The sequence below is a fragment of the Triticum urartu genome, chromosome 5 (genome assembly GCF_003073215.2).
Source record: "Triticum urartu cultivar G1812 chromosome 5, Tu2.1, whole genome shotgun sequence".
Lineage (NCBI taxonomy): Eukaryota > Viridiplantae > Streptophyta > Magnoliopsida > Poales > Poaceae > Triticum > Triticum urartu.
This window is the reverse complement of record NC_053026.1, coordinates 564,808,344-564,880,432: the sequence shown is the minus strand read 5'-3', so window position 1 is coordinate 564,880,432 and position 72,089 is coordinate 564,808,344. Positions and strand designations below refer to the sequence as shown.

The 72,089-nt window shown below is 45.2% G+C and overlaps 1 pseudogene; it reads left to right on the top strand.

The window, feature by feature from the left end:
* The first annotated feature begins 28,113 nt into the window (after window positions 1–28,113).
* LOC125507388 lies at window positions 28,114–53,873 on the top strand (annotated as a pseudogene).
* The last annotated feature ends 18,216 nt before the right edge of the window (window positions 53,874–72,089 follow it).

Below are 72,089 nucleotides of genomic sequence, written 5' to 3'. Positions count from 1 at the left end.
CAACAGTAGCAACAGCATGCTCGCCATGCTTTCCTATGTAGTTCTTCATAAGCTATATTGATCTTTTAAGCTTATAGACACTTACACCGCTTGTGCCTACTCAAACTCCTCCACGTCGCTGCGCTCAAGGCCTCCTATGCTACTTAGCCATAAACTACGCAACACAATGTTGGCTGCCCGGTAAGACGACGTCATGTCCTATCATTGAAAGGAGATCGACTGATGGATAATCAAGTGACGTCATATTCTAGAACATAAATTCCAACTCGTTATTCCCATATGTCCGTAAGAAAGAGTTTGGGATTAAAAGGCAAGTTCACTAGTACAATCCCATCACCAGTTACTTCTCCAAATTACCATGTCCCCCATCGATTGCTTGCCAAACGTGTGAAGGGATGAAAAATAAAGAAGTCTGAGGCTGACAAGTGGCCCAAACGGGTATTAGGTTTGAGGTGGAGAAGTTCACGAAACTAGAAACCTTGGGTTATGGCAGACACAGATAAAAAATTTGTTGGCACAATAGAGATGCTTGAATGCGTTGCGGGAAGTCAATTTAGCTAAGATGGAATTATCATGTGATGGATGGAAATTCTTGGAAGACGATTTGGGAGCCTCGAGCGTGTCATGCAGCCGGACAAATTTGGCTGGGTTGGACTGGACAGTCTGACGGATCGACGTGAGTTGGTTGGTACAGAAGATGGTGATGGGATTGGCGACGACGGCATAGGAGCGTGATGCTGATGGTGACCAACTTCTGGGCATGGAAACATGTGGCACAAGCCCAAGGCTTGTGTGGCTTCGACAAGACTATGGCACAGGCCGAGTTGATTCAAGACGATGCACATGAGATCTTGAAGTTGACGGGGCGCGGGGTGGACTGATCATCTACCATGGAGTCATGTTGAAGGTGGAGCTAGATTGAGGGGCTACGGTGTAAGGATCCAGAGAATCGAAGCCTATTCAGCGGAAAAAAACGAGAGGCACGTAATTCGGACTAGAGCCCAATGGTCTGATGGAAGCGTGAAACTCGTCATCGGTTGGTGATGATTGGTGGTACTCTGCAGTAGGGGTTGAGTGGTGTGGTTTCGTCACCCTTGAAACCCGACCAGGACAACGGAGGCTCGATGCGGTAATAGCGGCGAGGCGTGCGATACGCACGGGACATGGAGACGGGCCAGGGCTCTGGTGGTCATACATGTGGTGAGACAACTGTGAATTTGACTCGGGATGACTACAAGCAATGGTGAAATTCCTTCAAGTTTCTGACAAGCGGTCAAGAAAGGAGCGGTGATGTTGAGTTCGGGTAACTCTTATTGAAGGAAATATGCCCTAGAGGCTATAATAAAGTTATTATTTATTTACTTATATCATAATAAATGTTTATTATTCATACTAGAATTGTATTAACCGGAAACATAATACATGTGTGAATACATAGACAAACAGAGTGTCACTAGTATGCCTCTACTTGACTAGCTCATTGATCAAAGATGGTTATGTTTCCTAACCATAGACATGAGTTGTCATTTGATTAACGAGATCACATCATTAGGAGAATGATGTGATTGACTTGACCCATTCCGTTAGCTTAGCACTTGATCATTTAGTTTGTTGCTATTGATTTCTTCATGACTTATACATGTTCCTATGACTATGAGATTATGCAACTCCCGTTTACCGGAGGAACACTTTGTGTGCCACCAAACGTCACAACATAACTGGGTGATTATAAAGGTGCTCTACATGTGTCTCCGAAGGTACTTGTTGGGTTGGCGTATTTCAAGATTAGGATTTGTCACTCCGATTGTCGGAGAGGTATCTCTGTGTCCACTCGGTAATGCACACCACTATAAGCCTTGCAAGCATTGCAACTAATGAGTTAGTTGCGGGATGATGTATTACAGAACGAGTAAAGAGACTTGCCGGTAACAAGATTGAACTAGGTATTTATATACCGACGATCGAATCTCGGGCAAGTAACATACTGATGACAAAGGGAACAATGTATGTTGTTATGCGGTTTGACCGATAAAGATCTTCGTAGAATATGTGGGAGCCAATATGAGCATCCAGGTTCCTCTATTGGTTATTGACCGAAGACATGTCTCGGTCATGTCTACATAGTTCTCGAACCCGTAGGGTCCGCACGCTTAAAGTTCGATGACGGTTATATTATGAGTTTATGTGTTTTGATGTAACGAAGGAGTTTGGAGTCCCGGATGAGATCGGGGACATGACGAGGAGTCTCGAAATGGTCGAGATGTAAAAATCGATATATTGGACGACTATATTCGGACATCGGAAAGGTTCCGAGTGATCCGGGTATTTTCGGGAGTACCGGGGAGTTATGGGAATTCGTATTGGGCCTTAATGGGCCATAAGGGAAAGGAGAGAAAGGCCTCAAAGGATGGTCGCACCCCTCCCCATGGGCTGGTCCGAATTGGACTAGGGAGGGGGGTGCCCCCCTTCCTTCCTTCTCCTTTTCCCTTCCCTTTCCTTCCCTCCTACTCCTACTACTTGGAAGGGCTCCTAGTTCTACTAGGAAAGGGGGATCCTACTCCCACTGGGAGTAGGACTCCCCTAGGGCGCGCCATAGAGAGGGCCGGCCCCTCCCCTCCTCCACTCCTTTATATACGTGGCCAGGAGGCACCCCATAGAAACAACAATTGATCCCTTGGATCTCTTAGCCATGTGCGGTGCCCCCCTCCACTATAATCCACCTCGGTCATATCGTGGCGGTGCTTAGGAGAAGCCCTGCGTCGGTAGAACATCATCATCGTCACCACACCGTCATGCTGACGGAACTCTCCCTCAAAGCTCGGCTGGATCGGAGTTCGAGGGACGTCATCGAGTTGAACGTGTGCAGAACTCGGAGGTGCCATGCGTTCGGTACTTGATCGGTCGGATCGTGAAGACGTACGACTACATCAACCGCATTGTGCTAACGCTTCCGCTTTCGGTCTACGAGGGTACGTGGACAACACTCTCTCCTCTCATTGCTATGCATCACCGTGATCTTGCATGTGCGTAGGAAATTTTTGAAATTAGTACGTTCCCCAACACTTATGCGTGACACCCAATATGTGAGTTGTTCACTATCACACAGGTTAGTGATCAGTGTGTGATGACGCTAGACTAATACTCTGAAAGTTGGGAGCACAAACTAGAGTAATAAGGAACTTAATTTTGCTCGAGTGTTGACTGTGATCAAGAAAAGAAGGGACTACAAGTTGCAGGTGGAGTCACATGGAGTCTTTGGAGTAGCAGCGGTACTCATGGGAGTAACTCAAGTCCAATGTACATGAAAGTTTGACGCATGGACAAATCTAGGGTGTTGGAGAATATTTGCCAAGGTGGAGTTTGTTAGAGTTGTGTCGAATATTGTGTACACGGTAGGTTACAGTTGGACTCTGAGTAGTATTGTGTTTACATAGGATATGGAGTCGTGTCCTAGTTTGTTAGAGTTCAAAAATATTATTCTAATGGCGATGCCCATGACACACCGGCACCAGAGGTAGCCAAGAACATTGGCAGGGATGTCATCTGTCCAAAGGATTAGTTGTATAAGAAATTTGGCCGACATCCTAAGCCTTTCTTGTTTGACATGCACATGGCCATTGGCCACCCAGATTGATTGAAAACAAAAATGATCTTAAATTCTCATGTCCTTGTCTTCCCAAATGCATTGGCTCTATTGAAAAGGAAAACATTGTATCTCAAATCAAACTGGTGGCGCTGTTATGGGAGGAGACAATCATGGGAAATAGATTATTTTAAGATGGTGTGGTGCATATTTACTTGAGACAATATTTCAATAAACTGACTTCCGATGACACTATCAATGAAAGGGATTTAGACTCCCAAAGACTTCTATAAATTAAGTTAGAGCTTTTCCTTTTGAAGTGTGTATAGTATTGCGCTAGACATCTTATGTGCATGTGCTTTCAAAGTCTCTTCTGTGTAAATGGAATTCATTCATCTCATCTTTCTTCCAAAACTTTCTTACGTACCTTCTCTTCTCAACATCAAGTTCAAGTTTTTAACCAATCATGCCCACAATAAAAGAAATAATTGGATGACCCAACTCTCAGACAAGGGCAGAGTTCAGCCTCTTTACATTGAGTCTATGTTCTTATCTACCATATACTACTCTTATATAAATAGAGTGCCTCTTCTTCTAGAATGGTAATTGCACACTCTCATGACATTGTTGGAGGTCTTTGACTAAAAAATTGTAGGGCGATAGGGATGGCAGGCAACAGGACAATGGGCACGGGTATGTGCTATGCACATAGAGATAGTGACTTGCCACTGGCAAGTAACACCCTTTTGTATCCTTCATCGGCTCCATATTTTTCAACAACGTGAACACCACATAGGCTTCAACACAAGAGAGAGGAGGGGAAGGAAGCAAACCCAATAGGGAGATGCAGACGCGATGGCCTAATCACAAGTTCTCGGGCCCCCAATTGGTCTCGTACGTGTTCATGAAGGAAGATGAGTGGCAAGCCCGCGATGTTTCTTAAGTAGCTTGCTTGGTTAGGAAGGAGCCATCCCGGCGACGGATGTAGTGCTTAGCTATAACATGTATCTATTCTCCTATCTGGGAACTTCTTCCCCAAGATTGTCTAGCCAAATTCTTGTGAGTAATCCAGCATGAGAGGATCTGTCAATTTGAATCAGAAGATGACCATGATTGGCAGCTCTCGATGACTGGATCCAATAAGCCTTGACAATCTTCTGGATGCTCAAAGACACACTGATACGTCTCCATCGTATGTATAATTTTTTATTGTCTCATGCCAATATTCTACAAATTTCATATACTTTTGTCAATAATTTATATTATTTTTGGGACTAACATATTGATCAAGTGCCCAGCGCCAGTTCTTATTTGTTGCATGTTTTTGGTTTCGCAGAATATCCATATCAAACGAATTCCAAACGCGATAAAAATTTGCGGAGATTTATTTTAGAATATATGTGGTTTTTTGGAAGAAGAATGAACGCAAGATGGTGTCTGAGGTGGCCACTAGGCACCAAGGTGCGACCAGGGGGTGGCCGCACCCTGGTGGGTAGTGAGCACCTCGTAAGTCGGTTTGTGCCCTTCTTTGGCCTCAGGAAAGCTAATATCCGAAAAAATCATGTCAAAATTTCATCCTAATCGGATTTACGGATCTCTAGGAATTTAAGAAACGCTTTTTGTCAGAAAATAGGGAGTGCGAAACAGAAGAGAACACACACACACACACACAAAGAGAGAGAGAGAGAGAGAGAGAGATCCAATCTCGGAGGGGCTCCTGCCCCTCCGCCGCCATGGCAGCCATGGATTAGAGGGGAAACTCTCCTCCCATCTAGGGGGTAGGCCAAGCAAGAAGAAGAAGGAGGGGGCTCTCTCCCCTCTCTTCCGGTGGCACTGGAGCGCCGCCGTGGCAACCATCGTGACTGCGATCTACCGCAACAACTTCGCCACCGTCATCACCAACTCTGTCCCCGTCTATGAAGTGGTGTAACACCTCTTCTGCCCACTGTAATCTCTACTTCAACATGGTGCTCAACACTATATATTATTTTCTAATGATGTATGGCTATCCTATAATGTTTGAGTATATTCTTTTTGTTCTATGGGTTGATTGATGATCGTGGTTGGTTTGAGTTGTATGTTTTATTTTGGTGATTTCCTATGGTGCCCACCGTGTCATGCAAGTGTGAGGGATTCCTGTTGTAGGGTGTTGCAATATGTTCATGATTCGCTTATGGTGGGTGGCGTGAGTGACTGAAACACATACCCGAGTAAGTAGGTTGTTGCGTATGGGAGTAGAGAGGACTTGATAATTAATGTTATGGTTGGGTTTTACCTTAATGATCGTTGGTAGTTCCGGATGCTTGCTAGAGTTCTAATCATAAGTGCATATGATCCATGTATGGAAAGTATGTTAGCTCATGCCTCTCCCTCATATAAATTTGCAATAGTGATTACCGGTCTAGTTATCAATTTCCTAGGGACAAATCCTTCTCTTGTGTTACAAATATCTTTCTACTAAAAAACTAACTTTTATTATCTTGCAAATTATTCATAGTTGTATTCTAGCAAAGTACTTCTGGTTTTAGTCTTGCAAACTTATCTTCACACCTACAAAATAGTTTCATACTTGTTCTAGGTAAAGCTAACGTTAAAGTGTGTGTAGAGTTGTATCGATGGTTGATAGAACTTGAGGGAATATTGATTCTACCTTTAGCTCCTTGTTGGGTTTCACGCTTTTATTTATCAAAAAAGTTACAATTTATCCCCTATACTTGTGGGTTATCACACACCTTCCTCGGTCGATTGCAGGCGGAGTACCAAGTAGTGCTTCAGCTGGAGGGAGACGGCTTCCTCGCTCCATAGGTGGCGCACACCTTTTAGTGTGGTGGGGTTCTCTTCGCCTACTGCCACTCTTCGCTTCGGCCGAGCCATGGAAGGTGCATGACCCAGACTCCTTTGTGAGCAGCCGTCATTGATGCGGTGTGCACCGCGAGTGCAGTGGCAGTGTTAGAAGGAAGAGAGGGATTTGGTGAAATAATTTGATTGTATTGCTTGAGCCTCGTGGGCATATATATAGGAGTACATGATCTACTTGGAGTACAAGGCAAGCCAGAATATTTCCTAGTCTAACCTATGTTTCCTAATACAATCATGTTACTCAACATCCCCCCGCAGTCACAAAGGTAGCGACGCAGACGGTGAGACTGGAGAAGAATCCGAAGGCAAGCCGACGGATAACCCCCCACAGTCGTAACAGTCGACGCATCGCGGATTCGTGGCCGAAGTGGAAACCGACGAGGTTGCTCAAGCAAGGCGGTAGCCCTTTGTGCCGTTTGTCAATGTAGCCGAGAGCGTATGGTGGTGTAGCCGTGGTCGAGGTAGCCGTGCGAAGAATGCTGTGGTCGATGTCGAGTCGGGGTAGCCGGTGTCGAGGAAGTCGCCATGGAGCCGCGGGCGTACCGGGGAGAAGACGTTGTTGATGACGCAACACGCTGGGGTTGCCAAGCCCGGGGACATATCATAGACGAAGGCATGCACCAGTATTGACAGCACCGGGCACGCGTAGACGGACGAAGATGAAGTTGACGAAGCGCCGCACCAGGCTTGCCAGGCCCGGGGACACGTCATGGACGAAGGCACGCTTTGGTGTTGCCAGCACAGGTCATGCATAGACTGGGACCTGCACGAGCTGTACGCCATGTCGAAGAAGTCGGAGAAGCCAGCAGAGAAGGACTCGACGACGGTTGCAGCACCAATCGGCGCGGGCCCGATGTCGCCCGCGGTTGTCGGAGTAGACAAAGTGGTCGGGGTAGATGACGGCGACGCTAGCGACGGGCTAGTGTTGGACGAAGACAAAGGGGTTGGACGGACAGCGGCAGCGGCTACGGGGGTAGTCGCGGCGGCGGTCGAAGAAGAGCAGCGGCGGCGGCCTGACAACGGCGGCGGCTAGGTTAGGAGCGCGGCGGTGATGCTCGAAAGAGGCGAAGAACCCGACAGCGTGACGAAGACCGGCGCGGACGGTGGCGTTCCCACGCCAAGGGAGACGGCGCGACGCATACCATAGGAGGTCGACGCACGTGATGGCAGAGTGGACCGCGGGCTGCGACGCTACGGCCGAAGGGGCGACGCAGTGGCGGCGGGTAGGTCGGGGCGACGGCGGGAAGACCTCGGGGCGGCGGCTGGGACCGTGGGCCGTGGCGCTGCGGTCCGAAGGGGCGACACAACGGCGATGCGCGAGTCGGTGCAGCCGCGGGGACGGCCTCGGGCGGCGGCGGAGACCGCGTGCCACGCTCGCTACGGCCCGATGGGGCGACGCAACGGCAGCGCGACGGTCGATGATCCCATGGAGACGGCCTGAAACGGACGTACTCGAGGCGGCGGTAGAACGCGGGCCGCGGCACTACAACCCAATGGGGCGACGCAGCGGCAGCACGCGGGTCGATGTAGCCACGCGGAAAACCACGGGGCGGCACGGCGCTGCGGCCCGATGGGGCGACACAACGGCAGCCCGATGCTCAATCGGTGGAGAGGCGCGCTGAACTCGGGGACGATCTTCTCGGGGCCTGTGAAGGCGCGCGCCACCGATGGGCCAGGTCGGTAGCACTGCGTAGCTGAGGCGGATCGCGGCGGTGGGCGTGTGATCAATCCGATCACGCGCGAGGTGGGGGACGCCGCTCGAGATGAAGTCCGAGATGAAGCCGGCGACGGCGGGTGGCAGGGCGGCTATGATTGGCCGCCGCATGGCACAAGGCTGTCGGGGTGGGGTGAAGCAGGAGTCCCGGTCGGAGCAGGGCGGTGACGGTCGACGAAGATCGACGTGCGGGCCGGCGCACGACAGGGAAGGGCCGCCGCATGAAGCGTGGCCGCCGGGTCGGGGCGACCGGCGGGCAGATGCGCGGACGACGCACGAGGCCACCGGGTCGATGAAGAAGCCGGCGATCGTGTGGGTGTTGGAGTAGAGGCGTACGGGGTCGACGGTGGCGGTGGGCGACGCAAACCGATCAAGATTAAATCAGAAAACCAAAAAGAAAAACGCCGATCAAAACGACTGGTAAGAGAGTGAAAAACCCGGAGCAAGGGCTCGGGAAAAAGACTCTCTTGGGCAGCCGGCCAACACGACCGGCAGACGAACTGTAGGTACGGGCGCTGCGGCCCCTGGCGGCTGTCATGGAGGCCGACCGCCCCGGGGGCGGCGCGCAAGTGCGGAAGCGGCGGCGGCTAGGGTTTAAGATCGACTTGCGATAGATACCATATTAGAAAGAAGAGACAGATTTGGTGAAATAGTTTGATTGTATTGCTTGAGCCTCGTGAGCATATATATAAGAATATATGATCTATTTGAAGTATAAGGCAAGTCAGAATATTTCCTAGTCTAATCTATGTTTTCTAATACAATCACGTTACTCAACAGGCAGCAATGGAACACTCGCCCGACTCGTGGATGAGGTGCTTCATATGCTATATTAGTGCGCTCAGCTTACCGCCTACTCAACGTCCCATGCAGTGCTACGTTCAAGGCCAAGCTCAAGCTGACATCTCCTCCGCTATTTAGTCACAGAACACACAACACAAGGCCAGCAGCCCGTCAAAAAGCTGGATGAAAGTGGTACAATCGTATAGTTCGAGCTGGCTTTAATCTGGTTTTGAAAGTATTCCCAGGTTTACATGTTCCCCTTCGCTTGATTTCCAAACGTGAGAAGGGAGGAAAAACAAAGAAGTCTGAAGCTGACAGGTGGCCCTAGCAATTATGTAGCCTCCAAACTAATATTGTCTGGTCTGGACTCTGGAGTGAAGAGTAACTATTAGATAGCTATTGGAAGGCTGAGATGAATGAGTAAGCTATGTTATAATTTAAAAGTTCACAAAGCTTGTTTTAATGGGGATGCCAACGACACAGCGGCACCAGAGGTAGCCAAGAAAAATGGAGCAGAAAGGTTATGCCCACGATTGAAAGAAACAATAACAGTACTGCTTGGGGCTACTTAGCCCCACTTCTTAGGCTTTTTTTGATATTCTTCTTTTACACTTATACATTTGAATATTTGAAAATCAATGAACATATATGTGAAATAATCATGTTTTTTTAGAAGCGTGACATAGTCATGTTGTTTTCCTAAAGAAACAACGAACCGTCCTTCTCTAACGCTGAAGAAGTATCCTTTCCCTCGCCTTGGTTTAAAAGGCACCATGCGATCGGGCTGTAGAGGATTTCTCCCGAGAGTTGAGGAAGATATTGGTCTCTCAGCAAACATTGAAACGACGCTGAGTAGGAAAACCTTGACGTGAGAGGCACACCGCGCCAATTGCACCCCCAGCCCACGGAAACTCGAGTGCAGAGGGAAAGCTAATGGGGAAACTTGAAGAAGAGGAGAACTATGGAAATAGAAACAAACTGAGGGACGTCGAGCGCAAACCAAATCACTGCATAAGAAAAATCAGACCCCATGGCCTCCATTACGTCGCAGCCACCGAGAAGGGGAACCCTATCCCCTTCCACTCAAGATCGAGAGAGCCAAACTGCCGGTACACAAGCACGGATGCCACCGGAGAACACAACCAGAAGAATTATGGGAGGTCACATGTATGTAGTTCTTGCTCCCGCAGGAATGTCATCCCTCCAAAGTATTAGTTGGAAAAGATATTTTGCCGACATACTAAGCGTTTCTTGTTTGACATACACATGGCCATTGTTTTTGTGGAAAAACTTTCAATCTATTCATCATCAATCATGATAGTACAATGAATACCAGAAATAAAAATAATTGCATCCAGATGCATAGACCACCTAGTGAAGACTACAAGCACTGAAGTGAGCCGAAGGCGCGCCACCATCATCGCTTCTCCCTCCCTAGAGCCGGGCAAATATTGTTGTAGTAGACTGTCAGAAAGTTATCATGCTAAGGCCCTATAGGACCAACACACCAGAATATAAACCGCAAATAGATGCTTAGATCAGAAGAGCCATTGGCCATCCAAATTGTTTGAAAACAAAATTGAGCTTAAATTTTCCCACCCTTGTGTTCCCAAATTCATTGATTTTGATGAAAAGGAAAATATTGTATCTCAATCAAACTTGTGGTACTGGTCTGGGAGGAGACAATCATGGGAAATCGATTATTTTAAGATGGTGTAGGGCATTTTTTTCTTTTTTGAAAAGGAGGTTATACCCCAGCCTCTGCATCAGAACGATGCATGCGGCCATCTTATTAATTAAGCAAATAGTTCAACAAAGCCTCCAAGTCTAAAAAAGTAAAAAATGCTCACATAGAGCTAAAAACAAGGAAGCGTGATAGCCACAACCGGCAGCATAAAAATAGATAGGAAACTAAACACCTGTTTTATTACATGACCGCCATCCAAACCGGTTGAAGATAGCCCGCGCTACCGTCTCCCAACAGATAGATCCAGTAACCATACGCTCCCTGGCATCCATCGGAGTGAGTAGCGACCACATACGGATCAACGTAGTGGCCCGGAAGATGACCTGCAAGAAATGAATATTTGTTGTTCTGATAAAAACCAAATCATTCCTGCAGTTTCATATAGCCCATAATAAAGCACATACGCGTACACGAATGTGTCTCGTTGTTTCTATATCAACCCCATTTAGCCACGTGTCAAGTAACGTGTGGATGCTAGTAGGAGGAGCAATGTTAAACGCTATATGTACAGACCGCCATAAAAGTTTGGCCATTGGGCAATCAAGAAAGAGGTGTTTGATAGATTCATCATCTATATCTATACTACTATTAAACAATCAAATAAGAACTTCTTTAAGCACACCCCATAAAGCGTACACAGATCCAATACCATCGCACGATTAGGCCCACTAAAATCAATCTAACGGTTAGCCTTAATTTAAACCATTTTCTGTGTGCACTTAGCAATTTACATTGACTGACCGTACTCCACCGTGGAGGAAAATATGAAACTCCATGCCTGAGCAATTAGGAAACTAATAATCACGGGTGCATCATATTCTAGGAAACTAAATCAGAGTGCATCCATCCTATCAGGAAACTAATCTCAGACAAATCCATCCTATTAAAAAACTTATCTCGGACGCATCCATCCTATTAGGAAGCTAATCGCGAGCCGCCTTCCGCCATCATACACGCTAGCCACGATGGGGGAAGTGCGAGGAGCTTCGTCTTCCTCCGGGAACACACGTGCTATCCCCACCATCGTCTTTTGTTTGGAGGCCAGGCACTCTTCTGCCGCTACTGCGACGACTCCATCCACGTCCAGGGCATGCTCTCCGGCAACCATCGGCATCCGCGTTGACTTCAGCTCCGTTCGCAGCACCCACGCCGACAAAGTGTCTGTTCAGTGGGTGCACGTGCATTACATATTAAATAAGAATCGTGGGGCTTCAAGCAATCTAGAATTATAGATTTGGGATTATCTTAGGTTGCCGATTGCTGTACTGAAAATGTGTAATTATATATGGCACGTACCTAAGAATGCAACAATCTTGTCTTACAAAGTAGGATCAAAAGGGATACTGAAAAGTCAAGATGCAGAGTCTATTTCCCATGATTACTTCTCATGTTCATGCCGGCTTCCTTGGGCTTTACTTCGTACCACCATATCCATTAAACTGGACCGTATCAAGAGGTAACGCCATCCCCTTGATTAGAATTGCCTTATTTGTGCTATTTTATCAGTGTGTGTTTTACGTATGACGTTGCTTTACCTGGAATTAAGGTGGGTTGCACCAGCCTAGGCACTATCTCCAGGGATAGGTTGGAAATCAGAATATATGATTCATTCTTAGAGAAAACTTTACACGCGTCACTTTAATATAATTGCACAGCAATCCAGTAAATTATGTAAGATTCAGTAGGAGGCAAGATATTGAAGATGTACTACTATTTCAGTTACATGATTCTATACATCTAAAACGGGTCACATGACTCCGTAACTGTTGTTAGAGAATATCTCTCGCTGTTCTGTAAAGGTATGCAATCTCTATTGCGTTCCAATAAAAAGAATTTTACCATATAGAAGGATCCAATGAAGAAACTAATCCGGCCGAGTTCCAATAAATAGATTCTTCAAAGGATCTGTCCTAATACAACTGCCGTATATTGGTACAGAGAAATCATATAAACTGTACTCAGTCGGATTTATTTTGTTTCATGACAGAGAAACCAAATACCTTTCGCTGTTCTGGCACATATATTTATTCTTATATACTTGTGCAGTTTCGAATGATCCAACATATTTGCAGTCATCAAACTTGAAGACATGTTGTTTAAGGCCTTATTTGCACCGCCTATCTTTCTTTGTCTGTGCGCCTCTTTCCTTCAATAATAATAATGAACAACTTTTTCCGGATCAGGTATTACACTGTTACAAATGTATGCTGAAGCTACTCCTTACGACAAGGAAAAAGAGGATGAATGCTTTCTATCTTCACCAGTTTTGTAGCATGTTCCAAATTGTTGGCTCTTTCTTATTTGAGGATTCATCATTTTTTTGTAATTTAGAAGCTGACCTGAAAGCTTGATAAGGTTAAGCTTGACAAATACTCTAGAATACTTTTCCTTCCATCTTTGTTTTTCTTCATAACTCATTTCAGTTTCTATACGTACAAAGCGTCTTACATAATTGTAAGTTAGTATGGTTGCCAACGCATAAACATATACAAAACCGGATAAATATTTTCTATCATGATAATTATTGGATTTCTTTTAGCCCTTTTACATTTCAATTAGTTCTTGTAAATCATCTTTATTTCATATAGAAGTTATTGTAGTCACATATCATCTTCTATTTCCTATTATCCATAATAGGTAGCTATATAATTTTGGCCGTCCACACAACCAATATATATATATATAATTTGATCCAAATTAGTACAAATATATATTTTGCTATGCAGATTAGTAGAATAAAATAAGATTCGAGAATTAAGCATCTTGACCAATATAATTGTATCGTAAGGCAGTTTATACTTTTTTTCCTGGCTACACTCGAAGAGAAGACTATACTACATGCCTATATTACTGCATTAATAAATAATTGCTGGTTTTATTTAAATGAGAATATTTTCCTGCTATTACTCTATGTAGCAACATAACCACTATTGTGTCTCGCTTTTGAAAATACAATTTCAGCGACATCAAACATTGTGTATCCATTTGATTTATATTTTTAAAAACATTTATTTTTATATTATGTGAATTCACCTGTTTTACGTTTGAGACGTGCGTTGCACGTGCATGCTTACTAGTGATCACAAAAGCTACATCTTCGCGATCCTGCCCAGTTACGTTTTTCCAAATTGTCCTTAGTGAGAATGACTTTTTTGTGGACAAACCACATGAACACTTTAATTCTTAAGGGAACTTTGACTTTCCAAAAATGCACAGATCGAGGGATAGAGACCGAGTTGATAATATCCAAATACATGGATTTTACCGAAAACACTCCATTCTTGGTTAGTTTCCAGTGCAACTGATCTGGCTGTTGAGAAAGGTGGACATCCATCAATCTTCTCACAAGATGGAGCCAAGCTTCCCACGGGTTTCCCGCTAAAGTCCTTCTGAATTGAATATTTAGAGGATTGGACTGTAATATTGTTGCAACATAAGCATCTCTATGCTGAACAATATTATAGAGGGAAGGATATTGGATAGCTAGAGGCGTCTCCCCTAGCCACGTATCCTACCAGAATGTCGTGGAAGTACCATTACCAACAATAAACTTTGTCCTATGGAAGAAGGCTGATTTCACTCTTATCAGTCCTTTCCAAAAAGGCGAATCGGTTGGTCTGACCATCACTTGTGATAAGGTCTTAGAATGAAGGTACTTATCACGCAGAATCTAGGCCCATGTGGCATCGGTCTCTACAGATAACTTTTACATCCACTTGCCGAGTAAGCATCTGTTCTTCACCTCTAAATTTTCAATGCTAAGACCACCTTGGTCCTTTGGCCTACAAATAATATCCCATTTAGCAAGTCTGTATTTCAGTTTTAACTTGCCACTCTGCCAGAAAAACGCAATCGATAGAAGTCCAATCTTTTCCGTACCCCTACTAGTACCTCAAAGAAGGACAAGAGAAATATTGGCATAATTGTGAGCACCGAATTAATGAGTATTAGTCGGCCTGCATATGACATAAGTTTGCCCTTCCAACAACTTAGTTTATTTTCAAATCGATCTTCCATGCACTTCCATTATTTGTTAGAGAGCTTGTGATGGTGAATTGGTATGCCCAGATATGTAAAAGGTAATGAGCCCAACCCACATCCAAACAGTTGTTGTAAGCTTCTTGTTCGTCTTTAGCTCTCCCAAAGCAGAACAATTCACTTTTATGGAAGTTAATCTTTAACCTCGACAACTGCTCGAATAAGCATAACACAAGCTTCATATTTCTTGCTTTCGCCAGATCATGCTCCATGAAGATGATAGTATCATCTACGTACTGTAGAATGGACACTCCACCTTCCACTAGATGCGGGACAAGACCACCTACTTGGCAATTTTCTTTAGGTCTTCCTATTAGAGTTGTCAACATGTCTACCACTATGTTGAACAAGATAGGTGACATCGGGTCTCCCTGTCTTAGACCCTTGTGTGTCTGGAAATAATGACCTATCAGCATTCACTTTTATTCCGACACTGCCTTTTTGCGTGAAAGAATCTACCTACTTTCTCTAGGACTGATCGAATCCTTTCATCCGCAAGGCCTGCTGAAGAAATGGCAACTTAACCTTATCGTACGCTTTCTCAAAATCCACCTTAAAAACAACCCCATCTAGTTTTTTCGTGTGGATCTCATGGAGCGTTTCATGAAGGACCACAACCCCTTCAAGGATGTTTCTATCCGGCATGAAGGCTGTTTGAGATGGTTGCACCACACTGTGTGCAATCTGCGTCAGCCTGTTAGTCCCCATCTTGGTGAAGATTTTAAAACTGACGTTAAGAAGACATATCGGTCGGAACTGCTCAATCCGTACAGTCTTTGTCTTCTTAGGGAGCAAAGTTATCGTTCCAAAATTTAAGTGAAATAGCTGCAAATGCCCAGAAAACAAATCATGGAACATTGGAAGAAAATTACCCTTAATAATATGCCGGCACCTTTTATAAAACTCTGCCGGAAAATCATCCAGCCCAGGTGCTTTATTATTCTTCATCTGTGAAATCGCCTCAAAGACCTCTTTCTCTGAAAACGGGGCGGACAAGACCTCATTCTCGTCCGTCGCAAGTTCAGGGATATCCTCAACCCTCGACTCATCTAAGGACACAAAACTATCCTCAGGAGCCCCAAACAACTGCTTGTAATAATTCGTGACGTATAATTTTAGGTTCTCCTGTCCCAAAATTGTCCCCTCATCTTGCTCGAGCTGACAAATTTTCTTCTTGCAATGCTTACCATTCACAATCATATGAAAGAATTTTGTGTTATCGTCTCCTTGACGACTTTTCGCACTTTGGCTCTAAGCTCCCACTTCAATTCTTCATCTCGCAGCAATTCTTTCAGTCTCAGCTCCACCTCCACTTTAGCCTCCAGCTCGCTGGTATCTAAAATGGAGAACTCAACCTTTAAATCTAAGTCATTTATAAGGTTAAGGAGCCTTTCCTTTTCGACCTTATAGACACCACTCAAATGTTTGGCCCAACAGCGAAGGAACTGTCTTAAATGTCTAATCTTATTCTGCCATTTTTCTACGTTCGTTCGATCTCCCTCCTAAATCCTTTGCCCACTCCCGTGCAACCAGATACAAGAAACCTTCTCTCTTGAACCATGCTAATTCAAAAGAGAATATAATTTTATTCCCCACATGAGTTGCCTCCCCAGAGTCAACAAGCAATGGGGTATGATCATAGATCGCTCGCGACAACGCCTGGACCGTCACCAGAGGAAACTTCTGCTCCCATTCCACATTGGTGAGAACATGATCCAACTTCTCATAAGTTGGATTTGGTAGTGCGTTGTCCCAAGTAAATTTTCTATCAGAAAGCTCGATCTCCCTAAGATCCAGGCTTTCAATAATAGTGTTAAACATAAATGACCATCTGCCGTCAAAGTTATCATTGTTCTTTTCGTCCCGCCTTCTAATGATGTTAAAATCACCCCAACCAGAATTGGGAGCCGTTCATCTCCGCAAATACGAACCAGGCCAACCAGGAAATCTGGCTTTAGCTCAGGCTGCGCAGCTCCATACACTGCCACCAGTGACCATTGGAACCCATCAACACTACAAGGGAAAAGCCTATGCACAGAACTTTAGCAGTAGCGCATGTTAAAAAAGGGCGCTACTGCTAGACAGCAGTAGCACGTCCGAAATAACCGCGCTGCAGATACACATATGGCAGTAGCGCGTGCCTTTGTAAAAGCGCCACTACAAAAATTCCCACCACTAAGCCGATCAGCTACACATAGTAGTAGCGCTCTTTTAGAAACAGCGTTGCCGCTAATATTGTTGTAGCAGCGCGTTTATGTGTAAGGCGCTACTGCTAACGAAAATAAAATAAAATGAAAAACAAGTAGAAAAGTAAATGAAAATGAAATAAATAGAAAAAGGAGAAAGGAAAAAAATAAAATGTAAAGAAAAATAAATGAAAAAGGGAAAAAAGGAGAAAGAAATAGCAGTAGCGCGTTTGAGGAAACGCGTTGTAGCTAACTTAGCTATAGCGCATATTCAGGAACGCGCTACCGTTACGTTTCACTTAAGAGCGGTTTCCCTCACCCCGGCCACCACTTCTCCCCCAAATCCCTCGCCCTCGCCGTCGTCTCCCCAATTCGCCGTCGCCCCACTTCGCCGCCGTCTCCTGCCGGCGTGGATGCCCGCAACCTCACCGTCTGCCCCCGAGGCAGCCGTCATCCTCAGCACCGCCGCCCAAGGCCGCCCTCAGCCTCACCGTCGCTGCCCGAGGCCGCCCTCGACCTCACCGTCGCCGCCCTCGACCTCACCGCCGCCCAAGCCCGCCCAGGACCGCCGGTGCCCGTGCCCGAGCCCGCCCTCTCCGCCCCTGCCTCCATCGCCGAGCACCTCCCCGCCACCATCTCTCCCCTCTCTGTAAGTCCCCCACCCCTCCCCCCACTCCTCTCTCTGCGTTTTAGAGCAAAAATTAGTAGGGCAAAAGTTAGTTCATAGCAAAAAAAATTAGTTTAGAGCAAAAGATGTTAAGTAGTAGATGTTAGAGTAAAAATTAGTTTAGAGCAAAAAAATTGGTTTACAGCAAAAGTTAGTTAGGGCAGTAGGGTTTAATTAGGGTAGATGCTTGTAGTATATAGTGATACTAGTAGATGTTAATTAGGTTAGGGCAGTAGTGGTACTAGTAGATGTTAATTAGATGTTTTTTAGTTAGGGCAGTAGAGTTTTGCTAGGTTAATTAGTTTAGTAGTGCTGCTAGTAGTAGTGGTACAGTAAATTAATTAGGTGAAGTTAAATGAATAACCTAAATGAATGAAATTAGTAGTTAACTGATTTTTTTCCTTGTATCATTATAGACCAAAAAAGTTAACTGAAGTTTATTCTATTAGTATTTAAATGAATTTTCTTCTACACTTTGTTTTTGAATTAGATTGTGAAATTTGGGCATGTGGTTGCTCATGTATATTTGGACATGTGTTGCGGTGTCGAAGATGCATATTTGAACACTGTTTCCAGGGAATGAAGTTGAGTGGCCTATGTTTTACCAGAATGTTGATTCATTTCCGTTCTGGCAAATTTCAGGTTCTCGATTTGTCCACTTTTAGCAAAGGTCATGCTGAAATTTTCCGTGAATTTCGGCATGACTTGTGCTACAAACTAGGACATATCGAGTGCCCGGGATTTGCCGCACCGTGAAGGAGTCAACGTTCCAGCAAAACACAGGCCTTTTTATGTCATTATTCATTTTATTAGGTCTAGAATTAATTGACTAGATTTAATCGTAGGAAACATGGCTAGCAACGATGAAGGACAGGGTTCTAGTTATTGCGACGACGTCTGATACGTCTTCGTCGTATCTACTTTTCCAAACACTTTTGCCCTTGTTTTGGACTCTAACTTGCATGATTTGAATGGAACTAACCCAAACTGATGCTGTTTTCAGCGGAATTGCTATGGTGTTATTTATGTGCAGAAACAAAAGTTCTCGGAATGACCTGAAACTTCACGGAACATCTATTCGGAAATAATAAAAAATCCTTACAAAAGATGAAGACCAGGGGGCCCACCACTTGTCCACGAGGGTGGTGTCCACGAGGGTGGGGGCGCGCCCCTACCTCGTGGGCCCCCTGGATCTCCTCCAACCTCAACTCCAACTCTATATATTTGGTTTCAGGGAGAAAAAAATCAAAGAGAAGGATTCATTGCGTTTTACGATACAGAGCCGCCGCCAAGCCCTAAAACCTCTCGGGAGGGCTGATCTAGAGTCCGTTCGGGGCTCCGGAGAGGGGAATCGTCGCCATCGTCATCATCAACCATCCTCCATCACCAATTTCATGATGCTCACCGCCGTGCGTGAGTAATTCCATCGTAGGCTTGCTGGACGGTGATGGGTTGGATGAGATTATCATGTAATCGAGTTAGTTTTGTTAGGTTTGATCCCTAGTATCCACTATGTTCTGAGATTGATGTTGCTATGACTTTGCTATGCTTAATGCTTGTCACTAGGGCCCGAGTGCCATGATTTCAGATCTGAACCTATTATGTTTCATCAATATATGAGAGTTCTTGATCCTATCTTGCAAGTCTATAGTCACCTATTATGTGTTATGATCCGTTAACCCCGAAGTGACAATAATCGGGATACTTACCGGTGATGACCGTAGTTTGATTTGAGGAGTTCATGTATTCACTATGTGTTAATGCTTTGGTCTGGTACTCTATTAAAAGGAGGCCTTAATATCCCTTAGTTTCCACTGGGACCCCACTGCCACGGGAGGGTAGGACAAAAGATGTCATGCAAGTTCTTTTCCATAAGCACGTATGACTATATTCGGAATACATGTCTACATTACATTGATGAATTGGAGCTAGTTCTGTGTCACCCTAGGTTATGACTGTTACATGATGAACCACATCCGACATAATTCTCCATCATCGATCCATTGCCTACGAGCTTCCCATATACTGTTCTTTGCTTATTTACTTTTCCGTTGCTATTGCTATCATCATTACAAAACACCAAAAACATTACTTTTTCTACCGTTACCTTTTGCTTCCGCTACCACTACTATCATATTGCTTTTCTACTAAACACTTTGCTGCAGATATTAAGTTTTCAGCTGTGGTTGAATTGACAACTCAGCTGCTAATACTTGAGAATATTCTTTGGCTCCCCTTGTGTCGAATCAATAAATTTGGGTTGAATACTCTACCCTCGAAAACTGTTGTGATCCCCTATACTTGTGGGTTATCAAGACTATTTTCTGGCGCCGTTGCCGGGGAGCATAGCTCTATTCTTTGATTCACTTGGGATTTATACCTGCTTATCATTATGAAGAACTTGAGAGATCCAAAAACCAAGATTTATCCCTGAACTATGAGGGGAGGTAAGGAACTGCCATCTAGCTCTGCACTTGATTCACCTTCTGTTTTGAGTAAGCTTGCGACACCTAAACCTGCTTCTGCTATTCATTCTGAGGTGTCACATGTTATTGATGAAGCCACTTCTTCTATGCATGATACTTATGATGAAACTACTTCTATGCTTGATACTACTGTGCCACTTGGTGAATTTCTTGATGAACAACTTGCTAGGGTTAGAGAGAATGAAAATATTGAATCTGATAATATTGATGAAAGTGATGATGAAGACTTGCCCGTTATTCCTAAGGGTTATGTTTTTGATAAAGAAGCTTCTTTAGCTATTTTAGCTTGCAAAGATAGTTATGAACTTAAGAGGTTATTAGCCAAATGGAATAAGCAATCTCTAAATGCTAGGATGAAACCTGACCCTGCTTTTGCTACTTCACCTATCTTTGTTACTGATAAGGATTATGAATTCTCTGTTGTTCCTGATATAATTACTTTGGTTGAATCTGATCCTTTTCATGGCTATGAATCTGAAACTGTTGTGGCACATCTTACTAAATTAAATGATATAGCCACCCTGTTCACTAATGATGAGAGAACTCGCTACTTTTATATCCTTAAAATATTTCCGTTCTCATTAAAGGGTGATGCTAAGATATGGTTTAATTCTCCTGATCCTGGTTGTGTGCGTAGTCCCCAGGATATGATTTATTACTTCTCTGCTAAATATTTCCCTGCTCATAAGAAACAAGCTGCTTTAAGGGATATATACAATTTTATGCAAATTGAAGAAGAGAGTCTCCCTCAAGCTTCGGGGAGGCTTCTCAAGTTACTTAATGCTTTGCCTGATCATCCTCTTCAGAAAAATAAAATACTTGATATCTTTTATAATGGACTAACCGATGCTTCCAGAGATTACCTGGATAGTTGTGATGGTTTTGTTTTCAGGGAGAGAACACCGGATGATGCTGAAATTCTATTGAATAATATGTTGACAAATGAAAATAATTGGACACTTCCTGAGCCATCTCCTGAGCCTATTCCTAAACCAACTCCGAAGAAGAGAGGTGTTCTATTTCTCAGTCCTGCATATATGCAAGAGGCAAAGAAATCTATGAAAGAAAAGGGTATTGAAGCTGAAGATGTTAAGAATTTACCTCCTATTAAAGAAATACACGGTCTTAATTTACCGCGTGTTGAAGAAACATATGATCTTAATCCATTACCTATTGAAGAAACTCATGGTATTGATAACCCGACACAGCTAGTAAAGGTAAATTCTCTCTATAGATATGATAAAGCTGGAATCCCGTTTACTAAATTTGCTAGCCCATGCTTAGATGAGTTTGATAAATTCATGGCTAAGCGAGAAGATTTTAATGCTTATTTTGGTAGACAATTGAAATACAATTCAAATATGCTTGAACACTTGGGTGATTATATGGCTAATGTTAAAGGTGAACTTAAACTTATTAGTAAACATGCTTCTATGGTTACCACTCAAGTAGAACAAGTACTTAAATCTCAAAATGATTTGCTCAATGAATTGAATAGTAAGAATAATGATAACGCTGTTAGAGTTATGACTAGAGGTGGTAGAATGACTCAGGAACCTTTGTATCCTGAAGGCCACCATAAGAGAATTGAGCAAGAAATAATGTAGATGCACCAAGTCCTTCTAATAGGAGAAAAAGAAAAATGATAGGACTTTGCATGCTTCTAGTGAACCTATTGCTCAACCACCTGAGAATCCAAATGATATTTCTATTTCTAATGCTGAAACACAATCTGGTAATGAACATGAAACTAGTGATGATGTTAAGGATAATGTTCATGATGATGCTCAACCTAGTAATGATAATGATATAGAAATTGAACCTGCTGTTCATCTTGATAACCCATAATCAACGAATCAACGTTATGATAAGAAAGAATTTGTTGCTAGGAAACATGGTAAAGAAAGAGAACCATGGGTTCAGAAACCCACGCCTTTTCCTCCCAAACCATCCAAGAAAAAGGATGATGAGGATTTTGAGCGCTTTGCTGAAATGATTAGACCTATCTTTTTGCGTATGCGATTAACTGATATGCTTAAAATGAATCCTTATGCTAAGTATATGAAAGAAATTGTTACTAATAAAACAAAGATACCAGAAGCTGAAATTTCCACCATGCCTGCTAATTATACTTTTAAGGGTGGAATACCAAAGAAACTTGGAGATCCGGGAGTACCCACTATACCATGCTCCATTAAAAGAAACTATGTTAAAACTGCTTTATGTGATCTTGGAGCCGGTGTCAGTGTTATGCCTCTCTCTTTATATCGTAGACTTGATTTGAATAAGTTGACACCTACTGAAATATCTTTGAAAATGGCTGATAAATCAACTGCTATACCTGTCGGTATCTGGAAGGATGTTCCTGTTGTAGTTGCAAACGTCACTATTTTAACGGACTTTGTTATTCTTGATATTCCCGAGGACGATAGTATGTCTATTATTCTTGAAAGACCCTTTTTGAATACTGCAGGGGTTGTTATTGATTGCACTAAAGGTAATGTCACTTTTCATGTTAATGGTAATGAGCATATGGTACACTTTCTGAGGAAACAACCTCAAGGAAAAATTCCATCGATTATATTTGGAGGTTTTGAATTTCCTCTTCCTACTATCAAGAAGAAATATGATATTCTTATTATTGGGGATGTGCATATCCCCGTTGAGGTAACATAGTGTTATTCGAAATTTCTCCGGTTCCATGTTATTCGGAATGAGTTCATTAACAAGACTTGATCAACCTTGTTAGTGGATTCCTTTTGACGAGCATGAGATGGATGAAACTAGAAGGCACAGCATTCTATACCCTACTTTTATTTTCTGTTATTTATTTTAAATAAAATAAAAATAGTATTTTATGTCTGTTATCTGAATTATCCGTGCAATATAAAAATACCCCGAAAATAAAAGTTCTCCAAATGCCCTGAAATTTAAATATGATTTTTTCTGAAATATTTGAGAATATTTGGCACTGAGAACACAGCAGGAGGAGCTGGCACCTGGCCACGAGGGTCAGGGGCGCGCCCCCTGCCTCGTGGGCCCACGGTGGACCTCCTCCACTTATTCCTGCACCCACACACTTCTTCTTCCTCCCACAAACACGAATATCCAACTCAAACCCGAGTCCAAGCTCATTTTGCTGCCATTTTCGATCTCCTTGCTCAAAGCACCTCTCACAAAACTGCTTGAGGGGATTGTTCCTTGGTATGTGGCTCCTCCATTGGTCCAATTAGTTTTTGTTCTATTGCTTTATCATTGCAAATTTTTGCTGCTTAGGTGACCTTGTTCTTGAGCTTGCATGTCAAATTTATATGGTCAAAAGTAGTTTTGATGCATGATATAGGCTCTAGGCACTTGTAGGAGTAGTTGCTATCAATACTATTGAGTTTGGTTCACTTTTATTTTGAAGTTACTAAAAATTTCAGAAATTTTTCAGAGGAAGAAATATGTTTAGGAAAATGTACCAAGGGGGCTCTTCAAGGAAACAAGAGCCCAGGCTTGCAATGCGTGATGCTGATGATGAGCCACCAAGAAACGCTCCAGTGCGTCCTTGTGAATGGCCTTCGGAAAACTTTTTGGATCAAGCGGGAATTGTGGATGAATTTATCGCATATTTGCGTAACGCTGATCTTGTGAGCTTCGAGGAAGAAAAATGCCGTCAGTACCACTATCTCACTAGTTCCTTTGTGAGGAGGTTTGAATTTTCATCTTCACGTAATTCTCCAACTGTCCTATTTGATCTTTATGAAAATTCTTACACTATGGACTTAGAGGATTTTACCACTGCTTGCAAACTTCCACAATGGGGTAGTATCAGGGAACCTCGCAAATCTGAATTTAGAGATTTTCTTGCTAGTATAACTATGGGGGAATCTAGAGATATAACACAAGCTACCATAGGGAGCATTTATTTTCCTGCTATACATTATTTTTCTCTCTTCATAGGTAGATGCATTAACGGTAAAGATGAAGCATGTCACATGTGTGTCCCTGACCTCAGTATTCTTAGGAGTGCTGTGTTGGGAGATAAATCTTATAATTTGGGAGCCATTGTTGCACGTAGGTTGCATCTGAATAGATTTAATGGCGATTTCTTTGGTGGAATTTATGCAACCCGCTTAGCTGATTTTCTTGGTGTAACTATACGTAATGATGATATTGAATTACCTCCTGCTTACCTAGACTTTAATGTTATGGATCACCACCAGTTTGTTGAGGGGAATGAATCACCTCTCCAGTATCATTTAATCTTTGACAGACGTTGTGCTGTCCGTATTACTCTCCCTGCTCCTGCCTTCTTCGATTATCAGGCAAAAGGAAGATATGTTATTACCAGAGAGGAGACAGATGAGTATGAGAGGAGGGCGGAGGCCGCTCGTCGCCACGCTGCAGCTCGGGAGGCGATAGCCGCTGCATCCCAGTACGACCCCAACTATTATTAGGGATATCCGCCAGGCCAGCCGTGGCCATAGACCAACTTAGGCCAAAAGCCTAAGCATGGGGGAGTACGTATTTCCCACCGACATTACATTCATGTTCACACACTCATTGCTACATGTCGGTGCTCATACTTTTTCATTGTATCATCAATGCTAGTTTATTTTCCTTTTATGCTTTCTTCTTGTGTGTTTAATAAAACTTAAGAAAAACCAAAAAAATTAGTTGTAGCTTTTAATTAGTTTACTTTCCATGCTTGTAGTAGTAATTAAAAAGAAAACCCAAAAAGATTTCATGTTCTTCTTTTGCTTGTTGGGAGCTTTCCCATGTAAATAGTTTTATTTCTTTTCTTTTCTTTGGGGGTCGATCGGAGAAGACCATGATTAAATTGTTGAAGTGGCTCTTATATGCATTATTGTTGACCTGACAAAAGAGCCCATATTGCCTTGTCTTCTCCTGTTTATTGAATGCTTGCACATTCCAGCTTAGTCCAATGCACGTGCACAATTATTATTATTCACACTATTTGGTCATGCAAGTGAAAGGCAATTATGACGATATATGATGGACTGACTGAGATGAGAAAAGCTGGTATGAACTCGACCTCTCTTATTTTTGTAAATATGATTAGTTCATCGTTCCTGATTCAGCCTATTATGAATAAACATGTTTGCAATAACAACTAGAGATCATAGTTTCTTGTGCCATGCTTGATTAGCTAGGGGCTTATAATGGTTTACCTTGCGTGCCAACATGCTATTAAAATGGTTGTGATGTGGTATCCTAGGGTGGTATCCTCCTCTGAATGATTTAAGTGACTTGACTTGGCGCATGTTCACGCATGTAGTTGAAACAAAATCAACATAGCCTTCACGATATTTATGTTCATGGTGGATTATATCCTAATCATGCTTGCATTCGGTGTTGATTAATTTTAATGCATGTTCATGACTGTTGTTGCTCTCTAGCTGGTCGCTTCCCAGTCTTTTTCTAGACTTCACCTGTACTAAGCGGGAATACTGCTTGTGCATCCAACTCCATAAACCCCAAAGTTATTCCATACGAGTCCACCATACCTACTTATATACGGTATCTACCTGCCGTTCCAAGTAAATTTGTATGTGCCAAACTCTAAAGCTTCAAATAAATATCCTGTTTTGTATGCTCGAATAGCTCATGCATCAACTAGGGATGTCTGTATCTTGCATGTTAGGTGAGTTATTCTCAAGAGGAGTGAACTCTGCTCCTCACTCACGAGAAAGTGGCTGGTCACCGGGATGCCCAGTCCCATGCTTTATGCAAATCAAATCGAAATAATTGCAAACAAAACTCCCCCTGGGACTCTTGTTAGTTGGACGCACTCGTTGTTTCGAGCAAGCCATGGATTGATGCTTGTTGGTGGAGGGGGAGTATAAACTTTACCATTTTGTTTGGGAACCGCCTATAATGTGTGTAGCATGGAAGATTTTGCCATCTCTTGGTTGTTATGTTGACAATGAAAGTATACCGCTCAAAATATTATTCATCTCTATTTCAAAACCGAGCTCTGGCACCTCTACAAATCCCTGCTTCCCTCTGTGAAGGGCCTATCTATTTACTTTCATGTTGAGTCATCATCCTCTTATTAAAAGCACCAGTTGGAGAGTACCGCTGTCATTTGCATTCATTACTGTTAGTTTACATTGAGTATGACTTGACTGGATCTCTTTTACCATGAATTATAATGTCTAGTCATTCCTTGATCTTTAAAGGTGCTCTGCATTTATGTTTTGCAGTCTCAGAAAGAGCTAGCGAGATACCATCTTGTTATATCATATTATGATTGGTTTGAGAAAGTGTTGTCATCCGAGATTTATTATTATTGCTCGCTAGTTGATTATGCCATTGATATGAGTAAACTTGAGACCTAAGCGTTATTGTGAATGTGGTTAGTCATAATCTTTGCTGAAAACTTGAATGCTGGCTTTACATATTTACAACAACAAGAGCAAACAGAGTTTGTAAAAGTTTTTTTCTTTATCACTTTCAGTTTATCAACTGAATTGCTTGAGGACAAGCAAAGGTTTAATCTTGGGGAAGTTGATACGTCTCCGTCGTATCTACTTTTCCAAACACTTTTGCCCTTGTTTTGGACTCTAACTTGCATGATTTGAATGGAACTAACCCGGACTGACGTTGTTTTCAGCAGAATTGCTATGGTGTTATTTGTGTGTAGAAACAAAAGTTCTTGGAATGAACTGAAACTTCACGGAACATCTATTCGGAAATAATAATAAATCCTTGCAAAAGTTGAAGACTAGGGGGCCCACACTAGTAGAAAAAGGGTCAAACGTGAAGCACATTAGTGCCGGTTTGTATTTGAGCTGGCACTAATGTATACATCAGTGCCGGTTCCAACAGCTAGCCTGCCCACTTTCATTAGTACCGGTTCGTGGCGAACCTTTCGCACCGGTTCGTGCCACCAACCGGTACTAATGAGAGTGGTGGCAGGATGTTGTCAGACTGGGGCCCCTCCAGCCCCTTTAGTACCAGTTCTTGGCACGAACCGGTACTAAAGGTCGTCCTACATAAACCCTTCGTCCACCCGAGATCGCTCTGTTCTTCCCATTTCCCCTCTCCTCTCTGTTCTTCCCCTCTTCCTCTCGAGCTCATCACACATTTTGCCCAAAATTTGTCAAGATTTGAAGGCCCCCATCCATTCAAATGATCACAAAGGTTAGCAACTTTGTCCTTTCATCTCTCGTTGCTAGATTAGCTCTTGCAATGCTTTATATAGTGATTAATTTGTGAGTTTAGTAATTTGGGAGGATATATATATATGTGCTAGTATTTGATTTATATGCAATTTGAGGTCAAAAATAACACTTAGTTTGCATATGTAGGTGTGGTTTACTTAGTGCCTTCTAAATCTCCATCGTAGCCACCGTTGATCGCCCGCACCGTCCCGTCGCCGGCACCACCTTGTGGTGAGCCTCTTGTTCATGAAATTTTATATAAAAATTGATGTTTGTGTGATTTGGATATATAGTTACTCGTATAATTATCTTACCCGTACGTTGTTTGTTATACATATAGTGCCATGGTTTTGATATCCGTCCCCGTCGGCCCTCGTCCTTGTTATGATTCGGATGTGGTATGTATATTCTCTTTTAAAACTAGTTGCATTTCGTGTTTATGACAAATTATGCCCATCAAGTTGACATAGAAATTTTTTCTAGGAGGTATGTGAACCAGAAATTCCAACCGACCCTATTGCCGAGAGGTTAAATTTAGTTGAAAGAGAAAACGAGTACTTGAAAGAAAAATTGAAAAGAATTGAGGGGGAGAAGATGGAATTGGAGTTGCATGTTGCCGATGTCGTCGATGATCACAAGATCAAGATGGAGAAAATGCGCTTGAAGATTAGAAAGATTAGAAAATATGCCATCGATAGTGAGGCTTGGTATCATTATGCTGTTGGATCCATTGTTACCTTAGTTGCGATCTTGATCGTATTTGTTGTTGCATTTAAATGCTTTAGCTAGAGAGTTATTTGTTTGTTGCATTTAAGTGTTGTATGAACTTTATGTATGAACTTGTATTAATTTGGTCTATTCGGTGTTGTGTAATGAAGATGAGCCGGCAATGGATGTACGATGACCGATGCTCTCCCCAGTCCGTTGAGGGCGTGCATACTTTTCTGCTTGCGGCTGAGGCAAACAAGCGGGCGGATGGTTTTATGCCTTGTCCATGTGCTCGCTGTAAGAATGGTCACAATTACTCTACGTCAAGAACCATTCACGTCCACCTGTTTAAGTCCGGTTTCATGCCCCATTATAATGTTTGGACCAAGCACGGAGAAAGAGGGGTTATGATGGAAGACAATGAAGAAGAAGAGGACGACGACAGCTATCCTGGCCATGGGTTCCCTGAATACGATGATACAACAATGGGGGAAGAAGCTAAGCCGGTAATGCGGGAAGAAGCTGAGCCGGCATGCGGGAAGAAGCTGAAGAAGAGGCATCAGATGAGCCCGTTGATGATCTAGGTCGGGCCATTGCCGATGCAAAGAGAAACTGCGCAAGTGATTTGGAGAAGAAGAAGTTGCAGCGCATGTTAGAGGATCACAAAAAATTGTTGTACCCGAATTGCGTAGGTGACAAGAAAAAGCTGGGCACCACACTGGAATTGCTGCAATGGAAGGCAGAGAATGGTGTATCTGACAAGGGATTTGGAAAGTTGCTGGTAATGATAAAGGATATGCTTCCAAAGGACAACGAATTTCCCGAGAGTACGTACGAAGCAAAGAAGGCTGTCTGCCCTCTAGGGTTAGAGGTGCAGAAGATACATGCATGCCCTAATGATTGCATCCTCTACCGCGGTGAGTACGAGGATTTGAACGCTTGCCCGGTATGTGGTGCATTGCGCTATAAGATCAGCCGCGATGACCCTGGTGATGTCGAGGGCGAGCGCCCCAGGAAGAAGATTCCTGCCAAGGTGATGTGGTATGCTCCTATAATACCACGGTTGAAACGTTTGTTCCAAAACAAAGAGCATGCCAAGGCGATGCGATGGCACAGAGAAGACCATAAAAAAGACGGAAAGTTGAGAGTACCCGCTGACGGGTCGCAGTGGAGAAAAATCGAAAGAGAGTACGGGAAGGAGTTTGCAGATGACGCAAGGAGCGTATGGTTTGGTCTAAGCGCAGATGGCATTAATCCTTTTGGAGAGCAGAGCAGCAACCATAGCACCTGGCCTGTGACTCTATGTTTGTATAACCTTCCTCCTTGGTTGTGCATGAAGCGGAAGTTCATTATGATGCCAGTGCTCATACAAGGCCCTAAGCAACCCGGCAACGACATTGATGTGTACCTAAGGCCATTAGTTGAAGAACTCTTACAACTGTGGAATGGAACAAGTGTACGCGCGTGGGATGAGCACATGGGAGAAGAATTTGACCTAAAGGCGTTGCTGTTCGTGACCATCAATGATTGGCCTGCTCTCAGTAACCTTTCAGGACAGACAAACAAGGGATACCGCGCATGCACGCACTGTTTGGACGATACCGATAGTATATATTTGGCTAATTGTAAGAAGAATGTGTACCTGTGACATCGTCGATTTCTTCCGAGCAGGCATCCCGTAAGAAAGAAAGGCAAGCATTTCAAAGGTGAGGCGGATCACCGGACGAAGCCTCGCCACCGTACTGGTGCTGATGTACATGATATGGTCAAGGATTTGAAGGTGGTCTTTGGAAAGGGTCCTGGTGGACAACCTGTTCCGAATGACGCTGACGGACGCGCACCCATGTGGAAGAAGAAATCTATATTTTGGGACTGGCCCTATTGGAAAGACCTAGAGGTCCGCTCTACAATCGACGTGATGCACGTGACGAAGAATCTTTGTGTGACCCTGCTTGGCTTCTTGGGCGTGTATGGGAAGACAAAAGATACACCTGAGGCACGAGAGGACCAGCAACGTATGCAAAGAAAAGACGGCATACATCAGGGTCATGCAAGCTACGCTCTTACCAAAGAAGAGAAGGAAATCTTTTTTGAATGCCTGCTCAGTATTAAGGTACCGTCTGGCTTCTCGTCGAATATAAAGGGAATAATAAACATGGCAGAGAAAAATTTCCAGAACCTAAAGTCTCATGACTGCCACGTGATTATGACGCAACTGCTTCCGGTTGCATTGAGGGGGCTTCTACTGGAAAACGTTCGATTAGCCATTGTGAAGCTATGTGCATTTCTCAATGCAATCTCTCAGAAGGTAATCGATCCAGAAATCATACCAAGGTTAGAGAATGATTTGGTGCAATGTCTTGTCAGTTTCGAGTTGGTGTTCCCACCATCCTTCTTCAACATCATGACGCACGTCCTAGTTCACCTATGCGAAGAGATTAACATTTTGGGTCCTGTATTTCTACACAATATGTTCCCCTTTGAGAGGTTCATGGGAGTCTTAAAGAAATATGTTCATAACCGTGCTAGGCCAGAAGGAAGCATCTCCAAGGGCCGTCAAAATGAGGAGGTCATTGAGTTTCGTATTGACTTTATTCCTGACCTTAAGCCGATTGGTGTTCCTGAATCGCGGCATAAGGGCAGACTGGATGGAAAAGGCATGCTAGGAGGGGAACAAATAATATGTATGGATGGACATTCTCTCACTGAAGCACACTACACAGTTCTACAGAATTCCGCCTTGGTGGCTCCGTATATGGATGAACACAAGAATTTGCTACGCTCCAAACACCCGGAGCGGTCTGATGACTGGATTACACGTGAACAAACCAGGAGTTTCGCCAGCTGGTTGCAGACACGTACCATGCATGACACCTCTATTGAAGATGACATGTACTTGCTATCCCAGTTACCATCTTCGAATATAATGACTTTCAAAGGGTACAGATAAATGGTAATACATTTTACACGATCGCCCAAGATAAGAAGAGCACCAACCAAAACAGTGGTGTCCGCTTTGATGCAGAAACCAAGACGGGAAAGGAAACATATTATGGTTATATACAGGACATATGGGAACTTGACTATCGACGTGGTTTGAAGGTCCCTTTGTTTCGATGCAAATGGGTCAATATGACACGAGGCGGGGTAACGGAAGACCCGCAGTATGGAATGACAACAGTGGATCTCAACAATCTTGCATATGCAGACGAACCATTCGTCCTAGCAAATGATGTGGCACAGGTTTTCTATGTGAAGGACATGTCTACCAAGCAAGAAAAAGAAAAGATAAGGAAGCGAATGCATCGTACGATGAGCCAAAGTGGCACATAGTTCTTTCTCGGAAGAGAAACATCGTGGGAGTGGATGACAAGACAGACAAGTCAGAAGATTATGAGAAGTTTGATGAAATTGCTCCATTCACAGTGAATATTGACCCGAGCATCCCGTTAAATGATGAAGATTTTCCATGGTTACGACACAAACGGACACACGCGAAGAAAAAGTTTCACACCCAAAGATCTGGGATGTGATCGGCTTCACTATCATCACTTTCTTCTGTGTTTCACACCCAGAAGGGAATCTCTGTAATAGTTAGGGTAGTTAATTATGTGTTTTGGCATTTGAAACGCGAAGAAATTTTATGTGCAAACAAATTCTTTCATGCCTTTACTGATTTTTAAAGTTAAGTTATTCACATACTAGTGATTCACACTAATTTCAAATAATTCAAAATTTGAACTATTCAAATTTGAAAACTACGGGCACTAACAGAAAGTTTGTAATTTTTTGTACCTAAAGCAAAAATATTCACAAAGAAACTCTAAATACATAAAAAAACAACTCAAAAATAAATAAAGCAAAAAAATTTTAAAAAAAGCCCGCCTACTAAGCCAGAGCGGCCTGCATACGACTAGAAACCCAACCTGTTGTTGGGCCAGGATGCTGGCCCGCAAAGGCCCAGTAGGCCAACAGGGCAGCACAGAACATGTAGGCCCAGTAGGCCTGCTTTGGAGAGGAGCTCGAGAGAGCTACCGCACGGGGGTTTATAAACCAGTGCGGTCGCCCCTCGGCTAGCGAGGTGGGACTAAACTTGCGCACCGCACCTGCGCCAGTGCACCCCCTTTAGTACCGGTTCGTGGCACCAACCGGTACTAAAGGGGGGCCTTTAGTACCGGTTGAAGCCACCAACCGGTACTAAAGGGGGTGTGGTTCCCGCCGCTTGGCCTGGCCAAAACAGGCCTTTAGTACCGGTTGGTGGCTCCAACCGGTACTAAAGGTGCCTTCTATATATACAACACTTACGAAAATTTCATTCTCCCTCTGTTTCTTCCTCTGTTTCCCCATTGAAGTACCGCCCGCGCGCCCCGATCGATCGACGCCGTCGCCGTCGCCGCCCCCGTCCCCGTCGCCGCCCTCGTCTCCGTCGCCGCCCCGGGCCCGTCCCCGTCGCGCCGTCCCTGCGTCGCCGCCCCCGCGTCACGCCCCGGCCCATCGCCGCCCCCGGCCGTCGCCTCGTCGTCGCTGTCGCCCCGCTGTGAGCTCTCCCCCGGCCCTCTAACCCCTCTCCCTCGCCCCCGGCGGCCACCATGGGCGCCGCCCCTCCCCGAGCCCATACACACACACACAAGCATGATGAACACACACACACACACACACGTACATATGTATGAATTAGTGCATGTATATATTAGTATATACGTATTTTGTATGTTTAATTAGTTTAAATTTTTTAGATTATTTTTTTTCACTAGTATATATGTATGAATGCATGTTAGATGGATATAATTAGTGTTTAATTATTATGGAAATTTTTTATATAATGTTGTTTTTTAGTTTTTTAATGGATGTATAAAAGTTGTGTTTTCTGTTTTTAGTGTTAGATGCTTAATTAGTATGAAATAGCATATAGAATTTTGACATATGCAATGATAGCATAATTAGTGTTATATAGAAATGTTAGAAATTTTAGTTATCAAAATCCAATCATTAAAAAAATTTACTTTTTGCGGGCATATAGCTAGTATTTGTTCTCGACAATGCCCGGCCCGCATCCTCGCCGTCGACCCGTCCGCGACGACGTCCGACTGACCCATGTCTGGGACTGGGCTCCGCCGGGCTGGCACTGGGAGGTGCTGCCTGGAGGGGCGCGCCGCTTGATGAGGAACCCGGCCCCGGGTCCCGTCGTCGACCCTAATCTCATTTGGTGGCGTTCGCGTGGGCCAGTTTCGGTGCGGAGGGAGCCGGCCCCGCCGGAGGTGGTACGTCGCCGTGTCAGGAAGGAGGACGAGCACGTCCATCTCTACATGGTTGCGTTAGAGGGCGGCAGGTTCTCCAATACCTGGCAGTTTCTTCAGGGATCTCACTTCAGCTATGATCCTATGAGGGTTCCTTCTCTTTGGGTGTCCACCGCCCGCGCCGCAGGAACCGCGAGTGTCCTAGATTCTTCTGTAGTATTCGATCTTTATTAGCTACCTAGCCAGTGATGTACTCGATATATAATATTCAAGACGATGTATTCGAGATTATATATTATTCGAGATGATGTATTCGAGATTATATCTATTATTCGAGACGATGTATTCGAGATTATATCTATTACTCGAGATGATGTATTCTAGATTATATCTATTATTCGAGACGATGTATTCGAGATTATATCTATTATTCGAGGCGATGTAATTTGAATACTAAATTGTTTTATATTTCTTTTGGCATAGTTAAATAAAAGCTATGGCGGACAATACCGACAGAGAGGGAGAACAGACCATGTTCGATATAATACGCGGGCCAGATGATGATCAGAATGAAGAAGATTATGACGGCCCCGAATTTCTAAACAACACCGGAGAGGGTGATATGATATTCGATCGCGACGACCAAATTGATGAAGTCATGAACTACGATTATGACAACACCGGAGAGGTATATATATTTATATAAGCAGGCATCTGGTGATCATCACATGTTTTAAATGAGTTGAAGATATATTAACGAATCGATCTTTCTTCTTTCAGCCATCCGGATCGAGCAAATCTTCAGGCAACAGGACGAAACAAGGCCCGAACAAAAAGTTGAAGGAGGGCGTAAAGTATAATATCGAGGCAATCAAACCTAATGGAGAACCATTAGCGCCTAAGAAGATTGCGGACAAGTTCGTTCGTCAGTGCGGAGTTCTTGTGAAGGACCAACTCCCGATCTCCCTTCAAGAATGGAGAGAGCCAGCAAAGCCACGTCCAGATCTTACTTTTGTCGATGACAGACAAAAAAGTCTGCTTTGGGATACTCTCATGGAACATTTCACCCTACCAGATCATTTCACAGAAGCAGATGTGCAGAAAGTCAAGGACGCTTCTCTTAGGAAGATGGCGGTTGCATTCAAGAACCACAAGAATTGTGAATGGGACAAGTACGTCAAGGGAGGAAGGAAGACTCTAGTATTCGAGGGAACACTAGAGAATCAAAGTGCTCATTGGGACGATTTCGTGAAATTCAAGGATTCAGAATTATCTAATGAACGGTCAAGAATAAACAAGGCCAATGCCGCAAAAAAGGATAAGTTCCATAAGCTGGGGCCAGGTGGCTATGCGGTGGGAATGCCTAAGTGGGATAAGTCTGAGAAAGAGATGCTGGATGCAGGTGTCACTCCAGAAACATTGAGCTGGCCCCCCAGGTGCAGGATTTGGTTCTATGCGCATGGGGGGGAGTTGGACCCGAAGACAGGCAAAGTTTCCAAGAAGGCATGTCTGGACGGAGCCGAAGATAAGCTACTTGTTGCAATAGAAGAGGCTCGATCCGGGTTGTTCGAGCCCAACAGAGAGAACGACGAGCTTACGTGTGCCCTGGGAAATCCTGAACACCCGGGAAGAACACGAGGCATGGGCGCTATTCCGTGGTATGAGGGGTTTTCAGACTGGAACGCCGACTACAGAACCCGTGCGAGAAAGAAGATTGCGGAGGAGAAGAAGAGGAAGATGGAGGAGGAGCAGAGGAAGCTCGACTATGAACGCCTTCAAGGCCTAGAATCAGCGCACGCGGACTTGGCAATCAAATTCCAGCGGTAGCAGCAGCAGATCGACTCACTTAGCCAGCAAAGGGGGTCTCAGCAGCTGCAGCAGCTAGCGGATGATACAGCATTGGATACCACCGCCCCATCCATGCCGAGAAGTAGTGTGGGTTCCGCCCTGTTTGACGCAATGCTGGATAGATACCCTGTGGATGACATCGCAGAGAACACTAACTGTGAGCTACACTTCAAAATTAAGAACATATCCTTGAAGGTGGCGGACGGTGTTGCTTATACAAATTCCCCCGATGCAACCTTCCATTGCAACCCGATTCCAGCAGGCTATGCTCATGTCGTGGTTGATGAGGTGGTGGACCAATATTCGGGGCTAGAGCTTGACATTCCTGGAGGTGACGAGGAGCACACACTCGGAGATGCCAAACATCGTATCATCCTATGGAGAAAGGATTGCATCATCTTTCGACGGCCACCGATAGCGCGTCACACGACTCCTCATCGAAGTCCGCCACCGAGTCAGCAGACTCCCGCTCCTCCAAGTCCACCAACGCGTGAGGCCACTCCTCCTCCTCCAAGTCCGGCAAAGTGTCAGGCCACTCCTCCTCCAAGTCCGACACAACGTCAGACGTCCACTCCTCCTCCAAGTCCGGCACAACCTCAGGCCACTGCAAGTCCGGCACAGCTTCAGGCCACTCCTCCTCGTCCAACTCAGCCCCGTCAGCCGTCTCCGCCGCCTCAGCAATCGCAGAAGAGACACCTCGCAGCTATGGTGTGTAGCGGTACGAGTCGAGGTCATAGTACAAGAAGTACAGGCGGAGGCAAGCGATATAAATATGGTCCAAACCTCACTACTCCTCTTCCTGAGAGGGCTTACGACAGGACCGAGGAGCAAACCAATGCCATAGTGCGGGCAGAAGTCGACGCCCATTTTGGACCGAAATCGCCACCACCACCGCCGCCAAGGGAGAAAGTGCCTGTGGAAGTAGTTGACCACTTCATTCGTATGGCTCAACCACCAGCTCCTAAGCCTGTTGACACAGACTATGAGCGCCACATCAGGAAGTTACATCGACAACGTCTACAGAAGGAGGCGAGCTCGAGCTCGAGCAAACAATAAGCAGCTGTCAAAAAATGCAGGAAAACCGTTGCCCAGCTGGGAGAACAGGCGGCGCAATCGATCCCCCCGCTTGTTGTGCCGCCAACAACACGTGACAGTATGCGCGCCCAATATTATTGTGGCTAAACAGTTTACGTTCCCGAGGTGGGCGATGTGGTAATAACCCAGGAGCATATAATGCAGGCTGAAACTCTCAAAATCACTGTTGGACAACTCCTTGAGATCGAGGACATGCCTGTGCTTACAGAGGAGGAAATAAAATGGAAATATGCCTGGGGCCAACCTTTGGTCAAGCCAGAAGAGGTCAAGAAGCTCCCAACGAGAATGTATGAATTGCATCAATGGTACATGGACATTACCAAGAGATCCGATCGAGAGTCCCTCATGGTGCAAGTCAAGAAGGATCATTACTACCATGAGAAACCTATGACCGTTGAGTATTCTGAACTGTTTCAGTTATACAATCAAGACGCACTCGACAAATCTATCGGCAGTTGCTATTGTCTGTAAGTGATTTCTTTCTGTAAGTCTCAAGCTAGCTGTAGTGATTCTTTTGATCAATCATTACCTGTAATTATCCTCACTATATTCTTTTCGGTGGTATTATGCAGGATGAAGAGGTATGAAATGAGAAAAGGTGGACGCTATGGCATTGGGTTCATTGACCCAAACACCGTTAATGAATACACATGGAAAATAAACAAGCATCATGAAAACCAGGTAGAGGACAGCATGCTAGAGTTCTTGAAGCGCCTCAAATACAATGAAGATATACTACTTCCTTACAACTTCCAGTGAGTCACACTTTCTTGTACTACAAATTCTGTGTTTTTGCCTACTAGCTAGCTACAAGTTTTTGCTTACATATGCCCGCTTAATTAAGACATGCATGCAAACGTGTGTGCATGCAGATTTCACTGGATCTTGTGTATCATTAAAGTTCATGTCGGAACAGTTCAAATACTGGACTCACTACTCAAAGCAAATAGTGACTATAATATCTTGTTTGGGATAGTCAACAGGTAATTTCAATCATTATTGACTATATATCTCGGCCTATTTAGTTCGTCATTTCATGATATGAACTATTTAATAACCCCTTTATTCATTTTCTTTGTCGGCGGGCAAGGCTTCGGTAAGGTTCATCAGCGTCACGGAAGGCGAATGGAAACGACAGCTGAAATGGTTTCGACCCAAGGTAAGTAATTAAGTAGTACTAGCTAGCTAGCTAGCTGCCATCTCTTTAATTATCATGCTTGATTAATTATTATCTGATCAAATTAAATTCCATTCTCGTAATAAAGGCCCTGAAGCAGGCACAGGGGACTGATCTGTGTGCATTCTACGTTTGCGAGAACATTCGCATGATGGCGTCCGAAAGGAGCAGATCTCAAAGACAGGAATGGGTACGCTTGTCAGAACACTATTCACAATTTTTACACCATTATCGATATCTAGTCACACAACTAATACACATGCATATTGATCTCCTTCTTAACAGTTCAAAGAGGTGCGGGACAAGCTACTAGAAACGGAGCGCGTAGAAGCACTTCAAGAGGAAATAGCGGGATTTTTGCTCGACCATGTCATAAATCCGAAGGAAGAATACTATTACCCACTACCGCCCCCATCGACCAGGTCATGAACCACTTCCAATTGTCATCGTGCTCCGAAGGCACCAATTAGGCTAATGCCACTGGCTCCGAAGGCAACATGCATATGTAGGAGAAATTGTATATAGCTATACATGTGTGTATGTGTGAATTAATATAGTGGTTTGTGAGACATTGATGATATATATATGGTTGGTTCTACTAGAAATTCTATTTTTATATTTATGCATAACGTGTACAATGTGTAGTACCGTAAAATACCAGCAAACGAAAAAGAATTAAAATGGAAAACACAAAATTAAATGAAAAAGAAATCATAAAACCAAAAACCCCCAAACATTTTAGTACCGGTTGGTGTTACCAACCGGTACTAAAGGGCTCCCGGCCCCCGGAGCTGGCTCGTGCCACGTGGTTGCCCTTTAGCACCGGTTCGTGCTGAACCGGTACTAAAGGGGGGGGCTTTAGTGCCGAAACTTTAGTGCCGGTTCCTAAACCGGCACTAAAGGGCCTTACGAACCGGTGCTATTGCCCGGTTCTGCACTAGTGCCAAGACCCACTGTCCACGAGGGTGGGGGCGTGCCCCCCTACCTCGTGGGCCCCCTGGAGCTCCTCCGACCTCAACTCCAACTCTATATATTTTTTCGGGGAGAAAAAAATCAGGAGAAGGATTCATCGCGTTTTATGATACGGAGCCGCCGCCAAGCCCTAAAACCTCTCGGGAGGGCTGATCTGGAGTCCGTTCGGGGCTCCGGAGAGGGGAATCCGTCGCCATCGTCATCATCAACCATCCTCCATCACCAATTTCATGATGCTCACTGCCGTGCGTGAGTAATTCCATCGTAGGCTTGCTGGACGGTGATGGGTTGGATGAGATTATCATGTAATCGAGTTAGTTTTGTTAGGGTTTGATCCCTAGTATCCACTATGTTCTGAGATTGATGTTGCTATGACTTTGCTATGCTTAATGCTTGTCACTAGGGCCCGAGTGCCATGATTTCAGATCTGAACCTATTATGTTTTCATCAATATATGAGAGTTCTTGATCCTATCTTGCAAGTCTATAGTCACCTATTATGTGTTATGATCCGTTAACCCGAAGTGACAATAATCAGGATACTTACCGGTGATGACCGTAGTTTGAGGAGTTCATGTATTCACTATGTGTTAATGCTTTGGTCCGGTACTCTATTAAAAGGAAGGCCTTAATATCCCTTAGTTTCCACTGGGACCCCACTGCCACGGGAGGGTAGGACAAAAGATGTCATGCAAGTTCTTTTCCATAAGCATGTATGACTATATTCAGAATACATACCTACATTACATTGATGAATTGCAGCTAGTTCTGTGTCACCCTAGGTTATGACTGTTACATGATGAACCGCATCCGGCATAATTCTCCATTACCGATCCATTGCCTACGAGCTTCCCATATACTGTTCTTCGCTTATTTACTTTTCAGTTGCTATTGCTATCATCATTACAAAACACCAAAAACATTACTTTTGCTACCGTTACCTTTTGCTACCGCTACCACTACTATCATATTACTTTGCTACTAAACACTTTGTTGCAGATATTAAGTTTCTAGGTGTGGTTGCATTGACAACTCAGTTGCTAATACTTGAGAATATTCTTTGGCTCTCCTTGTGTCGAATCAATAAATTTGGGTTGAATACTCTACCCTCGAAAACTCTCGCGATCCCCTATACTTGTGGGTTATTAACGTCTACCTGGCGGCAGACGAATTTTTGAGCCTTGCTAACGATCAACCGATGTTGTTGCTGGGCCCACCGGTCGCATCGGGGACTGAGACCGACACGTAGACCGGTGATGAGACTGAGACCGGTGCTGAGACTCAGACCGGCATCAAGACTGGCGTTGAGACAGAGACCGGCGCTGCCTGGGGAGCGGAGCCAGAGTAGAACCAAAAGCAAAGAGGCAACGACTTCCTAACAAACTCAGGACTACTAGACCGGTGGTCACAGAGGTGGACGACGACAATTTTGAGCCAAACGCGCTCGAGGAAGCGCGTGCATGCTACAACAATCAAATAGGCTGCATCGTACGGACAACCGCCACAATCAATGATGAGAAACTACAGAAGATAGATAATATGAGGCCCTCCCTCCTAAATAAGCTGCTGTTGGGGAACGTAGCAGAATTTTAAAATTTTCTACGCATCACCAAGATCAATCTATGGAGTCATCTAGCAACGAGGGAGAGGGGAGTGCATCTACATACCCTTGTAGATCACGAGCGGAAGCGTTCAAGAGAACGGGGTTGATGGAGTCGTACTCGACGTGATTCAAATCACCGATGACCAAGTGCCGAACGGACAGCACCTCCGCGTTCAACACACGTACGGTTGGGAAGACGTCTCCTGCAACTTGATCTAGCAAGGGGGAAGGAGAGGTTGATGAAGATCCAGCAGCACGACGGCGTGGTGGTGGAAGCAACGGTGATCTCGGCAGGGCTTCGCCAAGCGCAAGGGAGATGGAGGAGTGTCACGGGAGGGAGAGGGAGAGGCCAGGGGATTGGGTGCGCAGCCCTCCCTCCCCCCACTATATATAGGGTGCCTAGGGGGGCGCCGGCCCTAGGAGATCCAATCTCCTAGGGGGGCGGCGGCCAAGGGGGTGCCTTGCCCCCCAAGGCAAGGGTGGCGCCCCCACCCCTAGGGTTTCTAACCCTAGGCGCAGGGGGAGGCCCATGGGGGGGCGCACCAGCCCACTAGGGGCTGGTTCCCCTCCCACTTCAGCCCATGGGGCCCTCCGGGATAGGTGGCCCCACCCGGTGGACCCCCGGGACCCTTCCGGTGGTCCCGGTACAATACCGGTGACCCTCGAAACCTTCCCGATGGCCGAAACTGGACTTCCTATATATGAATCTTTACCTCCAGACCATTCCGGAACTCCTCGTGACATCCGGGATCTCATCCGAGACTCCGAACAACTTTTGGGTTACCGTGTGCTAATATCTCTACAACCCTAGCGTCACCGAACCTTAAGTGTGTAGACCCTACGGGTTCGGGAGACATGCAGACATGACCGAGAAGCCTCTTCGGTCAATAACCAACAACGGGATATGGATACCCATGTTGGCTCCCATATGCTCCACGATGATCTCATCGGATGAACCACGATGTCGAGGATTCAATCAACCCGTATACAATTCCCTTTGTCAATCGGTACGTTACTTGCCCGAGACTCGATCGTCGGTATCCCAATACCTTTTTCAGTCTCGTTACCGGCAAGTCACTTTACTCATACCGTAATGCATGATCCCGTGATCAACCACTTGATCACATTGAGCTCATTATGATGATGCATTACCGAGTGGGCCCAGAGATACCTCTCCGTCATACGGAGTGACAAATCCCAGTCTCGATTCGTGCCAACCCAACAGACACTTTCGGAGAGACCTGTAATGTACCTTTATAGTCACCCAGTTACGTTGCGACGTTTGGCACACCCAAAGCACTCCTACGGTATCCGGGAGTTGCACAATCTCATGGTCTAAGGAAATGATACTTGACATTCAGAAAAGCTACAGCAAACGAACTACACGATCTTTGAGCTAAGCTTAGGATTGGGTCTTGTCCATCACATCATTCTCCTAATGATGTGATCCCGTTATCAATGACATCCCCATGTCCATATCTAGGAAACCATGACTATCTATTGATCAACGAGCTAGTCAACTAGAGGCTCACTAGGGACACATTGTGGTCTATGTATTCACACATGTATTACGATTTCCGGATAATTCAATTATAGCATGAATAATAGACAATTATCATGAACAAGGAAATATAATAATCATTTTATTATTGCCTCTAGGGCATATTTCCAACAGTCTCCCACTTGCACTAGAGTCAATCATCTAGTTACAATGTGATGAATCGAACACCCATGGAATTCTGGTGTTGATCATGTTTTGCTCTTGGGAGAGGTTTAGTTAACGGATCTGCTACATTCAGGTCCGTATGTACTTTACAAATCTCTATGTCTCCATTTTGAACACTTTCACGAATGGAGTTGAAGCGACGCTTGATATGCCTGGTCTTCCTATAAAACCTGGGCTCCTTGGCAAGGGCAATAGCTCCAGTGTTGTCACAGAAGAGAGTCATCGGGCCCGACGCATTGGGTATGACTCCTAGGTCGGTAATGAACTCCTTCACCCAGACTGCTTCGTGTGCTGCCTCCGAGGCTGCCATGTACTCCGCTTCACATGTAGATCCCGCCACAACGCTTTGCTTGCAACTGCACCAACTTACTGCCCACCATTCAAAATATACACGTATCCGGTTTGTGACTTAGAGTCATCCAGATCTGTGTCGAAGCTAGCATCGACGTAACCCTTTACGACGAGCTCTTCGTCACCTCCATAAACGAGAAACATTTCCTTAGTCCTTTTCAGGTACTTCAGGATATTTTTGACCGCTGTCCAGTGTTCCATGCCGGGATTACTTTGGTACCTTCCTACCAAACTCACGGCAAGGTTTACATCAGGTCTGGTACACAGCATAGCATACATGATAGACCCTATGGCCGAGGCATAGGGGACGACACTCATCTTTTCTCTATCTTCTGCCATGGTCGGGCATTGAGCCAAGCTCAATCTTGTACCTTGCAATACAGGCAAGAACCCCTTCTTTGACTGATCCATTTTGAACTTCTTCAAAATCTTGTCAAGGTACGTACTCTGTGAAAGACCAATGAGGCGTCTCGATCTATCTTTATAGATCTTGATGCCTAATATATAAGCAGCTTCTCCAAGGTCTTTCATTGAAAAACACTTGTTCAAATAGACCTTTATGCTTTCCAAGAATTCTATATCATTTCCCATCAACAGAATGTCATCCACATAAAATATGAGAAATGCTACAGAGCTCCCACTCACTTTCTTGTAAATGCAGGCTTCTCCATAAGTCTGCATAAACCCAAACGCTTTGATCATCTCATCAAAGCGAATGTTCCAACTCCGAGATGCTTGCACCAGCCCATAAATCGAGCGTTGGAGCTTGCACACCTTGTCAGCATTCTTAGGATCGACAAAACCTTCCGGCTGCATCATATACAATTCTTCCTTAAGGAAACCATTAAGGAATGCCGTTTTGATGTCCATTGCCATATCTCATAATCATAGAATGCGGCAATTGCTAACATGATTCAGACGGACTTCAGCTTCGCTACAGGTGAGAAAGTCTCATCGTAGTCAACCCCTTGAACTTGTCGATAACCCTTAGCGACAAGCCGAGCTTTATAGATGGTCACATTACCATCCGCGTCTGTCTTCTTCTTAATGATCCATTTATTTTCTATGGCTCGCCGATCATCGGGAAAGTCAGTCAAAGTCCATACTTCGTTTTCATACATGGATCCTATCTCGGATTTCATGGCTTCCAGCCATTTGTCGGAATCCGGGCCCACCATCGCTTCTTCATAGTTTGAAGGTTCACCATTGTCTAACAACATGATTTCCAAGACAGGGTTGCCGTACCACTCTGGTGCGGAACGTGTCCTTGTGGACCTACGAAGTTCAGTAGCAACTTGATCTGAAGTTTCATGATGATCATCATTAACTTCCTCTCTAGTCGGTGCAGGCACCTCAGGAACATTTTCTTGAGTTGCGCCACTTTCCGGTTCAAGAGGTAATACTTCATCAAGTTCTACTTTCCTCCCACTTATTTCTTTCGAGAGAAACTCCTTCTCTAGAAAGGACCCATTCTTGGCAACAAAGATCTTGCCTTCGGATCTGAGGTAGAAGGTATACCCAACAGTTTCTTTAGGGTATCCTATGAAGACGCATTTTTCCGACTTGGGTTCGAGCTTTGCAGGTTGAAGTTTCTTGATATAAGCATCGCATCCCCAAACTTTTAGAAACGACAGCTTAGGTTTCTTCCCAAACCATAATTCATACGGTGTCGTCTCAACAGATTTCGAGGGAGGCCTATTTAAAGTGAATGCGGCAGTCCCTAAAGCATAGCCCCAAAATGATAGCGGTAAATCGGTAAGAGACATCATAGATCGCACCATATCTAATAGAGTGCGATTACGACATTCGGACACACCATTACGCTGAGGTGTTCCAGGCGGCGTGAGTTGTGAAACTATTCCACATTTTCTTAAGTGTGTGCCAAATTCGTGACTCAAGTATTCTCCCCCACGATCTAATCGCAAGAACTTGATTTTCCTGTCATGTTGATTCTCAACCTCACTCTGAAATTCCTTGAACTTTTCAAAGGTCTCAGACTTGTGTTTCATTAAGTAGACATACCCATATCTACTCAAGTCATCAGTGAGGGTGAGAACATAACGATAGCCACCGCAAGCCTCAACACTCATTGGACCGCACACATCAGTATGTATGATTTCCAATAAGTTGGTTGCTCGCTCCATTGTTCCTGAGAACGGAGTCTTGGTCATTTTACCCATGAGGCATGGTTCGCACGTGTCAAATGATTCGTACTCAAGAGACTCCAAAAGTCCATCTGCATGGAGCTTCTTCATGCGTTTGACACCTATGTGACCAAGGCGGCAGTGCCACAAGTATGTGGGACTATCATTATCAAATTTACATCTTTTGGTATTCACACTATGAATATGTGTAACATTACGCTCGAGATTCATTAAGAATAAACCATTCACCATTGGAGCATGACCATAAAACATATCTCTCATATAAATAGAACAACCATTATTCTCGGATTTAAATGAGTAGCCATCTCGAATTAAACGAGATCCTGATACAATGTTCATGCTCAAAGCTGGCACTAAATAACAATTATTGAGGTTTAAAACTAATCCCGTAGGTAAATGTAGAGGTAGCGTGCTGACGGCGATCACATCGACCTTTGAACCATTCCCAACGCGCATCGGCACCTCGTCCTTCGCAAGTCTCCGCTTATTCCGCAGCTCCTGCTTTGAGTTACGAATATGAGCAACCGCACCGGTATCAAATACCCAAGAGCTACTACGAGTACTAGTAAGGTACACATCAATTACATGTATATCACATATACCTTTCATGATGCCGGCCTTCTTGTCCGCTAAGTATTTGGGGCAGTTCCGCTTCCAGTGACCACTTCCCTTGCAATAAAAGCACTCAGTCTCGGGCTTGGGTCCCTTCTTTGGCTTCTTCCCGGCAACTTGCTTACCGGGCGCGGCAACTCCCTTGCCGTCCTTCTTGAAGTTCTTCTTACCCTTGCCTTTCTTGAACTTAGTGGTTTTATTCACCATCAACACTTGATGTTCCTTTTTGACTTCTACCTCTGTTGATTTCAGCATTGCAAATACTTCAGGAATGGTCTTTTCCATCCCCTACATATTGAAGTTCATCACAAAGCTCTTGTAGCTTGGTGGAAGCGACTGAAGGATTCTGTCAATGACCGCGTCATCCAGGAGATTAACTCCCAGCTGAGTCAAGCGGTTATGCAACCCAGACATTTTGAGTATGTGCTCACTGACAGAACTATTTTCCTCCATCTTACAGCTGAAGAACTTGTCGGAGACTTCATATCTCTCGACCCGGGCATGAGCTTGAAAAACCATTTTCAGCTCTTCGAACATCTCATATGCTTCGTGTCTCTCAAAACGCTTTTGGAGTCCCGGTTCTAAGCTATAAAGCATGCCGCACTGAACGAGGGAGTAATCATCAGCACGTGTCTGCCAAGCGTTCATAACGTCTTGTTCTGCAGGTAGAGCAGGTGCTTCACCTAGCGGTGCTTGTAGGACATAATCTTTCTTGGCAGCTATGAGGATGATCTTCAGGTTCTGGACCCAGTCCGTATAGTTGCTGCCATCGTCTTTCAGCTTGGTTTTCTCTAGGAACGCGTTGAAGTTGAGGACAACATTGGCCATTTGATCTTACAACACATATTGTAAAGATTTTAGACTAAGTTCATGATAATTAAGTTCATCTAATCAAATTATTCAATGAACTCCCACTTAGACAGACATCCCTCCAGTCATCTAAGTATAACATGATCCGAGTTAACTAGGCCGTGTCCGATCATCACGTGAGACGGACTAGTCAACATCGGTGAACATCTTCATGTTGATCGTATCTTCTATACGACTCATGCTCGACCTTTTGGTCTTCTGTGTTCCGAGGCCATGTCTGTACATGCTAGGCTCGTCAAGTCAACCTAAGTGTATTGCGGGTGTAAATCTGTCTTACACCCATTGTATGTGAACGCTGGAATCTATCACACCCGATCATAACGTGGTGCTTCGAAACAACGAACGGTCGCAACGGCGCACAGTTAGGGGGAACACTTTCTTGAAATTATTATGAGGGATCATCTTATTTACTACCATCGTTCTAAGTAAACAAGATGCAAAAACATGATAAACATCACATGCAATCAAATAATAGTGACATGATATGGCCAATATCATATAGCTCCTTTGATCTCCATCTTGGGGCTCCATGATCATCTTGTCACCGGCATGAGACCATGATCTCCATCATCCTGATCTCCATCATCGTGTCTTCTTGAAGTTGTCTCGTCATCTATTACTTCTACTACTATGGCTAACGCTTTAGCCATAAAGTAAAGTAATTACATGACGTTTATGTTGACACGCGGGTCATAAATAAATAAAGACAACTCCTATGGCTCCTGCCGGTTGTCATACTCATCGACATGCAAGTCGTGATTCCTATTACAAGAACATGATCAATCTCATACATCACATATATCATTCATCATTCATCACAACCTTTGGCCATATCACATCACAAAACACTTGCTGCAAAAACAAGTTAGATGTCCTCTAATTGTTGTTGCAAGTTTTTATTACGTGGCTGCTATAGGTTTCTAGCAAGAACGTTTCTTACCTACACCAAAACCACAACATGAATTGCCAATTTCTATTTACCCTTCATAAGGACCCTGTTCATCGAATCTGATCCGACTAAAGTGGGAGAGACAGACACCCGCCAGCCACCTTATGCAACTAGTGCATGTTAGTCGGTGGAACCGGTCTCACGTAAGCGTACGTGTAAGGTTGGTCCGGGCCGCTTCATCCCACGATACCGCCGAATCAAGATAAGACTAGTAACGGCAAGCAAATTGACAATATCGACGCCCACAACTACTTTGTGTTCTACTCGTGCATAGTAACTACGCATAGACCTAGCTCATGATGCCACTGTTGGGGAACGTAGCAGAATTTTAAAATTTTCTAAGAATCACCAAGATCAATCTATGGAGTCATCTAGCAACGAGGGAGAGAGGAGTGCATCTACATACCCTTGTAGATCACGAGCGGAAGCGTTCAAGAGAACGGGGTTGATGGAGTCGTACTAGACGTGATTCAAATCACCGATGACCAAGTGCTGAACGGACAGCCCCTCCGAGTTCAACACACGTACGGTTGGGAAGACGTCTCCTCCAACTTGATCCAGCAAGGGGGAAGGAGAGGTTGATGAAGATCCAGTAGCACGACGGCGTGGTGGTGGAAGCAACGGTGATCTCGGCAGGGCTTCGCCAAGCGCAAGGGAGATGGAGGAGTGTCACGGGAGGGAGAGGGAGAGGCCAGGGGCTTGGGTGCGCAGCCCTCCCTCCCCCCCACTATATATAGGGTGCCTAGGGGGGGGCGCCGGTCCTAGGAGATCCAATCTCCTAGGGGGGGGCGGCCAAGGGGGTGACTTGCCCCCAAGGCAAGGGTGGCGCCCCCACCCTAGGGTTTCTAACCCTAGGCACAGGGGGAGGCCCATGGGGGGGCGCACCAGCCCACTAGGGGCTGGTTCCCCTCCCACTTCAGCCCATGGGGCCCTCCGAGATAGGTGGCCCCACCCGGTGGACCCCCGGGACCCTTCCGGTGGTCCCGGTACAATACCGGTGACCCCCGAAACCTTCCCGATGACCGAAACTGGACTTCCTATATATGAATCTTTACCTCCGGACCATTCCGGAACTCCTTGTGACATCCGGGATCTCATCCAGGACTCCGAACAACTTTCGGGTTACCGTGTGCTAATATCTCTACAACCCTAGCGTCACCGAACCTTAAGTGTGTAGACCCTACGGGTTCGGGAGACATGCAGACATGACCGAGAAGCCTCTCCGGTCTATAACCAACAGCGGGATCTGGATACCCATGTTGGCTCCCACATGCTCCACAATGATCTCATCGGATGAACCACGATGTGGAGGATTCAATCAACCCGTATAAAATTCCCTTTGTCAATCGGTACGTTACTTGCCCGAGACTCGATCGTCGGTATCCCAATACCTTGTTCAGTCTCGTTACCGGCAAGTCACTTTATTCGTACTGTAATGCATGATCCCGTGATCAACCACTTGATCACATTGAGCTCATGATGATGATGCATTACCGAGTGGGCCCAGAGATACCTCTCCGTCATACAGAGTGACAAATCCCAGTCTCGATTCGTGCCAACCCAACAGACACTTTCGGAGACACCTATAATGTACCTTTATAGTCACCCAGTTACGTTGCGACGTTTGGCACACCCAAAGCACTCCTATGGTATCCGGGAGTTGCACAATCTCATGGTCTAAGGAAATGATACTTGACATTCAGAAAAGCTACAGCAAACGAACTACACGATCTTTGAGCTAAGCTTAGGATTGGGTCTTGTCCATCACATCATTCTCCTAATGATGTGATCCCATTATCAATGACATCCCCATGTCCATAGCCAGGAAACCATGACTATCTGTTGATCAAGAGCTAGTCAACTAGAGGCTCACTAGGGACACATTGTGGTCTATGTATTCACACATGTATTACGATTTCTGGATAATACAATTATAGCATGAATAATAGAAAATTATCATGAACAAGGAAATATAATAATCATTTTATTATTGCCTCTAGGGCATATTTCCAACAGCTGCACTAGATATTCTTGTTCCCGGGCCAGAATGAAAAGGATTATAAAGATCCAGATAAGGACCCGACAATGAAGAAGATAAACAAACACGCCATGACCAAGTTTAGCGACGCGTTGGTCGCCTGGAAAACAAGGGTGAAAGCAAGTATCATCAACAAAAAGGAACCCTACTCCGAGATTGTAAAGGATAATCCAACAATCATGGCAGAGCACTTTGAAATATTCAAGGCGGCTTGCGAGGCCGAAGCTGTCAAAAAAAGTCGAAGTACATGAAGGGGCTTCAACAGAGGAACATTGGGTGCCACCACCTCGGAAGCCGTGGTTACAGCGGGAAGAGGTCCATGTGGGCCAAGGAGGACGCGGAAGCCGCGAGTCTGGGCATCCCAGACCCCTTGGCGGAGTTCACCATCCCATAGGAGCGTGACGTCCTCAGGGCCCGGCACCATTGGGACCCAGTGAAGAAGGTTTTCGAGACGAACGCGGTCACGACGGATTTCATGAGACTGTTGGTAATTTTAGTTTCTTATCAATTCGACTGCACATTAGTCATATTTGTAAACGATCCTTGTGCCTTTTCCAGAGATAGCAGCACAGGATTGCGGCCGAAAGAGACTCGCCGTCTGAGGCGTTGGCGAGGCCCAAGTGGGACACTCCATTCAACCGGGCGTTGAACATATTGAAACGACTCCCGGTGGAGACTCGACCGTCGTATGGACGTGTGCAAGGTGTCGGAGACGATGCCACGTGGAAGAAGTACTACCGTGAGACCACGAAGGAGAGAAAGGAAAGACAGAGGTTAACTGAAGAAAACATCGAAAAGAAGGTTGGGATTGCGGTTGAGAAGAAATCATCTCAGACAGTCGCAACAGCGGTAGCTGCCGCAAAACAGGTGGTTGTAGATATGTCTACTTCCTTGGTTCCGTCCGTTTTCAATTGGACCAGGTAAAATCCAGAAAAAAATGCAGCGGACTTTCCCCTTGCTAACTTCTTGGGGAGCAGCTCGACTAGTGTTGCACTAGCACCTGCAGCTGCACCAGCTCCCGCACCTGCTCTGGCACCGGACGTGCTCGGCGGTGCTTCGTCTTTGGCTGAGCTCAATGCCCTCACGGTATCTGTCACACCGGCCCCCTTCAATAAATGTATAATCTCCCGTTTTCGTTTCCTTTCGGATGTCTCACGTCGCAGACTTTTCTTTGCAGGCCGATGAAACCCCGTGCACCATATTGTACACCATCGGCGACCAGAAGGTGGACATGGGGAAGGCGACGATATTGAAGCCGAAGGAACTACTGTTCCACAGCCAGTCATCCCTCCGAACGTCTTCAAGGTTTCCGTGGCCAGTGTCAAACCGGGCCACGAGAATTTGCCTCCTCTGGTACTAGTGGGGGATGACGACGAGAACCCGCGGCGGCTTGGTGATTGTTGCAATGGGTGGGTCCTGTTGTGGACAAAGAGTCTGCTTCGTCTGGAGGCGGCCGGGAGCACACGCACGAGCACGCAGTTAGGTATGAACATCAACACCTCACCTACCCAATTAGCGTTGGCTGTCGTGTTGGGTAATAGTGGAGGGGGTGAGGAAAAGGCTCCATTAGTCGCTGGTGACATCGCCATAGATGAGGATGACGATGATGATGGCACTCAACAGTATGTCTATACTGGCGCCTACTTAGGGTTTGAGCGTCATGAGTCGGTGCCTGAATTGCCGTCTCCAGAGGCTGAACGTATTATGGACGACCTTACAGTAGTAAAGAAATCTAGGAAGAGATCGAGGAAAGGCAAAAAAGCTGATTCTATGATCCACCCGCCTCAATGGCCTCGGGTTCAAGACCGTATAGATATCCCCGGTGCGAATAATGGCATATCCCCGGTCAACCAATCCTACCTGCAGTAGCGCTAGGGGCCAGATTCGGCGATCTAAGGAGACTTAATGACAATGTGCTGCGGATAGAGAAAGGCCTCATCGCCTCGAAAGATCCAGGATACCCACTCTACGTGGTTAACATTCCGCGACAATTGTCGTATGTCGACACATTCCCCGCGGAGAAGTTCTTGCTTCCATTCGATTACATATTCGACATGTTTCACATGAAGAAGCTGGATTTTACGTTTGTCCGCCTTTATGCCTTGCACATGAACTACATCATCGGGGTTGAGCAGATACCTCATATCTGTGTCGCTGACCAATACTTCATGCACGAGGGCTTCTTGGGAGTCTGCGCAAAGCACCGTGAATACGCAAGGGAATACATCGTCAATTTCATGCTCATCAATAAGGACAAGGAGGCGATTCTCGTGCCTTATCATCCCCTGTAAGTCATCTACGCGGATATTCTTCCTTCGACTTCAATCATTCATTTGCACAGTGGATGCTAATTAATTTGAGGTGTACTTATTTTGTGCAGCGGCGGGTGCGCCGTCCTCATCATCCTCTACCCCCTATACTCCCACGCTCCTTACTTGGACTTGTCGAAGAACATTAACAAAAAGGATTACACCCACATCAAGGATGTTCTCGATGGTGCTATGTTTTACTACGACGCACGGGGTGGAGAGGTTAAGAACAAGAAGAGAAGGGACGGTAGGCCCGCCTTCGGCCATAAGACCGACTTCTGCTGCATCCAGCAACCGAGTGATCCTCTTAATGATGGATTCTATGTCCTACACCACATGCTGGAGTACAGACAGGATCACCAGAACCTTCGCATGTCACCTACATCCGACGATACCCATATTCTGCAATGGGCAAAGAACGTAGGAGATATCGAGGATCATCGACTTCGAGCTGAGTTCTATCACATCCAGCGCGAACTTGCCCAAATCATCATGAAGGAGGTCGTCGGAAAAACAGGGATGTTCTACGAAGAAGGACAAATGTCGCGGGAAGACGTCCGAACACGGGTAGCCGCTTAGCGTCTCGACCTGAAGCCTTTCACTAGGCTCGGTGACTATCTCCCTGACTTGGATGGATGGCACGACATGTTGGAGTGATTGTCAATACATGATAATGTGTCCGTTTAGTCCATACTTTCTGTAAGATGAAACTTTGAGTTATGCACGGCAAAACTTTATTTGTGATGTAATTAAACCATCCTCCCCGACTAGCGACGATCACTCTAGTTAGGGCATTTTGGGTACGATCAACTTTGTTATTTATGCTTATGATATGTTGCTTTTATTTTTTCCAAGTCTGTCTCTTTCTGTTGCTCAACTATATATGTTGCATATCATCGACTCATGTGACGATGCAGGTGCATAGATCATCGATAGTGAAGAAGTGCTACGCCAGGAGTATATATGTGACGAGTGGCCGGGATGTCAGGCCCAGGTGTACTGTTTTCCGGTTTCCGAGTGACAGGCAGTAGTTAGTTTAGGTTCATGCTAATGCGAGAGAGTGATACGAACTCATGTACTGCATAGCTCCGCTCTCACTCAAAGTGATAGCTCTTCTCGCGTATATCATTTTTTAGATGGGCAACGATGTAGTTGCAAGTAATCGAGACTTGTATCGCTATTTTCGAGATGATGACAAGAGACCACTTTGTGTCGGATGATGATTATGATGATGGCATGATTTGATGAGACTATTTGAATGTATATGCTATGATTACATTTGTATCTGTATGATATGGTAAAGATTATTGTATAAAGCATATTCAAATACAAAACAAATATGCAGAAAAAACTAATAAAACTAGAGTAGCGAGGGGAACAAAGTTAGTAGTAGCGCTACCTTACCAGTAGCGCTTCCTGCTAAAAAGCGCTGCAGATATTAGCAGCAGTGCTCTTCACTAAAGCGCGCTACTGCTAGCCATGTATAGCAGTAGCGTGGGACGACATGCACTACTGCTACACGTTAGCTGTAGCGCCTTATCAGTAGCACGTCGTCCCGCGCTACTGATAAGCAAAATACCCGCGCTACTGCTAGGGTTTTCCCTAGTAGTGCAACCTTGGACCTAACCCAAAACTTAACCGCAAATTCTCCCAGAACAACGTTCCGAACCTCCAAAGTTTCACACTTGACCCCAAGTAAAATCCCATAGGATCTTCCTCTTGGGGGTAAGCAATGCCAATCAAAATCAACTCCTCCCGATAATGTGCTAAGAAACTGAGAGGTAAAATTATCCCTACCCATTTCAGAGAGGGCTATGAAATCTAACACGTGCTCTATAGATGCATCCGCCAGAAACCTACGTTGAGCCAAGTCTGTTAGACCTCTGCTATTCCAAAAGATTTATTTCATTTTTCATCATAAAAAAATTTAGCGGTCCGGATCCTAGCCCTTCTACGCACCGCCGAGGCGACATAAATCTTTCGGTTCCACTTGCGCTTAGGCTTGTTTTGCTCATCAACTCGGTCCATACAACCGAGCTTAGTGACCTTACCGAAAAAGGCTTTCGCCCCGCTTTATATTATAAAGCAACTGCCCAAGCCAAACATCTAACAGAGGTTCACACACACACAAACAGAAAGGTCAAGCACAAATGGTAGCCAAAAGGGTTAATGCTGACGGCACAGCTCAACAAGCCTTGAAAAACAGAAAAACATGCACACACGGGGTGCAACAGAGCATCTAGTCGGGCTCCGGGAGGGTGGTGGGAGAGGGGGCGCCACGCGGAAGACCATCAATCGAAGGTCGGCGAGGAGAGTGTTGATGACGTTCCGATCTTGGGGGCGGCTAAGCGGCCGACAAAGCTGCAAGTATCCACACATTTTAAAGATTGTGTCAGTAGCACGTCGAAGAGGCACCCTCTGGATGACAAGCTTATTGCGGACGATCCAAAGCATCCAGGCCAGGACCCCAACACAAAGCCATCTAATATGGCGGTAGCGAGGGGGGAGGCATGGATCTCCGCAAGCAGGTTAGGGAAGCTGGTGTTGCACCACTGGCCCCCAACCGTCTCGCGGAAACTGGACCAAATAAACTGGGTTGTGGAGCACGAGAAGAATATGTGGTTAGCATCCTCCACCGTGCCGCACAGGGCCGGGGCACATCCAATCACCAGGTCCATTACTTTTAAGGACCTCCACGCCGGACGGGAGGCGGCCGCAGATCCATTGCCAAAGGAATATCCTGATTTTCAGGGGCAAGCGGATGTCCCAAATCAAACTAAAGGGCTCGGGGGCCGTCGAGGGGGCGATGGCCGCATAGAGGGATTTGGTGGAGAAGCAGCCGGATGGTTCCAGACGCCAAGAGATGGCGCCCGGGGTGTCGGCGACGTTCATCGGGAGGAGGGCGATGTCCTAGAGGAGGGCATCCCAAGTGGCCACTTCAGGTGGACCAAAAGGGCAGCGAAAAGCAAGGCACCCTAAGTCAATAAGGGCCGTCTCGATAGAGACCCGGGGGTCAATTGCAATGGCGAAGAGCTCCGAAAATCGCGCGGCCAGGGGGATGTCGGCTTAGTGACCTTACATGCCTCTGGATCGACGGGAGTTGAAACCTCCTGAGAATCAAAACTCTCATCCTCCTCACACCAGGCGGGAGAAGCCGCAAGGTCCTCACAAAAACTATCAAGAATCCTAACACCCAATGCATCAATTTCCGAGTCATTTAAAGGTTTAACAGCCGCTAAGCTTCTAATCATCTCCATGGCTCGCTCCGCCTCAAGATCAAGTTGGTCATTAACGGATTTAGCAATTTCTTTTCCGTTATTACCTAGCAAAACTCCCAACTGATTTGCATTATTCATAATATCAACCTCAGAAAAATGCAAAACAGAATTGGAAGTATTGACTAACTTGTTGTGACCTCAATGTCACGAAGCTTCGCCACTCGCATGGCACACCCCAGCTGCAGGTCATCAACGTCAGGCTACTCCTGGAGGTGGCAGCTCATCCGCCCACCTTCAGATGGTGTAGGGCATGTTTAGTAGAGATAGTATTTCAATGAAGTGATTCCGATGGCACTATCAATGGAAGGGATAGAGAATCCCCGAGACTTCTGCAGATCATGTTAGAGCTTTTCCATTTGAACTGTGCATGGTAGTGCGTCAGAAATCTTATGCCACTACTGGACTAAGGCTCTAAGAAGACGGCCCAAAGCCGTCGGCATACCCCCGAATGCCGTCGAAATGTGCATGGTATTGCGCTAGACATCTTATGTGCATGTGCTTTCGAAATCTCTTCTATGTAAATGGAAATCATTCATCCCATTTTTCTTCCAGAACTTTCTTACGTTACAAGTTTTAGAGTGGTGGGCTTTTTTAGAACCGTTCGTTGATGTCGATCTAACGGCAGACAAATACGAAGTACTGGGTAGTACTCCGATGAAAGTACGCGAAAGTACTAAAACGAGTGGGGCCGGTACTCGTGACAAGGTGGGGACGCGTTTTAATCTAGGGGCAGTTTAGTCCTAGGAAAATTTGCACGCGCCGCCCCTCTCGTCAAATACATAACCGCCGCCATGGTGCTACACATTCCACAATTACTCATCGGCGGCCATCTCCTCCCTCTCCTCCAAGTCCACCGCAGTCATCTCCTCCTTCCTGCCGCTGCAACTTCGCTCCACTCAGGCAACCCCCCACCCACCCCCACCCTCTCTTCCACGGCAGATCGAGCTGATGGCCGGCGGCGAGAACACCGACTTCGTGCAGATCGCCGGCGGCGACCATGTCAAGTTGGCCAGGTTGAGGGAGATCCGTTCTTGGTTTGACAACACAAGGCAGATGAGCTGGATGGCAATGGCCACTCTCAAGAATTTGACGAAGAAGGAGAGGGCAAAGCTTTTCCCCCAGCCCGCGCAACTGATTCAGAAGATCGAGATCCTCCTCTGGGCGATGGAGCAGGCCAATTCGTCTATCGAGTGGACCAGGCGGAGGTGGTGGGCGTTCAGATCCAGGGTAGAGCATCCACTGGATTAGGAACCCACCGTGCACGAGGTGCCGTTGCAGATTGTGCAGCCTCCAACCGAGTCACCGTAGACTCAGAAGCGCAAGATGAGGAGGACAGTGGTCGCGACCTCGCTTCCCCGCCATTCTCCACGCTTCCCTCGCCGCTCTCCTCGTCTAAACGGCGGCGGTAGCTATGTTTAGAGTAAGCTTCCCCACTCCTCATCTTCCTACTGCTCGTGCTTACATCATGGTGATACTGATCGTAATACCTCAGAGAGGGAATGCTAGATGGCATTGTAATCTCAATGAATTGCATGAACATTTGAGTACATGGATTTGGAGGATGGATTATGATGTATGTGAACCCTAGGCATCATATGAACCCTAGGAAAAATTAGTAATGTTCTAGTGGTAGACACTGAAATATTTCGGTACACACCGGTAGGCACTGAAATATTTCGGAACTGCCCTAGGCAAAATTTGTAATGTTGTAGTGGTGGACACCGAAATATTTCGGTACACACCGGTAGGCACTGAAATATTTCGGTACTACCCTAGGAAAAATTTGTAATGTTGTAGTGGTAGACACTGAAATATTTCGGTACACACCGGTAGGCACTGAAATATTTCGTTACTACAATTTCAGTACACACCGATGCACACTAAATTATTTCACTACTGCAGTTTCAGTACACACTGGTACACACTGAAATATTTCAGTACTGCAAATTCTATACAAAGTTGGCATTTTGTCATTTATGTGTGAATTAATCCATGCATCATATGGCCTAACTTTGTACATGAGTTTGGGTCAATTTCATGTCTATTTATTGTTAAAATTATTGTCATGCCATGAAACACAAGACAAGTCACTGACCCAAGCTTGCAAAGATGCCATATCAATGTTGCTGATATGAATATGCATGTTTTCACCAAGTCTTGTGTCTGAATTAAAACTGAGCATTTTTTCTTGATGGTATCCATGGATCTAGAACTCCTATGAATTGGCTCATGTTGGATGTTTTGTTCTCCATCATTTGTACTAGCATTCCGTGCGATTAGATGCCATGACAAGACCCCTGGCATATTTATTTTCTTGCCTCCAACATCACATGTGTGTTTTGCAGGAAAAAACCTGGAGTTCACCAGGCTGGCTGAAGTTGTGAGGCTGGGAGGCTGATGGTGCTGCTACTGGCTGATCCTTCTTCTTTCAGTTTTTGTTCGTCATTTCTCAAGACGTTGGACCAGGGCTACTTCCCTATGTGCTGTTAATGTATTAAGTAGTTCCTTCGAATTTGTAGTATTAGTTAGTTTGAATGTGGAAGTACCTTAATTTTTAGGAACGAAATGTTTCTATGTATGACCAAGGGTTTCATACCTTAATCTTTGGATCTTAATTATGTGAACTGTTGGATGTGGCGCATAATGAAACGCCTCTACCATTGATACTAGTTCAACATGTCGGTCCAATTAAAGACCAGCCACTACCATATAGAACAGTTAGCATTTCCTACTACAACCTGGCACGTACAAAACATCACATAGTGGAAGCACATCCCTAAGCACCTTACATTGTACAAGGTCTTAGAGACAAGCCTCTACCATATATAACAGTTACCAGGTCACACTACAGCCTATAAAACATCACACAGTGGAATAATCATAGCTAGTAGAGCATTAGTTACCAGTTAATAATAGTTGCAATCCATCACAAGCAATAGTACCTAAATATGAGTAGATATAGGTATGGTAATACACGACAAGTACTCGCAAACAAGAACTAACATAACAAGTTCATTTCACATTGATACATGGCCCACCCTAGTTCTAAATGAGGTGGATGGTGATCATCATCCTCAAGTCATGGCGACGGGTGTTCGCAACAGTGAGTAGGATGGCCTGTCCTACCCGAAGATTCTTGGCACGAAGGAACTTCTTTCACCCTGCCTTGCTCAAGACATTGCGACCGTCCGTGTCCACTGCATAGGCACAGCTGGTGATGGAGCCCGTTCTGGTAAGGCGTTGTCCAGCAGCCATGCCTTCTTCGTCCGGGTCGATGCCACAGCTATCAAGTAACCTCTTAGGTAATTTCTGAAAACAGTTGACATGATATATGATCATGTCACGTGCAATTATCAACAAAGCATACACTTCAAGACACATATATCATTGGATTCAACACTGAGCATATATATCATCACATCACTACACTATATGCCAAGCATCAAATTACTACAGTAATTAGGCATATCATTAGATTACTACATACACTAAGCATATGATCGCATATTACTACACTACATGCATGTCATAAAAATCTTCACTAAATGAATTCTAAACTAGGCCTCTCATCATAGTACTACAACATGCATATCATATGAACTACTACACTAACTAAGCAGGCATATCATGTAATTACCACACTAAGTAACATACCATGATATGCCGTTTAACATTCATCCTTGTGAGGCGGGTCACGAATGGCTTCCCTAGGTAGTTTTCACGTAGCGGAAGCATGTCCCAGAGGTTGCAGATTTCCTCATCGCCCAGTCTGAGTCCTTGGGCATACAGGTATTCAACAAGTGTGTTCTCATCATCATCTGAATCAGCACCATCTTCCTCCTCATGAACTTCATCCTCACTATCCGGAATCAAATTTAGATAGATAACAGAAATCCTGGGCCTATCTCTTCTGAAGGAGAAGCTGATCAATTCACCCCCACTAAGACGCATGCGGGCGATGAAACGATCCCAATCATCTCCTCCTATCTGGGTTATCTTTCGCCCCTTCTCAACCTGCATAGTGTATGGGCCCCCAAGAGTGTCGAAGGTCACGGTGTCTGCGATGAGCTCATTGAATGCCAATCTCACATTGCATGGTACGATCTGTGTAAGATAAAAACAAATAACAGACACAATACATTAGTGGAAATAGCAAAAAAACAAAAAGAATGTACTGTTAGATGGTTCATATAAATTGTACCGCTGCAAAAACAAAAGTAGGCTGGAAGTAGATGCCAAACAGCATGGCAGTAGAAAGGTTGGTCCGGCACCGTGAGTTGCAGCGTCCACATTGTGCTTCCTCCATTCTACACAGAACATGTTGAACTCTAAGTTGAATTGTACATAGTACAATACAAAGATCATACATATAATAAATCATAGTGATAACCTATACTGGCAATGGCCAATCAATCTATTTTATATCATCTACGTAATAAAGCAATGCCAATGACAATGGCAATGCCCGTCTCATCTAAACCTGGGAATAGTTCGGCATCCAAACTAAAACCAGTCCAATCCACGGCACACATCAAAACCAAACCAATCAAGATATTTTCATTTAGAATCTAGACCAAACCGAACTATACATGCTCGTCATCCAACCCAGTCCAAACCGTTTTCAACTTTTGGATTGAATCCGAAGGTTCAAACTGTGGACAAAGCCATATGCGAGGGCACGTCATGAATATAGATCAGAAATGGCATCAAAGCTCGAGAGAGCCGACGAGCTCCGGCCGGCAACAGCGGCACTTGGATTTGAAGCAGTAGTAGGTGGTAGTGGCGGCTCAAACTAATTGATTGATTTGGTCTCAAACCATAGAAACCAAATCAAGATCCAATCCAAAAACTAAGTTTCAGTCCAAACCAATCGGCTCAGATCCGCCTCCGTAGGGAGACGCGGTTGGGGAAGGGAAGAAGAGGGGAGATCTCACGTACTTGCCGGAGTTGGTGGCGACCACGCACCGGCAGCAAAGAGAGGTGTCGTCGGGATATGGCGGCGGCGGCGCTGGTCGAGAAGGGGAGAAAGAAAGATGTGGAGTGGTCGAGACGGAGAGAAAGAAAAATGTGGTACATGTGGTGGCTCGGTTGTGTGGATGACAAGGGGACCCACTTGTGAGACCGATAGCAATTGATGGCAAACCGCAGGAGGTGCACGACCGCCACGTCCCCACGTGGAATGGGGACGGCCGGGTGGGTGTGTCAAGTCAAATCGGCACCCGCGGCTTCTCGGTAACTCCAAGAGGCAGGAGCAGTGCATTGTTTCCCCAAATCGGGTAGAAAAGCCTCGTCCTCTCCCCACACTCTCTTCCTTCCTCACCAACTCACCACCCTCTCCTCCTTCCTCACCACCCTCTCCTCCTTCCTCACCACCCTCCTCCCTTCCTACGCCTCCCTCCTCTTGTCTTCGACCGACGATGAAGCACGGACGTGAAGATGCGGCGGACGAGCCGAAGGCAACCATCGGAGCAGCGCAGTCTGCTGCCGTGGCTGCAGCCGTAGGTGGAGCGGCAGAGTCCGCCGTAGCGGCGGAAGCTGCCGGTGCAGCGACCATTGTGCCTGCGCCCGCTACCATCGCAGCCGTCGAGGCACCCGTCGGTGAGCACAAGGTCGGGGAAGATCTGGAGGAGGAGGAGATGAGAAGGCGTAAGCGCATGGTGCATGACAAAATCGAAGAGCTCTTCGAGGAGAAGGCCATAAAGGAGTTCGACGTAGATTGCAGGAAGGGCAGCGACTTCGACGAGGATGCCATCGACGAGCTATCTGAGGTAGTACTCTGTTTTTTGCTCTGTTTTTTTCATGACATTGGGGTTTTTCCTGTAAACTAGATGAGCATCAATTTCACTTGGGCGTGCTAGTTCTACATATGTAGGATTGTAGGGATCTAGCATAGATCTTCATGTTGGATGTGGATTTTTAAATCTGATTCACATTCTGATTCCAGCAGATACTCTGGGTTTTTTTCATGGCATTGGGGTTTGTCTTGTTAACTAGATGAGCATAAGTTTCACAAGGGATACATTAATGAAAGAAGTGGGGTAATGAACCCAAATACAAGAAAATGTTCATGGCAGGGATACATCAATGAAAAAAGTGGGTTAAACAATGGATATATGGCAGGATTCTCCATTGGCTTCCCAAGGACAGTGACAAAATGCTGCAGTTCCTGATTCATTTTAGTTTATGTAGATGAATTAATTTGCACACTGTTCATAGATGATTAGTTTGCACACATGTTCATAGATGATCCATTTGCAAATTCTATACAGATTTCCATTTTGCAAAGGAAGTGATCGCTCCCTTAATAATTATGGGCTGACAGTACATATCCACTGGATACCAAAAAATCAAAAATTTCATCTAGCCTATTTTCCACAGTATGTTATCTAGATGATCACAGCCACATCTCTCATCAATATGAGCAGTATTGCCGCTGTCAGAAAGAATAATGGTTTCTTCATTCCAGTAGATAGAACAAAACCCCCTTGTGTAAAACATGGAGGAGTATAATGAAGCCATTTTTCTGATTCCAATAATAATTACACCTGTAACAAGTATCAAATATCATTAAACCAAGCCACTTCATGAAGTCTTTCATGTGTTAATTATGTACTACTTGTGCACTAATCTATAAATGCAACTATTCCACCGTCCATATTTATGCATGTCAATTTCTTTGGCTCAATTATGTATGTGCACATACGCATTGTTTGTAGAAAATAGATAGTTGCCATGTTACACATGTGTACTTTCAAAACATTGTAATTAAAGTCAATGTACCATAATAGATTAGCTGAGTTCTTCTATGTGTACTAATTCACTAATTCACAGGAGGATGACGACGACGTGGACTACAGCATGGACAGCAGGCACAGCAAGAGCCGGTACACCCTGAGGCATCTGATTGCTGGGAAGATCAAGTACCGTTTCTTTGGCAAGATTGGGTGCCCTTTCTGTTGCAAGGTGATCGGTGGCGGCATAGATGGCATGATCCAGCATGCCTTCAGCACTGGCAATGGACATGGTAAGAAGCATAAAGCTAGTACTCTGGCTAAACATGCTGCCTACGCACGCTTCCTCGAGATTGTCAAAGTCAATGAGCCCTACAACATGCATTGAAGAAGGGAGAGAAGTGATGTGCTGCTAGAGTGCTGCTGCTGCCCCAGGACCGCCATGTCCTGTTATGTTATCAATGTTTGTTTGTTGTTGGAGTCTAAAACTGATGTCCTATGGTTTGTCTGAACCTATGCTGAGCGGTGGTTGATCTGCCGTTTATGTTAAGAGTTTGCCTCTGGTTTAGTGTTCCTAGTTGTTAATACTATTTTGGCAATGGATGTTTAAGCCTTGTACAATGCTAGATGCTTAGGGTGGTGCTTAGAAAAATAAACAGGGTATTTCTGAAGCACCGGTGCCTATTTCTACAGGAGAGATGCCTAGTTATGCGTCTACCCTGTACAAATAGGCACATGTGCTTAAGAGAAGCCTGGTTTATTTCTATAAGCAACTCCCCTAAGCACCTTGCATTGTACAAGGCCTTAGCAACACAAGTATCGTACGGTGGTCTATGTTAAGGTTGCTGTGTTATTCTGCCGTACGGTGATGCATGCTAGGAACTCTAATAATGTGACTATGGTAGTTATAGCTTGGCATGACTATGTTTAGTGTATAACTCAGCATGTTCCTGCCATATCTATGAGCAGTTACAACTGAACTATGCATTAATTTTTGACAAAATTAAAGCATGCAAATGATTGCCGATTCCACCTATTGCCAAATCAAGCTTTGTACTGATGATGCATTAGATATTGCAATAAGTACAGGATGCTCATGATTGCCAAAAGTACCTATTTCCACTTTCTGATAAGAACTAAACGTGTATCAAATGATGCTAAAAGTAGAGCATGAGAATGAGAATGTATCAATGCATTAGATATTGCAATAAGTAGAGGATGCTCATGATTGCCAAAAGTATCTATTTCCACTTTCTGATAAGAACTAAATGTGTATCGAATGATGCTAAAAGTAGAGCATGAGCATGAGAATGTATCAATGCATTAGATATTGCAATAAGTAGAGGATGCTCATGATTGCCAAAAGTACCTATTTCCACTTTCTGATAAGAACAAAATGTGTATCAAACGATGCTAGAAGTAGAGCATGAGCATGAGCATGTATCAATTGATGATCAATTGATGCTACCTATTTGTGTCTGAATGGGCTCAATAAAGCTGGTGCTGGTTTATGCTCTCTGCGTGACCGTGATGGTAACGAAGACACTTGGTTGGCTATGGTCTTGCTGTCAAATTTAAGTTTCAGTTCTTTAAGACTCTTTGTTTTTGCTGCTTGCTCAGGATCGACTAGCTTTCTCAGGCGTCCACGTGCTCTCTTCCTTTTGGGGGAGTTGGGTGCACCGGTATCCTTCTGGGAGTTGGACGTGTCAGGTTCGTTGGAAACATTAGGATTGTTGACTAATTGTACGTCCTCTTCTGAAGCATCAGGTAGAACTGCTTGCTGGGCATCGTACACCTCCTTCTGTATAAGAGAGAGTGTTGCGTTAGTTCTAATCATGAGACTGATGAAATAAATGATATATTCTTCATGTAGCGCTAATCGTTATGGGGAACTTATATGATTCGAGACGAAGCGCATTGCAATTTGAATGCAGTAAGGCTGTACATATTTTCCACCTGAAAATATCTATCCTTGCCTATATTGGATAACCTACACTGACGTTAGGATAGCTTTCAAGCTAAGCAAAGTACAAATTTAAATTAGGCATTCAATTACCTGGTTCAAAATATCGGTCATTTCATCCCTGTTCCATGACAACATGTACTGTAGTGTCCAAACCGCACAGGAAGTCCTGCGATGTTTAGTTAAAGATCAGTAATCTTATTCGTGTACGCAAATAATAATTTATGAGGCCATGCGTACCCATCGGTCTGTTGTGGTATGTTCTCATAGCGTTTTTTGGTCCATTCGGCAAAATTGATGTTATTAGCTGGTGATATCAACCCTTTCTTGACAGCTTCGTCAATGCAGAACTGAATCGAGTCCACCTAGGGTACGACGAGTTATACATAGGGTTACGGTACTTTGGGAGCTCATGTTCCATGCGGATCAAAAGAGGCAGCAAGACAACACTTACAAGAGAATCTTCCTTGGTCTTCTCGCAATGATAATTTGTGACGCCCGGATAATTAGGCTACAGTAACCCTCCGCTAATGATGCCACGTCACCTCGGTTACTGTTGCTAACCTCGTAATGATTGGAAACCGTTTTGAAATTTAAATTCTAAATATGTCAAACAACAAACATTTTCAAAAGTTGAAACAAAAATGTTCGGTGGGTGCCGAATATTACAAGGGTAATTATAATAAAGAAAACATATTTTTAGAAAGTGTCTGAATGTTTTAAAATGAATTAAAACAGAAAAGGAAAAATAAGAAAAGAAAAACAAACAAAATAAATAAAGGGGGGGAAACCCCCTGGCCACCTGGGCCAAACGGCCCAGCCGGCCGGCCCACTGACCCCTCCGGCCAGCCCACTGGCCCATCCGGCCCCCTCACTCCCTTAACCCCCCCCCCCACTCCCCACCGAACCCTAGCCCCACCCGCAGCACCTCCAACTCCCCCCCGTCGCCCCCACGAGCCGATCTGGACCGGGGCTTTTCTCGTCGCCCCTGACGCCGCTCGTCGCCGCACCGCCATCGCCCGTCGCTCCGACTCGCCGGCCCGACCTCGCTTCCTCGTCGTCCTCCCCGACTCGCAGCATCGAGCCCCCACCGCGCCCGACGTCGCCGTCCTCTCCACCGTCGCCTTGCCCCGTCACCAACCCCGAAGCCGCCAGATCGATCCGCGCCACCACCGCCGACTTCGTCCTCATCCTCTCCCTCGTCGGACCTCCCCGACCTCCGCCGAGCCCGCTGCCCCGAACCCTACTCCGCGCCGTGAGCACCCCCCTGGCCTCTCCCTCTCTCCCCGTCGTCGCGGTCGCCGTGCTCCGCACGCGCACACACTCACTCGCCGTCGCCCCTCGCCCGTGCGTGGCCACGCGCCCGCGCTGCCCCCTAGCCGCACCCGCCTCCGCCTGACCTTGCTGGCGGCGGCCCGCATCTGCCCCACGGCCAACCTGCCGGCCACCACGCCACCGCCCTGGCTGAGACCCCCCTGCTACGCGAGCGTGCCTAGCCGAGGCCACGGCCTCGCCCTCGCCCTCGATGGGCGCCCGCACCCAGCGCCCAACGCCCGCCCGATAGCGCCCGAACCCGCTAGGCCCCCTGGGGCCTATGACAAAGGGGCCCCACCCCCAGGAACTTTAAAAAAAAGAATAAACATAATAGTAAAAATAATAATTAATTAGTTAAGATAGTTAATTAACTTAGTTAATCCTGTTAGTTAATCTAATTAACACTGTTAATTAGCCTTAATTATTTGATTAGGTAAACAGTGAATGACAGTTGGGCCCCACTGCCTTGTTTGACCGGTCAACGGTCAACGCTGACCGTTGACGTCATGATGACGCAATAAACGTTTTCGAATTAAATTAATTTCTGATAAATCTAAAAATGATTAAATCTTTTAAAATAAATATAAAATAAACCGTAGCTCAGATGGAAAAACTTTGTACATGAAAGTTGCTCAGAACGACGAGACGAATTCGGATACGCAGCCCGTTCGTCTGCCACGCGTCCCTAGCATAGTGAACCTGCAACATTTCACCTCCGGTTCATCTGTCCGAAAACGTGAAACACCGGGGATACTTTCCCGGATGTTATCCCCCTTCACCGGTATCACCTAATACCGCGTTAGGGCACCCCTAGCACCGTTACTTGCGTTGTCATGCATCGTTATGCATCTGTTTGCATTATATTTATTGTTTCTTCCCCCCTCTTCTTCCGCTAGACACCGAGACCGACGCCGCTGCTACCCAGTACGACTACGGAGTTGACGACCCCTCTCTCTTGCCAGAGCAACCAGGCAAGCCCCCCCTTTAATCACCAGATATCGCCTACTCTTTTCTCTATACTGCTTGCATTAGAGTAGTGTAGCATGTTACTGCTTTCCGTTATTCCTATCCTGATGCATAGCCTGTCCTTGCTACTACTGTTGTTACCATTACCTGCTATCCTACTGCTTAGTATAGGATGCTAGTGTTCCATCAGTGGCCCTACACTCTTGTTCGTCTGCCATGCTATACTACTGGGCCGTGATCACTTCGGGAGGTGATCACGGGCATATACAATATACTTTACACAGTTACATTACCTGTGATACTGTTCGGAGATGGGGTTGAAGGGGCAGGTGGCTCCATCCCGGTAGAGGTGGGCCTGGGTTCCCGACGGCCCCCGATGGTTACTTTGAGGCGGAGCGGCAGGGCAGGTTGAGACCACCTAGGAGAGAGGTGGGCCTGGCCCTGGTCGATGTTCGCGGATACTTAACACGTTTAACGAGATCTTGGTATTTGATCTGAGTCTGGCTACTGGCCTATACGCACTAACCATCTACGCGGGGACAGTTATGGGCACTCGACGTCGTGGTATCAGCCAAAGCACTTCGTGACGCCAGCGACTGAGCGACGCGCGCTGGGTTGGACCGCGTAACATGACTTCCTTTGTAATGGAGGTTGCTAGGTCTGCTCTCCGGCCGCGTACGCAACGTGCAGGTGTGCTATGGGCGATGGGCCCAGACCCCTGTGCGCTTAGCTTTAGACCGGCGTGCTGGCCTCTCTGTTGTGCCTAGGTGGGGCTGCGACGTGTTGATCTTCCGAGGCCGGGCATGACCCAGAAAAGTGTGTCCGGCCAAATGGGATCGAGCGTGTTGGGTTATGTGGTGCACCCCTGCAGGGAAGTTAATCTATTCGAATAGCCGTGATCTTCGGTAACAGGACGACTTGGAGTTGTACCTTGACCTTATGACAACTAGAACCGGATACTTAATAAAACACACCCTTCCAAGTGCCATATACAACCGGTGATCGCTCTCTCACAGGGCGACGAGGGGAGGATCATCGGTTAGGGTTATGCTATGCGATGCTACTTGGAGGACTTTAGTCTACTCTCTTCTACATGCTGCAAGACGGAGGCTGCCAGAGGCGTAGTCTTCGAAAGGACTAGCTATTCCCCTCTTATTCCGGCATTCTGCAGTTCAGTCCACATATGATAGCCTTATTCCAGTTGATACCAATGCATACATATGTAGTGTAGCTCCTTGCTTGCGAGTACTTTGGATGAGTACTCACGGTTGCTTTCTCCTTCTCTTCCCTCTATCCTTTCTACCTGGTTGTCGCAACCAGATGCTGGAGCCCAGGAGCCAGACGCCACCGTCGACAACGACTCCTACTACACCGGAGGTGCCTACTACTACGTGCTGCCCGCTGACGATGACCAGGAGTAGTTAGGAGGATCCCAGGCAGGAGGCCTGCGCCTCTTTCGATCTGTATCCCAGTTTGTGCTAGCCTTCTTAAGGCAAACTTGTTTAACTTATGTCAGTACTCAGATATTGTTGCTTCCGCTGACTCGTCTATGATCGAGCTCTTGTATTCGAGCCCTCGAGGCCCCTGGCTTGTAATATGATGCTGGTATGACTTATTTTATTTGTAGAGTTCTGTTGTGATATCTTCCCGTGAGTTCTTGATCTTGATCATACACATTTGCGTGCATGATTAGTGTACGGTCAAATCAGGGGCGTCACAAGTTGGTATCAGAGCCGACTGCCTGTAGGAATCCCCCTTCCACACTCCTTGGCCGAAGTCGAGTCTAGTCATTGAAAAACTTTTACTAATATGGCTGTGTGGCTTACGGTCCCACGTCGCCATTGGGTGGTATTAGGATCTTTTACTCCTTGTCTATACTCTGGGACTCTGATCTCCCTTCTATTCGGGTTAAATGAAATTTGCTAAATCTAACATTAGGATCTCGTTATCACTTTCACCCGGAGAGCCCCTTATTACTGATGATCGTGTGCTGCACGTGGAGACCCTGAAGATACTCTCCGCTGTTAACCCGAGAACTTGTGTTCATCGCGTTTGCAATTCCCTTCCACCATCAACCCTTATGGATAACTACTTGCAGTTGTTATTCTTACATTCATCCCCAGTTGGTCTTGTTATTGCAAGATACCCCGAATTACTCGTCGATGTTTCGATAATCTTTTAAGCTTACTGCCTTGCAGTTATTTGTCACCTGAATACCCCTATGGAAAAATTCTCACACTTATTGAGTATCCGCTCATCCCCAGTTGTTCTTGTGTTTCACAAAAGTCTTCAAAATACTATTCGATCTTCCGAAAATCCTCTGGAGCCTTTGGCTCTTGAAATTCTTGCTTGCTTGCATTATGGTTAATCCCATACGTCTCGTAGTCTTATTGACATTCCTTGTCATTATAATTTTGAGTCTATTGACTCAATATGTTTGCGAATACACGCAATCATCATTGATCCTTATAAATTACCTTTCCGGCAGAGCTTCCATTCTTTAACTGGAATTGGTTCTCGACCAATCCAATTGTCGTTGATTGTACCCTAAGGCTATTTAACTTATCCATCCCTAATCAGAGCATTGCTTCTGATCCCTTGATTTGGAAATCATAATTCCTTTGCATTTGACAATTGACTTAGTCAGTTGTTTCTATAATCTGATCTCCTTGCATTCTTCTTCCTCCAGTTGAGTACCGACGCTCACTTCAGATCCCTTGTGGACCACCAGAACCTTTATTGGATTTTATCCGACGACCCTTCATATTCAATAACTTTGTGAGTCTTTTCTCGGATACATAATGCCTTGGGTAAATTGTATCCTCTGCTTTGTCAACCATGCTCTCCTATCGAGCTTGTGTTATTTACTCCTGAAGTTTGTGGTATATATTCCTAAGAGGCCCCGATGGGTTGGACATATGCCTTGTCTAATCTATGTGAACCCGGAAACTACTACGGGTCATACTCTACTAGTGTTATGTCAGATAAAATTTCAACACACAGCTTCGTTGAAGGCGAGAGGTGAATGGAAGGTTATACATTGAAGAAGTGGGAGTCGGCCTTGAACTTTGTGTTCATGCCCATGGACAAGATGTAGATCCTACCACAGAAGCTTCTTGCGATACTAACTATTTCATTTGTACAATATCATCTGGTATTTGTGAATTTATCCTATGCAATCGTGGTTCCGACCATATTTTCTCTTTGATCCCATTTCTCAGGCAAGTTTAATCACTTGTCTTCTATGGATCAATACACCAGTCCAACCTTCACTTTGATCTTGTGTCGAGTATTACCCCGGGTATCTCGAGGATATCTTGCCATTGCACTACATCTTATAAACTTTGATGAAGCACTACCTTACCTTGTCTTTGCCACTTCATGGGTTCTGGGTTGTTTGTCGACCGAGAACACCGATAAGTGAATCGATGCTGCACTCCGATTCAATAACTCTTAAGTAATTTTCGTTGCTTATGGGTTTAATAATCCTTCAAGTCATTCCTAGCCTGATCGGCTATACCATTATCGTACAAAATTCTAATGGTGCTACCTGGTCCTTAATCCTGGAGCACCACCTTCGATGATGAGCTAAGCTTACGTCAATTTTCCTCGTCATATCATTCCGCCTTGAACAACAAGCTCGATTTTGAGTTTGTGTCGTACGCATGGTCCCATTAACCCTTTGCTTCATAATTCCTTTGACTTGATGTTATCACCGATCGATTACATCTTCATGAAATCTCTCGACAAATGTGTCGTGATCATCATCAGCGTTCTGAGCTTTTCCATGATATCAATTGAATTCATGATGAGAAATAACATCCTTGCCCTCGATGAATTGTATTATCATCAACCACTTTATTGCCTTCCCACCAACACAAGCTTGTTCATGTTTGGTGTTATACCTTGAGTTCCTTGCTATCCAGCAATTGTTCTTCTTTACCTTGGAGTATTACCATCCTTTATGTCAAGAATGTTCTGAGATTTGTTCCACCTCTTGAGAATTCTTGACATAGAAATACTTCTCACCATCACCATTCTTTCTTGGTCCCCGTGTTAATTCCAACAAGTGAACGGTGTTGTTTGGATTCTTTCCTTCTAGCAACCCTATTTCTTTGAAGTTAATGGTTGAAAGTTCATTCTTAGGCTATTGATTATTGAATCACCATTCTGACATTGGTCGTGCAACCCAACCCATATTTCGGGCGCACCTTTCAACCAATGTTTAATTGTGTATGTTTTCCTCGAGCATACTTCCTTATATCATTTGATCTGACAAATGTTATCTCCTTGTTCACTTAATGGTGGAAATCCATCTTTTGGAAATCTTGATGAATTGCGGTTGAGTTCACCAGACACCTCCTTGTCCTCTCCTTGGGTTAATGATGGACTCTTGTTAACGGAAATCACTTCATAGTTCATTTCCCTGAGAATCTTACAATGTCATCTCGTCAATTTGTGTTGCACCTTTTCTTCTCAGGTATCCTAAGTCTGAGGTATCCTGACACCAATCGGATCTGAATCTCGGTCAGATATGATGGTTGAGATATATTTCCAAGAGTTGTAACATTGATCTCTACGTAACCCGGTAAGGTGGTGTCTTTGCTTAGCACCCTTGGCCAGAGGACCTATTGTTATAGTTTCCTTTTTAGCAATGTTAACCATTCTTCCAAGAGGAAATTGAAAGACTTATTCTATAAGCTGTTCCTGATGAATCCATTGAGTATCTAAAGTCCGACCTTTGCTTGAAGACCATGTCAATGCTATCTCAAAGCATGTCTGTGGTACTCCAATTTTCAACAAGAACATTTGAAGCCCAATGCTAAATGTTTCTTGCTCAATTATCCAAACACCGATGTATGGGTAATGTCATGAAATTTCTTCCCCCTACCTAAAGAGTTTTCTACATTATATCCTGTCATGGATATCTTGCTCTGCTTGTCCTTGGGAAGGATATACCCTTGAAATATGTGTTTAAACACATTTTCCTTTCCATTGTTCTGTTTAATCTGATAATCTTATTTTCCTTTCCATTGGTTGGTTTAACCTTTCTTGAGGTCTATATAATCTAAGCAGTATTATTCTCCTGCTTATGTAAGCACCTCGTGGTACAACTCTGCCAGTAAGACCCATTTACTATTGTTTTTTGACATTTCGGTAACCACCGATGGACGAGAACTTTGCCTATTGGTCCGCCTCGATGCAACGAGCAGGAAAATGGTTCTCTTCGTCCCTCGCCCTTGGTACCAACGTTGTTGCCGACATAACTTACATGGTACTTGAAAGTGCGTTATATCGACTAGAGGGGGGGTGAATAGGCGATTTTTATGAAAGTCTTCAAAACGTGAGAGTTGTGAAGACAAACAGTGAAGATCATGCCTATTACTATGCAGCGGAAGTTAGGACGTTCTTGAATCATCAGGGCCAGAATGTCAAACGAACTATCAAGTGATCTCAGCAGCGTCTTGACGATTTTTGGTGATCTCAGTAGGCGCCGAGGGCTTGAAGCTCATTTGTGATGTCAGTGAGCCGATCAAAGGTGTGCATGGAACATTCTCATTGTCATTTCGTTTGAAGCGGTTGAAGAGATTGGAAGGAAACACTGATTCTTTGATCTCTCTGGGTTGATATGCCTTCATTAACTTTGGAGAGCCAATCCCAGACCAGTTTGGATGTCTTCAAGGCACTCACACGGCCATACTGTCCTTTGGTCAGATGACCACAGATGATATTCTTGGCAGTAGAGTCCAGTTGAACGAACTTCTTGACATCAGCAAGAGTGACACCTTCTCCAGCCTTGGGAACGCCGTTTTCACATACCATAGGTCGACGTCAATGGCTTCAAGATGCATGCGCATCTTATTCTTCCAGTAGGGATATTCAGTTCCATCGAAGACGGGACAAGCAGCGGAGACTTTGATTATCCCTGCAGTCGACATAGCTAAAACTCCAGGTGGTTAAACCGAATCACACAGAACAAGGGAGCACCTCGCTCTGATACCAATTGAAAGTGCGTTATATCGACTAGAGGGGGGGTGAATAGGCGATTTTTATGAAAGTCTTCAAAACGTGAGAGTTGTGAAGACAAACAGTGAAGATCATGCCTATTACTATGCAGCGGAAGTTAGATTACACTAGGCCAGCCATGGTCATGTGTTCAATAGAGTGAAAGCGCAATGACAAACAGCTTCAGTGTAATAAGGATCAGGTAGGAAGAAGTTATGAAGCCGAACAGATCATACATTCATGTTGTGAAGACAAAAGATAAGGCAAGCATGCAATGGCTTCACAATGAATAACTGTAAGTGAAAGGAAGTGAAGATGAAACCAGTGATGCGTTGAAGACAATGATTTGTTGGACCAGTTCCAGTTGCTGTGACAACTGTACGTCTGGTTGGAGCGGCTAGGTATTTAAACCAAAGGACACACAGTCCCGGACACCCAGTCAAGGACACTTAGTCCAAGACACCCAGTCCTCACCGTTTTCTCCTTGAGCTAAGGTCACACAGACCTCGCCCAATCACTCAGGTAAGTCTTCAAGGTAGACTCTCAAACCTTCACAGACTTCGTTCACTGACAATCCATAATTTCTCTTGGATGCTCAAAACGCGACGCCTAACCGTCTGGAGGATGCACAGTCCTCAAGTGTAATAAGTCTTGAAATCACACAGACACGAAGACTTAAGTGATGCCCAATTTACTCTGGCTCTGGGTGGTTAGGGCTTTTCTCCTCACTGGGAATTTTTCTTTCAAAGGCTTCGAGGTGGGTTGCTCTCAAACGACAAAAGCCGTGCACTGAAATCTGAGCAGCCAACCGTTTATGGTTGTGGGGGGTGGACTATTTATAGCCACTTGGCAACCCAACCTGATCTGTCTGAAATGACCCTGGGTCACTAAGGAACTGACACGTGTACCAACGGTCGAATTTTGAACTCACACGGCA